Source organism: Triturus cristatus, chromosome 8, assembly GCF_964204655.1.
Source record: "Triturus cristatus chromosome 8, aTriCri1.1, whole genome shotgun sequence".
Lineage (NCBI taxonomy): Eukaryota > Metazoa > Chordata > Amphibia > Caudata > Salamandridae > Triturus > Triturus cristatus.
The window spans coordinates 1,271,840,797-1,271,912,885 of record NC_140591.1 but is presented as its reverse complement, the minus strand read 5'-3'; positions in this window follow the sequence as shown (position 1 = coordinate 1,271,912,885).

The following is a 72,089-nucleotide window of genomic DNA, read 5'->3' as shown; positions in this document are numbered from 1 at the left end:
AATTAATGTGTGTACTGTAAGCAAAGATCTTGCAGCGCACCTCTTAAATTAACTGTAGCTGGTGGCCCTATGAAGGAAGACTGGTACCTCATTGTCAAAAAGGATATAGGCAAAAATACCTAACTAAAAATCAGGGTTGTATGACACAACCACGCAAGCCTGAACCACACATGCCTTAACCAGGCGGTCTTAACAACGACCACGCCGTTACCACGCGTTCCTTTACAACGCATTTCGTTCTCTCTTAAGAGAGCTATGGGAGGACATCCTGGCACAGTTACCAGAACCATGGCTATGGTTTGTGTGACGATTAGGTATGAGAAAGTGGGTCATTGATGGGAAGAAAGTACTTCCGGTTAAATGCTTTAAATATTTGACATTAATTACCAAAGCACGTAGAAGGTTAAAAAGGCACCTTTGGTATGCAGCAGTGTAGTTTTAAATGGAACCGGAGAACAACTGTGCTGTTTATGAAGATGCTGCCACATGTGTTTCATATATTTCATGTTTCATTATAAGTATTTACATTTTTATTTAAAAAGAACAATACACACAACTCTCCACAGAGAGATGAGTCACAATTACTTTACATGCTTATTTCTCTAAAACTCATAACAATAAACTTATTGCCGTAAAAATGGAAAAAGACAGAAACAAGCACTAACCAATTTTGGCTTATATAAAAATAAGAGGGGTCTCTCACAGGTTGAATGAAACCTTTTAAAAGCAGGGAGGGGTTTAATCAAATGACGACAACGTTTATTTAAAGTGAGTCAAACAAAAAATGAACCAGTATTTGAACTTTGTAAATGTCAGACGTATTGTAATCTTTCCCCTGAGGCACCTAATGCCACGCCCGCAGTCCCCTTATATTTCTAAGCCGTCTGATTTAAAAATTGATATACGAATGTCTCTCACACTCCACTCTGCAGACAGTGCTATTGGGTGGATGTGGGCCACATTTTCACAATACCTAACGTCTGCCCTAATTGACTGTCTTTAAACAATAGTATCAATTGTGCTTTTATTATCCTTTTAATTGGGACTTTGACAAAATCCTCTTTTCTCCAATCTATAAAACTGAATGGGTCCTTAACAGAGATCTAAAGTGAAAAGGGGAACCCCTCACAAGTATTCGTTTCTCCTAAGTTTTCTTAACTTATTGAGAGCAGTTTAGCTTGGAGCAACCACAACAGTAATTTAACACTTGCAGAAATCCTTCTACAGTTATACCAGCATTTTTAATCGTCAGTCTAGCAGCCTCTATCGAGGGAGACTGATGGACCTCAAAAACACTACCAAATCCTCACTTCCATTTTAATTGCCTGAGGTAAATAACTTTGCGATGACCATACTAGTCCTTATAAAAAGATAGAAGGGATTTTACGTTTGATGTGCTGTTCTTAGGGGTGTAATCTCCCGTTCTCCAGTTTCCTTATGAAAGACATCCAGGTGTCTGCTGACCAGAAATGCTGTAGACCTTTTCTATTTTGTAGAAGAAGATGACATGACCCATTGAACTGGAATTTAAGGCCTTGATTCTTCTATTTTTTTTACCACTTCCAGTGGTTTCTGGAAAAAGTTTCTAAGATGACTGCACGTTCCCTCGAAACAGGGCCGTCTTTAGCGCTGGTGGTGCCCGGTGCGACAATCACTTTTGGCACCCCCACGTCCATGACCGCCTCCTCGGATTCTCTCACTACAACCTGCAAACCGTTTCATATGATGGTTGATTAATATAATACTCCGCGATTGGCAAAAAAAGAGATGTTGGCGGGTTAGATTATTGCCTTTGGATGCCATTAATAAATTGACCCCATTTAATATTCTCAGGATTCTTTCCAATTATGACTAATGCTCGAATATTAAGATAATCTTACTTTGATGGATTGCTTTGGTTGCAAGTTAGTCTTAGAGTGGACAATGATAGCCGCTGAATGTTTATACGTGGTAAATATCGAGATATCATAAATGAATATTAGAGGACCTTGGTAAAGCTTGATCAATGTTTTTTGTCGATTCGATAAACTTTATTCGCCAGATTTAAAAACAGCCATAAAAGTAAATACAATAGACAACATAAAAACATAGATGCTCAAAACAAATGTTAAAAGGCAGCCCTACTTACTCCTATTGTCACATATAACATACATACTTTTCTTGAGGTGTATTGACCCCCTTCTGAAAAGAGCAACGTTGAAACATACAAAGGGATCTCCTAGTGCAAAAAAATAGCTCAGTGCATTTTTATAATTTCTAATATTCTCTGCAAGAAAAATTGATTTACGGTAATAACGCCTACGTTTCTTGTAGAAGTCACAGAACAACATAAAGTGCTGAGTGCCTTGCTTAGACAAACCGTCACAAGGACGGCCCACCATGTCCGGTGGGCGAATCTTCATATTATGAAAGGCATCTAAATGATGAACTGTGCCCACTCGTAATCTGGTCAGAACATGACGATGCTGAATAATATTTACACAAGACATGTAATATTAACAACCCTCCGGGGGGTTGAACAGCATATAAAAGGCAACAGTGGGTTTCTTCAACTCTTCACACATTCTGCGGTCAATTCTATGTTTAAGGAAGGTTACCTTAATAAAACTCTTGTGGAGAGATAACATTTTTGGGCCATCAGGGATCCAAATAGGGTAGACATAACAAACAGTTTAGGAAAATATTTTCCTCTACCTGAAGTGGTTTCTAGGGGTATAACCCCACAATCCCTCCCGAAAAGTAACAGTGGAGACTCCTCTAGCCTTGCCTTTGTCTACCATCTCCCCAACAGGTCGGCTATCCAATTAATGGGAAAAACTAAAATTCCAAAAGCAATGTCTTCTCATCTTCAGTTTGCCATTTAGCACCTGCTGGGACCAGGCACCGTTTCTCAAGAATAAAATCCAGTCGTTGCAGAAGTAATTTACTCTGGTTATCACGGAATCCCCAATGAAGAAGGGTATGCATTTTTTTTTGTATAGGTTTTAGTTTTGTTAATCGCCATTTTCTTGGATTCCATTAAGACCTGAAATGCATTCATTAGCTTCTGCAAGCCAACGGGTGTCCGAGATAATAAAACATATTGTCAGTGTATAACAATAAAGGAATGGGGTGTCCGGCGATGCTGGACTCATCGGCCTGCAGACCCTTCGGAGCACCATAAACTTCATTAATAAAAAGCAAAAACAAGAGGGGAGCCTATACACAGCCCTCTCAAATCCCTCTCCTAACCCTGAAGGGAGTGGAGCATTCACGGGGGGGGGGCATATCGAACCTTAGATGACAAATTCCCATACAGATGTGTGAGAAATCAAATCGTTCCCCACGGGACACCACGGGAAATCAGGGTTGGCCAGAGAATGGAATAGTCAAACGCACTGCTTAAATCAGTGAAGCATAGGTAAAGGGATCCTGGCTTAGCTCTAGTATACCTTCCGATCAGCAACTCCAGGTTTACACATTGCTTGACCATCCCCAGGCCCTTCCTGAATCCAAACTGTGCTTCTGATAAAATAAAGTCATTCTGTACCCATTCCTCTAATGTCATTAATAATATCTTACTGAGCAATTTTACTGATGAATCTAGTGGGGAAATGGGGGGACAACATTTGGGGTCTGATTTATCACCCTTCTTAAAAATGGGCACGATTATTGAGACAACACAGGAGGGAGGAATCATACACTCCGCAGCTGCGTTAAATACCAGAGTCAGGATGGGGCTCCATAGATCCCTGGCTGCTTTAAAAGCATCAACTGGTACCCTATCTGGGCCTTATGCCTTCCCGGCAGCGCTTTGATTTAGGTTAAGGAGGACCTCCTCAAGAGTAATATTCAAAGGCAGGGAATTCTTGCTTAAAGCCCCCTCACACACAGTTGGGCGAATACCATCCTGATTATAATTGAAAATGGCCAAGAAATGTGCTACCCATGATTCACAAGAGACAAAGGAATTAATCTCTGGAATTTGATCACTTTTTGAAAAAGGCACACTGACCTTATCCAGAATAGCTTAGTATTCTTCGTATTGGCAGCTTGACCAGGCCTCTTCCTGTAGCATCGATTTCCTGGATGCTAATACCTGGTTTTATTTTTTTGTAAAGGAGTTCTATAACCTTATGACCCCTTGGGACACAGTGTAGGGCCAATTTCAAGCCCTGGGAAGCCTGGGTACATGAGTGTTCAAACCACCCGCAGTTTCTGGTTTTAGTGGGTCTCAGGGGTCATGTAAGAAGGTAGTTTGTTGTACAAATAATCTGCTAAAAGTTAGACAACAACTTTTTGTGGTCAAACACTGCCTCCAGACAAACTCGGTTGAATTCCTACTTACTACTTGATGTAGCACTCTCCTGGGGGCCTGTTCCTGCCCAGCCCTGTCTGGGGCAATATTAAAATATATGCAGATTCTACGGTATTGTTAGCCCAAAAGAAACAGATTGTACTACTGGATTATGGTCACTCTTTGCAGACAGGATAATACTAGTGGTATAGACCAGGTCAAAAGAGAGATGGAAATCAGGACATGGTCAATAATAGTGTGGACGTTACTACCAATAAAGGTATGAATCTGTAACCCATTGGCTCTACGTTTACAATCTAGTAAAAGAAGGTCATATTTAAAGATTAGGGAGTTCAACGCATGCTCATATTCATGATGAGGAAATTGTGAACTGCCAACCCTGTCAAGGCTAGAAAGTCCACATATCTCTTTCGTTGGGAGGGGGCATGTCTGAACATTAAAATCACCTGCCCATATCAAAACAAAGTTGAAATGAATAGGTCTCAGTAAGACTTCCAATCCCACATCAAGGACATGAACCACCATACTAGAGGTGGTATCAAATACATTAATGTAGAAATTGACTACCACTAAATCGGAGCCACCCTTAGTTGATAACCACAGAAACTGGGAATGGGGCGCAGCAGATGAAAGCCTTTTAACAGTAATGGGTAACTTATTAGCTATTGAAATCTGTAGCCCCACTTTGGTACGCCGTGCTAAGGATGGTACAGGACCCAGGAAATGGTAAGAGAAACCCTCAACGTGGATTGGGCCCACACACCAGGTTTCCTGAATGCAGATAATATCAGAAACAGAAGTAAACATAGCCGATCTGGGGAACCCAACTTATTCTGCAGCTCACACACATTCCTTTTAACAAATTTATATAAACCTTCTTGACCCTGTCGGATGATACTCAGAGAAGGCTTTAAAGGGAGAAGCACAGCGGGGAGATAGGTACTTGCATTAACATTTACAATTGGCCGGTAAGTAGTATCTGTGGTGGAGTCCTCATATTAAGGTGTACATGATAAATTAGAAATTAATGATTCTGCTACTAAATTCAGCAATTTGGTCCCAAGTCTGTCCCCCCAGGAGGGGAGGGAACAGACCCCCCTGGGAGAGAGTCATTCATTATCTTGCAACAAACTCAATACCTGAAACCTGTTGGACTAGTCCATAGGGGGGGATATGTGGGAAATTGCACCCAGTCAACAGTTGATTGTTTGATTTACCACTAGACAATGGAACTGAGCCTCATAAGTGACGATAAAAGCAGCCCAGTGGATGTAAAGCAATATTTCTATCAAATGGAGCAATTGGCATCAACCTTGATAAGGACTCCCCTGTAAATCTGGGTTGTTCAAAATGAATGATACTACAATCCCCCTTGAAGACTTTCCTTAGCAGGCCAATCCATCCCACTCGTCTAGTCATCAAAAATTGATCTGCCCTGCTAAGTGGGAATATATATCTTAAGTTGAGCCATTGGATAATTTTGTTCTTTAACAGCTCCGGGGCTTCATTTATGCCAGGAGTCAAAGGGGAGACATTGACCAAAACTGCCGCATAAGGGCAACAAGCTGGTGGTAAATCAGGAGGAAGATGGCTGAGGCTGACGAATACTAGCCATAGACAATGCCTTAGCTTGCAGCAGTATATTATCCGTAGGGTTGTGGTTGAAGGCATGATGGCTATGGCGAGAATGGGGTAGCATGAGGGCACCACTATGAGTATTGCTGCTGGTAACATAACTTGTGGGAAGGCTTTAGCCAGTGGCGTAACAGTAGCCCCAGCAGCCCCCACAGTGCGGGTCGCCTCTGAGATCCAGAGGGCCCCCTCCAGCACTGTGCACAGGTGGCAGGCCCCTGGCCTAAGAGCTCCTGACTGGGTCCAGAGCATGGGTGGGCCCTTCCATATACTTTGCAGGGGGCCCCTTCAAGTTTAGTTACGCCACAGGCTTTAGCCGTTATCATGGGCAGGAGCAACCAGCTGGGCATGTCCTGGTGCAGGCAGAGGCTGGTATAGGTGACCATATGGATCATGAGTGCGCAAGTCCCTTAAGCTGAGCAAAAGTTCTTCAATTGTTCCCAAACGCTTGGTGATAGGCAGAAACTAGCTTTGCCTCAAGCCTTTACAGAGTCTTCTGGAAGGTAGCCAATGCCTCCGAAGGGAGCGTATTAGTAACTACAGGGCAAGTAGCAACATCAGTAGCAGGATGAGAAAGAAGTAGAGGGAGCCCTTTTTTTGGCCCCTAAAATTGTTTCTTCTTAGATGGGGTGGGGGGGCATTATCAGCAGCTTTGTCGTGGGGAGAAGCTGCAAGTTGACCACAAACCTGCCCAAGTTCATGGTCAACAGACCTATGAGGAACATCTAGTGGAACTTGTGGCGGGTCAAAAATTGAGGTTGTGGCTTCATTTGGAAACTGCACGATTGTTTCGGGAGGCAATAAGGTACCCAGGCCAAGGAGACAGTGACAGATAGCCATCATTCTACGCTCTCAATTTCTTTGTTGAAGGCTCCCACTGCTTTTCTAATGTAACCATGCAGAGTAGTATCGGCAGTCTCAGCTGGGGGTGAACTTTTGTTTAACCATACTGCAGCAGGATAGGGGACAGACACCCACTCACAGACAAATGACAGTAATATCACAGTAACATCACCGTACAATAAAACCAAGAAGGGGGGTGGGGGCAGCCTCGTTCAGACGCGGACGGGCGCAGACGGGTCTGCTCTTGGCCCAGTATTCGCCCAGATGCACGACCGGGCACGTCCCGCACTACAGGATTCATAGACCGCTTTTGAGCGCGATCCTGTTTGAAGCCACGCCTTGCCTCAAAGACGGCTGGGGAACATAGTCGTACCCCAACCACCCTGGGAAAGTTCACTGTGGGCAAATGCGGGCCGAGAAACCATTGGTCAAAACACTTCAGTGTTGTGGGATTCACAGGGCTTTTTTGAGCGTGATCCTGTCTGGGGCCCCGCCTTGCCTCAAAGATGGCTAGGAGAACGTGTGGGCAAATGCAGGCCAGGAAACGGCTGTTGCAAACACTTCTTTGTTTTTATCTGCACTGATTGGCTACTTTATGGTGATGAAATAAGGCCACCTATTAAGGCAATGACAAAAACCAACTGCGTTGCCTACTACATAAATTTGTACAACATATATATTATAAAAAATAAAGCTGAAAGTTATGCTACGGGCACTCGAAGTTTAACTCGCTTTCTTAATCCTGAAAAGAACCAAATTATCACCTGTGGCAAGAAGTTAGGAAAGCACTTATCGAGGTCAGACACTAATGTGTAAAAATAAAATTCGGACATTGTAGGAACCTCTCACTAAATAAAAGCCAGCATTTTGGTATATACAAATACACTCCTTTGTGCTCCTAAAATGGAGGACGTTCTGAAAAATATTAACAGAGTGAAAGAGGCTATTCAGACGCAAGATGCAGTTATAAGATTTGTTTGACAATATTTCCAGATTTTGATACTGGAACCACTGACAAAAGCATTCAACACAATAGAACAAAATGAGGAATTCTTACAAGCAGCAAATCAATATGAAATGTATAGAATGTATTACACACAAAACGAAATCAGAGCTATAAAATGATCTATGCCAAATGTATCAAAGAGAAGAAGGAACCTGAAGACATAAACTTGTTGACTGCACTAAACTGAACAACTGTTGGCATACGAGCAGTGGTGTAAAAAGTATGCCATAGACGCTACTGCAAGCAAGGAACATGGCACCTCTCAGTCAAATGTCACAAAAACCGCGGTTCAGTGGGTGACTCAAGACTCTGGGCCGGGTGTCACTGCATCTGCTGGCCCATTGATTGCTACATCCCTGCTTAGCATTAATACAAACAAGCATTGGCATAGCCAATAGGTCTCGCCTTTGGGGCCTTATAAGTGTTTAGCCATGCAACAGTTGCATAACTAAATACTTATAAGGTCCCAAAGGCGAGATTTATTGTCTATGCCAATGCTTGTTTGTATTAATGCTAAGCAGGGAAAGTGATTGCGATCAAACATCAAAGCGGCCGTGCGGCCGTGAAAGTAATCGCGGCACACGCGCCCGTGCACATGCACTGTAGCTCTAGGCTGGCCTGGTAGCACTTTTTGGAGCCCTCTCAATAAGTCTCGCCAGACCAGCGCATGCGCTGGGTCAGGCGAGACCTAAAAAGGGCTCCTAAATTTCTCTGAAAGAGAGGAACTGCCCTACTGCCTGCAAAATGTTGCGAGATTGCAAAGAAAATAGCAAATGAAATTACATTGAAGGGAAGTTATTGGCTTTTTTAATAAAAAAATAATAATGGCTTGTCAAATTTTAATGCGAAATTGGATTGCTCGAGGGAATGGTGGAGCTTGGTAGTGCAAAATATGTATTATAAATTGGTTCCAGCGACAGAGCAATAAATTAACATAAAGCTTTATGGACAAACTCTAAAGAGAAAAAAAGAAGAAATGACAGCTCCTGTAAGAACTCTGAAAGAACTAATCTTAAATCATAACATCGAGACAGAAACACTTTAGAGTCAAAACAATTGCGTTTCTGAATAAAACTAACAGCATTGTAAAGGTGTACAAAACTCTGGCACAAAATACAACTTACAAATAGGAACTCATAGTTCTCCACGAGTGGCATAGTTTCTACAAAACCAGGTAGTGATATACTTTTCTTTCCCCATGTGGTATTAGGATGAACATGAGACTATCACGTAACCATCGCAGAATACCAGTAATCTATACAATTTAGAAGTAGATGTATACATTTTTCTCTAAATGCAAGTCAATGGACTCATGAATTTATGATGGAATGTGCATTCATGTACACTGAGGTGTTCATAAAAAGAACCGATAATAAAGCACATAGTATATGACATCGAGCAGAAAAGGATGTTGGTACCTTAGCCAAATTAGTGCTTCTGTTTCAGTCCTAGCCATGTGGTTATGCAGCAATCTTTGCCAAATGCTCTGTACGTCTTTTAGTAAGTCTGTCAAGAAAGATGAAAGAAATGTCTTTAAAAACCTTGCCTATCTTTTAAAAATGTTGCAGAAGCCGAGGTGTCATGGATTTGTTCATCTTTACCACTCAGTACCTATTCGTTTTTCACAACATTGGAAACAGTTCTCTGATTACCCACTAAAGATTCCAAATTATTTGCCAAGTCTCTCTATGTATACAAAGGAGCATAGTGTAAAACGGGATTGCCCTGCCTTTGTTCACAAGGATAGGATATATGTCTGATTTTCAGGATAACCACATACATTTACATACAATTAATCTAAAGGTGAATCTCTGGTATAGTTAGTGGTTTTCCTGAACATCTGGAATGGCTCGGACTCTGCTGGACCTCTGATAGGCACCTCTTCATACAGCAGCTTTATCTACAGTCAGTGATTAATGAAAAGGCAAGACTAGGACATTTACTCCAAAAGGTGATAGACTTGTTGTCAGAGCCCAATTAAGATGGTCAAGGGGCACGTTGGGATTACTTGGCCCAACCGTTGTGGTTGTGGCCTTTTACTCCTGATGTCCCAGAGCCTGACCTCCTATAGATCCTGCTTAACTGGGCCAAGGACCTACCCCTTCTGCACTTGACTCTCAGTGGTAGTTGTAGTCGAGCAGTCAAGGCTCCCTTGGGGGGCATGTAGATACAGGTCAGTGACCATGGCTCATAACTGAAAGTGAAAACAGTACACACAATAAATCAGTGTCTAGCCAAATACTTGTTTTTATAAGAAAAAGTAGTATTTTATTTCTAACTCTACACAGGCAAAGTAATAAAAATTTACAAACAATATCACAATCTCCTTGAGGCCGGGGCACTAATAGTTGTTGGGGAAATTCCTGTTCCACCCCTCTTCGTGTAATGTGTGCAAGGTGAGTCCCCATTCACTGATGGCCAGGTCCAGGAAATGCTCACTATCGCCAGTATTTTAGTCAAAAGTGTCTATGGTGCCACATCACCGTTACCAGCAAGTCCCCCGGGGCCCAACTGACCCAATTCCCATCTTACCCTCTCTCTCAGCACAGGAAAGTTCAGTGGTGCAGCAGATGCCTTCAACCAGCAAGTCCTGTTCAGTTCTGAGAAGTCGGGCTGCTCACGGCCGAAGCGGCAGCACCCGGTGGCACAAGATCTCTCACCTGAGCGGCACTCTCAATTGTTGGAGCAGCTCACAAAGGTGCAGTAAGTTGGCTTTTACCCTACAGAAGGGGAATCCTTTCTTCAGCTCCAGACTGGAGCCAGCGAGGGTGAAATGTTGACCATAGAGTCTCTGACAGCTCTCAGTGGTGAGTCAGGGGTAGTTCCCTCGCAGTACGGGTCCAATCCGCTGATCGCAGCCTTAGTCTATCTTTCAGGTGGCAGCCCAAATCCTGGTGAAATGTTTGTACTGGTAGCCCCTCCTGGCATATGGGGGTGCCACTGTATCAGGTAATATGGGTGCAAGTTCTTCCATCAAAAGAGCCCCGTCCCAGTCACCAGTTTTGGCACTCCTCGAAGTAGTAACTTTACCGGTGGGCCCCTATGGCATGTGGGGTCACCACAATGTGGCAGTACGGGTTCAGCAAGGCCGGTACAACTCTTTATGCTCGGCTCAGTCTACAGTGGCCCTCTCCCTGTATACAGGGTGCCAAAAACAATCCTGTACACAAGCTACACTCCGATCAGTGCTAAACCGAACCTGAACACCTTGCACAGGCATTCCTCACAGTAGGGTTTGTCACTGGACCTTGCTTCCTCCAATCCTCACCTCTTCCTCACAGGGCACACTGGTCTTAGCAAGCAGAAAGACACTGGTGCTACAGGTTCCAGGACATGTGATCTTTAAACATTAAGCAGCACACATAAAAGTTACAAAACATCTTTTAAAGATTGTTTATGTGCAGGATAAACAATCTTTCCTCAACGCAGACACCCTTTCACGATGGTGCAAGGGTGCCTGCATTGGCGCTAGGCTGCTAAGTTTAGCGCCAGCGCAGGGGGAAACGCAGGGCTGCCCACTATTTTTGTAAATATGGTGCAGCCCTGCGTTTCTGAAGTGGCGGAGTGCGGCGTTAAGCCAGGAAGACTAACGCCGCACTCCGTCACTTCAATGTAAATATGCCCTTTCATGTGAGTGACCATAGTTCACATTAGGATTTCCGTCACAGTGATGTGCATCAAAAGAATAGTTCTAGAACCCCAGTCCTCCACTTTATAATTCCCATATCAGCCCCATCTCCTTATTTGAGATGTGTCCAGGCCCCTTCCTTCTTATCTATCACAGAATCAAAGAGCAGCCTTTTTGAAGTGTGAAGGGGGTCTTTTCCTATTCCCTCCAGTGTGTCCCCACCCAGCCCACAGGAATGCAGGAATACACAAATTTGTCTGGGGGATTAGTCTCCTCCTCATGTCTTCACCAAGCAGGCCTGGACTTCCCAAAATGGAACAGGAGGTCCTCCATGTAATGTACCACTGCAGGCATATTTTTGATCCAGCACTGTTACCTCTTTGCATTATACACTAACATGAACACAGGCATTCAGTACACACACTCAGTCTGTGCACACTGTTTGTCACTGAAGCTTTTATATATTTAACCAGGGTGTGTTATTTACAAACACACACACTGTCAGCACACACACTCATATGCGCGTTGCACAACAGTTCCCCCGTCATGTATTGTACTTCACACAAGTGCACAAACACCCAGCAAATGCTTCCATTGAACATGCACTTCATAGTACAACATCATTCATGTCATGTATTACTCACAGGCATACATCTGGCAGCACATGCTTTAACCACAAATGCACTTTACAGTACTGTTCTATCCCTGTACTGTACCCTTCCTAGACACACATACAACCAGCACAGTCACTTCTCTCATGCTGGGCAGCACTCCACATATAAATGATGCAGGCCAAGGGTGGGTTAAGCACACAGCAGTGGAAGTTTTAAAAGGTGTAGGCCTCACTCTGGTGACACAAGGTAAAAAGGTCCTTGTGACTATTACTGTGTAGTGACACAGAATGCTGCCGCCACAGCGCTTGTTCTATTTAGTTGCCTTCCACCACTATGAGAGCAGCACTTTGGGCGCCTTTCTAAGTCCAATCCGTGAGGCTGGCCTATGTCATGGCATACATGCATGTTCCGTTTGTCTATGAAAAACAAATGAGCATTAGGGATCCATCTTAGTGATCTTAGTGATCCTGGTGAGCTGAAGAAAATGAGGAGGCAATGACATCAGATCGGCTGCCCTAGATAGGGTGGGCGATCTGACATTACTCTTGCTTCGATGGTGCAAGAGGTGTCTACTGCTGAGAAAGCTGACATTTGCCCAACTCCTAAGGTGGTGGTGAAACCATAAAATGAATGGTCAGGAAACCAGTTTTTATGGTGAACCTTCAGCAACTGCTCCAGTGGCGGCTCCTCCGATATGGCGGAGAAGTATCGCCTCACTGCTTTTGAGTAGTGCAAATAAGGGAAACATAACTTTGAGTTATTATCATTTTATGTTTCTGTGCTTCTTTGTGAAGGGCGGGGCTGCTTTGCTCTTGGAGCAGGGCAGGGGCGGAGTGGTTTGCCCACTCCTAAGTGCACATGACTGTTAGGCCGGCCGTTTGGGACCAGCCAAACAGTCATGCATACTTTCCCTGTTCTCTATGCAGGCTGCATTACAGCCTGCATGAAGAACATGCCCAGTCCCTCATTCCCTGGCTGAGCATCGAACCACGACGCTCAGATCAATCACAACACTGCATTGCAGCATTGTGATTGGTCAGGGGAGCCTGGGTGCATACCAATCACAACTCTGCATTGCAGTGTTGTGATTGGTCAGGTGAGCTTGGCTGTGCTTCCTGTTCCTGGAGTCCAACGGAGGAGAAAAGGGGCAGGGATGCGGGACCCGGGGGCAGGGTAAGTGTTTATTTTTTTTAAAAAAATTTACATCGTGCCCTTCTCCCCTACCACGAGCTGTGCCAGCCACCACTGAACTGCTCCCTTCTAAATGAAGCCTGTGGTGGGAATTTAAGTTTTGGTTTGCTGCCTTCAAAAACAATTTGAACCTTTCGATTCTCTAGCATTGCTTGGATATTGAATATTGCTTCTTTTTAAATAGACTTTGACGTAGACTTATCAAGGATTGCGCAGCTGATCACGTGGTGCAGAGCAATCTTGCACTGTGTTCTCTGGCTTTTATAATGGTAAGTAAATCAGTTCAATGTTTTGCTTGCTCTGTGCCATGAGACTATGCATGCAACCCCTTAGTAAACACCCTCTGAGGTTATTTTCGCTTTATAGTAAAAAATTTGTTCCATACAATAATTATAAGTAATGGGACATAAATAATTCTTCTATACTTTCTGGTGCTGCTGAGCATGTATTCTGAAAATCCAAACAAGATTCTAATCCCTCAAAATATTTCTTTTCATGGCATTTCTGTCTAACAGCTCCACCAGTGACAAAATCAGATGCTATTTTATCTTGGTGAGAAAGTTTCACTTCATTCCTTAAGAATTCCTCCAGCTTTTAATTTGTGTAGGTGGCTGAAGATGGGGGGCACTGGCACTCAATTATAGGGAACAAGACTTTGAGCCAGAGCAAGAGAGAGAGAGATTAGAAAGCACGAAGAAGAGACAAATAGAAAAATAGTGACAAAGAAAGAAATCAGGGATTAAAGGGAACCTACAAAAGTGGGATAGAGACAAGAAGATGAGGGTGGTGGAAGAAAGAGGCATGAGGTGGACTAAAGCTAGAAGCCTTGATATTTGACAACCCCGGAATTGGTAACACCGTCAGAAGGCTCCTAAGAAAAAACACAATCCCCTTACAAATGGAGCACTGTATACCTCTCTGCCTCAGCCAGTCACACAGCTGACAGATCCAACTATCACACCCTGATCCATTGTTTTTCATTAGAACTCCATAGGAAACTAATGCCACAAATGTATGCGTTAAACCGCAATTATTAAGCCAAAGGTACCTTTTTTTCACAAATTCCATTATACCTGACAATTACTTGATGTTATAATGTCTTGCCACATTTAATAAAACCATACTTTTTACAACATTTATGCAACAGCTTTAATACTGGATCTCATGAATAAACCTTTGAGTTACAGCCAAGTTCCTCTATCATATTCATATTGATGTTTACATATTTGTCAGATAAATACATTTTTATTATATGGTTGTGATAGTAAGGATGCAATCCTGTCTTTGAAAGTTGAATGCAATTCTAGTAGTCTGTCAGCTCTGAAATGATCTGCCAGCAAGAGTTTTCTGTGGGCAAAAATTCCCCTTTCAGAAGAAATAAAATACAGGGACTCCCCTAATGACCTGGGTGACCTGGTCGGTGTCGCTTAGAGGTTTTGTTGTTTTACATTGTATTCAGCATTTGTATTCTGAGTGGCAACAATTATGGGATCTTTGAAGCATGTGCAGTCCTGACCCCTTGTGCTGCAAACCGGTGCTTGGGTACAGATAGGGTAGAGTGAATGGTTGGAATGTGATCAGTGTGGTAAGCATTGTTTATTGTGCTTGGGTACCACAGAGGTACTCTAGTTTTGTCACCACAGACTTGGCACGCCTAATAACCCTGTCTGTTTCATAGAAAAGTGTTGGGTTGATAGGGTTGCACTTCATTAAAGTATAAGTCCAGGTGGTTGGCCTTTACGGGAAGAGCTTTAGGCTCATGTCAATCTTGTGGTTTTTCTTGGATCTTTCTCTCATATGGCGGTGCTATTCAATTGCTCTGAGGTTTAAGTCATACAGAAAGAGGGAACAGCATGACGGCTGTTCTCTGAAAATTCTTTGGCCATGGGTCAAAAATTTATCAGGCTGGAGTAACCTAATCCTGTTTTTTCATGAATAGTTTGATGTAGGCACTTGTGAAATCTCTCAGCAAGGAGCCAGAATGAAGCAAAACGTCGAACATGTTCCTGGTTGGGGTACCTGCGGATACAGAAAGGAGGATGTCCTAAAACATACTTGGTAGGCAGAGTTTTTTGTCCCTACTGGACCAGACGGAGGATAGCAGTTCTAGGAGGTGACACGTGTATGGCTGCGTAAGGAATGGTGATGTCCAAAGCGACCAGGGAGGACACCTCCATTCAATCACTCACCCTGTGAACATGCCCACCGTGCAACAACAAAAAACATTTTTTGATGCACAAATAATCAATTGGGCACACCGGGACAAAAAAAAATATTAGAGGTCACCGCTGAACATTCAGATTTATTTATTTTGGGTTTGCTTTGTCTAGCAAACTTAGATTGTCATAATTTGCGTGAGAACCTCTTTGGAATATCACAGAGGCGCGTTTTTAAATCCTTACAGAATGTAAAAGGAAAATGTCAGCACTGCATAATTGGATATATTTCTTCCGCGATGCATATTTGAATTCTAATGGTATCGCTGTTTTGATCTTTGCATGTGACTCATGGTATTAACAATATTTCTCATTGCAATGTTGTTATGGCATTCAGGTCTACTTCCATTTTTTGTTACAGCATGCATAAATTATTCATGAATGCATTTACATGTAATTTTGGTAGTACTGCATTGTCCTTTGCACTATAAATAATTTAAAACGCAGATTGAGTTTTTTTGTCTTGTTCAAAAGGCGGACGCCATACCAAACCTGAACTGCTCTGCTGCCCACTGTATTATTTTGATAAACCTGTTGCTCTTCACTGATTTGGCTTATTCTGTATGATTTCACACCTTTCATGTATGAAAAACACCTTGTATGAGTTGGCCCTGAACGTAGTAGCCTGACTTTTTATAAAATTCAAAACTTTGTCCATGTGATAGACAGGAGCAGTCATTTCTTCACTCTTTCTGTCACAGAAGGTTTACTTTATCAGTTGGGAGACCCAAAACAGTGAATTAAATGGATACAGGTTTACTTTTGTAGGATGCGTCTGGGTGATCTGAGCCCCCGGCAGTTCATGCCTACATTTCACTATTACTAATCTGTGCCTTTTAATACACAATATGAAATATACTCAACCACTGGATTCTATTTCATTTCATAAAGGTAGCACGGTTGTCTACTGAAGGTACTTAATAAAAAGGGGACATTATCATCCTAAAAATAATGATTATTTTGCCCCACCTCCGCTTTCAAGGACCGCTAAGACACCCAAACCATTTATAAATTCTTTATATTTTGGTCAGTAGCAGTTCCCCCACTCTTTAATTTTGGGTCCATAAAACAGGGCAAACCCTTGCACGGCAATGCAGTGTCCACACAATATGAAAGGGAAAAGGCATTATATCCACGTCCCTCCCTCACCTTCCTTCAGAACAAATGAGGCTTCCTTGCCTACAATTAGACACCAATGCACTTGCTCCACAAAGATTAAAAACCCTCCCTCCAGCACCTCCTCCTGCTATGTGCGGGGGCCCTCGTCAAGAGGCCACTGCAGCTTGCCTTACTCAATGCCCCTATACGTGCCATCAGTGACGGAATCAAAACAACTGCTAATCCTACACACCCTACAAGTATGACATTTGTGGCTTTTTCAGGCCCTAAAGCTACAATAATTGCTTGGTCAGAAGCTAGTAGTAATTTTTAATGTTCATTGAAATAATAAACAACTGTTGTGTTAATCTCTAATTTAGATAAACAGTGCAGACTGTAATAAGTGCAGGTGTTAACAATTAAGTTCCAGTGTCAAACACCGGAATTCACCGGCTCAAATTAGGCACTGCTCCTGTTCTTTTTTAAAGGAAGTCCTTTCAAAGCTTCACAACCTTTGATCACAACTGCTAGAACCTCGATCAGTTGCGGTCAAAGGCTGTGACCCCAAAACAGTTGTGGTCATAGGCTGTTCCCCAAAAAGATTGTTCCATACAGGAAGCTTTGGAAGGAATTACATACAAACATTGCACATCTATCGTAAAGGTGCACTTTTTACGATTTGTACATACTAAGGACTTTTCCTTTTGGACATTTGGCAGCACATTGTTTCTCGAGGACCGTTTAAATTGCATCCACTTGACTATGGTTACTGGTAACATAGTTGTGTCTTGATTGGTGGCATTCCTGAAGAAGGCGTTTCACATCCGAAACACGCATCCACAAGCCACAATAGAGTGTGAAAAATGAACTTAGGTCATCATATTGTGACCTACATAAAAGGTACAGAAAAAAATATGTACAAATAAAAATTCAAGAATGTTCAAATATGAAACAATATGATGAACGCACTCAAAACCAATTTTGATATAGATTTGTTTTAGTTGTGTATAGATGTATGTAAAGTTTTTGGATGCATGAGTTATGAAGTATTAATGTTTATAGAGTGTAGTGTTTTTCAGATTTAATATGTGTTTCAGTAGACCTGCTTTGAGAAAATCCAGGACAGACACCCGGGAGATATGAAATTAATGTGAATATTTTGATAAAGAATTGATGAAATTGTGTATCTGATATGAAAATAAGAATACAATTATCTCAAAAGAACATAACCTTCAGAACCGCACAATGTCATGCATATGGGAGATTGGTCAGCCCATTTGAAACAAAATGTTGCCGGGGAATTTGTCTCAATTGAGACTCACAACAACCAGCACCACCAATTCACCAACACCCCAAACTAATTTCTGGAGTTATGACCACTTCAAAACAAAACATCACCTAGCTCTATGAAACCCCATTTCTATCTATGCATTTCCTTTACGGCAAATGTTTCTCAGGAGGCAAATTGCAGTTAGTGTGCTCCCCTGCCCTTTGACCTCTGGGCCTAAACCAGCTTATAGACTCTCACACCACCTCAAAGCATATTACCTTTAGAAAAGCACTAAAAACACGTCTTTAACTCCTGAACATTGACACCTGTGACAGCCACAGCACCATTAGACTATACCAATGGCATACACTGAGTTTTTCAAATAATAAATAACAAAACAACTGAAAAATAACAGCAGTAGACATTGGAAACATTGGTATGGGAGTAAAAACGGAGAAAGAGAAAAAGAAAGAATAGGATAGTTTGACTATAATTTAAGGAGCTTGCAAAATCGCTAAAGAAATATTAAAACGGGAAGGCAGAATCAAGCACTCCCATTGAGTAATGTGGGACAAGCATCAGTTCACTGGAAGAAGTCAGATGGGAGATAAAGGCAAACAAAGGACAAACACAGAAATAAATAAATTGATTCAAATCACAGGAAAAGAAAACAAGAAGTCCACTAACTACATAAAACCTTCAACAAGGCTCCTATGGCATTAGGAAAAATCATTTCGCTTCTTAGAAAACAAATTCCCTCTCTAACACGAACGGCACCTCCATTGATTCTCAAAATAGGTACTTAACTTCAGACATGCAAATATAGATTTACAGACACAATCCAACATGTATACATAAGCATGAACCATTAAGTATAATGGGGTTGCTCTGTGCGCCTCAGAAGCTGGGTGTATATTTATGAACAGTGGGCCCGATGCACAGAACTAACTTAAGACAAAATCCTAAACTTACTACAAGTTACTCATTTTGGTATTCACAGAAGGCACTTACTCATTTTGGTATTCACAGAAGGCACTTACTCATTGATGAGTAAGTGCCTTCTGTGAATACCAAAATGAGTAAGTGCACTTACTCATTTTGGTATTCACAGAAGGCACTTAATCATCAATGAGTAAGCGCCTTCTGTGAATACCAAAATGAGTAAGTGCCTTCTGTGAATACCAAAATGGTAGTAAGTTTAGGATTTTGTGTTAATTTAGTTCTGTGAATCGGGCCCTATAAGTGGTTCTATCGGGTTTCACAATTCTGACACGAATTGTGAAAAAATGCTGATTTCCGAGCATGAATTTAATGATATTCCTTAAAATGCAAATTTGGTGGTCCTAGCTTCTCCCACTGGAGGTGAGTGACCATTTAGGGGTCTTCCCCTCTCCCAACTCTTCGTAGCACTACACATAGAGGGCACACCACTAACAATAGGTATATATGTTTTCCTTAGGCTCTCTCTTTGGCTCTGTAGTCCCGAGGAAGAATCGCTGAGATGTAACACGCTATCGGAGGGTCAACACGTCGATGTAACTATTCTATGTCCTGTGTCAGCTATCCTACAAGTATAGAAAAGAAACAATATAAGGATACCTTGAACTTCATAAGTGTGGACATTTGACTACATGTGTTTTCTATGTCCTCATGTATGTATATGTGAACACTGTGGATTTTAGATTTTTCATGTGATATAGGTCACTTTAATTCACTGTATTGAATGTATTCTGTGTGTTGTGGATAGCCTAACATTACATGTCATTGATGAAATGCTCTCTTTGTGTCGTGTTTTATAGACAATTGGAATTACACAGGGCAGAGGCTTATAAGACTTTATATAAACTCTCATAATCTGCCTGTTGGGGATCAGTCGTTGACCCTTAACTTTCATGCTCAGTAAATAGCATTTTTTCATAATTCTTGTCAGAATTGTGATTGCGACAGAACACCTTGTAGTTCATACATGAGCATGAAGGTATTTTCTGATGTAGGAAGGACATTTGGACCGCAATAAATGCTCACCTATTATTAAAGAGGTTAAAGGCTAACTTTCAGTTTACTGTGCAATGGGCCTGTGTCAGTAGGTCTTTTCTAGATAGAGCATTGTTCTCAATGCACTTTACAGGTATTCCCACGCTCCACTCAGTGTATTCACCCCATATTTACCCCCTCATAGCTGACAGCCTGCTGTCACATGCTTTTCTGAAGGCTCAAGGAAAATGCGCACTTGTCAAAAGCTCAGTCAGTCAAATTGTGTGGAACATATGCAGAATTGGAGAGAGAGAACTGTGATTAACAGAAACGTTTCTCACCAAGGGGTTCTGAGTGACAAGAAGAAGACAACAAGAGCAAAGGTCAAATGGCCTATTATGTCACTAAGTACATGATGTAAAAGCATCCCGCTTCTGCACAGTTACCCCTCTTCAATTTTAATGTATTGGGTTCCAAATCTACCAGCTGAACAGTGCATTTTTTGTAGAATTGTGGTACTTTGAACATATAAATAAACATTGACTGAAGGAGACAGGCTCCAGGATATAACACTGTGGAATCACTGCAGCTAAAAGAAACTTAGCTTGTGGTTGCTGTGACATAATTGCGGTGACTAACAGCAAACTGAAAAGTCTATTAATGATAGGAGATGGGTGTAGGTCCCATATATTCATTATACAATTTTAGATACTTACCGTGGAATAACGGAGATGTTTTTCTTGTCAAGTAGGAAGCAATAGCAAAGCTCAAGTTGTCTTTTGTTGTTATACCGAGATCAGAAACATTCACTTTATTCAACTTTCACCCATCTATGACGTGATATGTTGCCCTTGATAGTATCTGCCCCTGCTTTGCCATACAGGGCCAGATGTGTAATGGGGGAGCTATACATAACATGGCCTATCATCCCAGCCTCAAATATACAAATAATATCTAGTCTCCTGCCACCCACACACCAACTTCTGGGCCTTCCCTCCCTTTCCCCACCCTAAGCAGTGCTCTCTGCTCTCCATCACACAGAGAGGTGGTGCCGCAGCTACGGGCTCTCTGAGAGCTCTTCCAGGGTTGCCTGAAATCCTGTTTTAATGTAACTTTGGTTTCCTTCTGTTGCTACATCGTAGCAGTCAACAATGAGATTAAGAATCTGGTATTCATGATAGCGGCTCTCAATGATAGCAATACATTACAGTCTCTTGGGGCCTTATTATGAGTTTAGCAGTGCAGGAGCCAGGCAGTCCCGCTCCCACACCGCCAAACCCATGTAGGAACCGCCCGCCAGATCAGGAATTGTCTCCTGGTCTGGTGGGCAGTTCTTTGGCTTCCCCAGGGTGTTGGCTATGAAATAGGCACCGCAATGGGAATGTGACAGGCAGTACCTGCACGGCATGGACTGCTGCAGTCCATGCTTTGCAGGTACTGGTGTACATGCACACATGGAGGCACATGTTGTGCCCCCCTATATGCATTCACATGGCCCCCTTTGTTTCCTCACTGCCACACTTTTCATGGCGGTCGCACTGCCATGAAAAGAGTGGCATGAGGAAACTTGTAATTTGCTTGGCAGGAACGCAGAGGTCCCGTTAAGCATTTTGTAGCCTCAGGACCACCGTGCAACCACCAGGGAACAGCGGTTCCATAACTGTTGCGATGGTTGCGGTGGTCCCAGGGTGGCCCGACCACCCTAGTTGTAATAGAGTGGTCAAGAGACCATCACAGTGAGTACCACCATAATAAGGGCTGTCGCCTTTGTCAGAATCCTATTTGACCCCGTGGCTTCTCCATTTAAGAAAAAGGGGATTTAGCAGGAGAACACACAGGAAGGGCTGTACCATAGAAAGAACACTTCCATCTGCACAAAAGTTCCAGGGGTTCTTTATGAGATGATCTTCTCTTGGCTGACCAGTCATCTACCATGTGCTTTAACATACTATGATTTCTAACTTCGTGCCAGCCAGATGCTTCTCACACAATGGCCGTCACACGCACAGGTGAGGTATTGTGACAGTGTAACATGAAGCAAGCATATTAAATAGGGTTTAAATCCTTCAGAGCAATTATAAGTTCATCTTCATTCAAAATCAGATCAGACAAGCAATTCCCTAACATTACAAGACTAAACGTTATACTAGTAGTTCCATAAAAAGCAGCCTGTGTCACGTGTTCTATGTATGTAAGTATGTACGTGATCTAAATAGTGCAAACCCATCTAGAGAGCAACAAATGCTGCATAGGTAAGAACTATAGAATATGGGAAGGAGAGGGTTCACTGGAAGGGCTAGAGGAGAGTTGAGTCACAATGGTTAGAGGAGTTGGTAGGGACAAGGCACTATAGGAGAAGAGGTGTTCCTCACTGAGGGGCTTAATTACTAACCATTGAGCCATCGACGCGTAACTTTTATTCATGCACCGGCAGCGCAATGGGCTTCCCCATATTTACAAGGCCATGTAAAGTCATGGCCTTGTAAATGTGTTTCCCTTTCATACATAACTCTGCGTGAAAGCGGCATTCCATGGGTGTTGCTGTGGGTGTTCCCACACAACATGGGAAACAGCATTTACAACGCTGTTCTAACCCCGCAGGTAGGTAACAACGTGGTCGTTACAACAATCGCGTTGTTACCATGCGTGCCTTTACAACGCAAGTAGTTTCTACAACTTGGGCTAGGTGACGTGCAACAACAGGGAATGTGTTGGATTTTGAATCCAACACATTTCCTGCTGTTGCGCTAACTGGAGTAGGAATAGTAATTTATACTATTCCTAAGTCCAGTGCGCCATCTAGTGCAAGTCGTAGAAATGACTTGCGTTGTAAAGGCACATGTGGCAACAACGCGGTTGTTGTAACGACTGCGTTGTTACCTACCGCGATGTAATATGTGGCGTTGTAACATCACATATTCACACAACATCCATGGAACATGACACATTCCCAGATTTACAACATTTTGTAAACCTAGGAGTATGTCAGAATCTTACACCTATCCGGGGTGGGGGCTTAAGGTGGTGTGTGCTGTATTCTGCCTTTAATGATTGCTTTTGTGCAGGAATCATTCCCTCAGCGCAGACACCCTTGCAGGGGAGAAATCAGAAGCAGGAATGCACCGTATCTTGTAGATACGGCGCATTCCTGCCCTTTTATATTTTGATGCATGGCAGCGCATCAGGAAGGCTTGCTGCGCTACCGTGCGTCAAAATCTTGTAAATGAGGACCTGATTTGGGAGACAGGAGTAGGAAGGATAGTAGTGGTAGCAGAATTGAATGGAGAAGGGCGTTAGGACGAGGGAGTCCATGCGGCAACGGGAGGTGAGTGGGAGGATGGGAACACTAGTGCCAATTACAGAAAGGGGAAATAATTGTACCCCTTGTAGTGTTCTGGCAGTGTTTGAGTGTTGCTTGAAGAGACGTATCTCCATTTCTTTCCATCATTGGAGAAAGGATGGTGCCAGCAAGGTCAGATCTGGGATGCTCCACTCAGTCTCTCTGTTCCCTTGCCATCTAACAATACAGGTCCCTAGCCATAACATTTTTCTGGGAGAACACTCTGACAGTTGCAATACAGCAGAACGAGAGGTGTCGAGCTTGAAAGGTATACAGACAGAAAAATCACACATAGAGCCCCCATTCTGGCACTCCTTTACTCTCGTCCCCACTACTAACCAAATAAAAACATGCATTGGCAATGCCAATAGGCCTGGCTTATAACTGAAAGTAACTCTTCAGTCAGTGGTGAGTTCTGGGCACTCAATATTTTATCATAAATGCACTTTGACACTAATGCCTGCATTCGTGCATTCATTTATCCACCCAGTGACTAATTCTTACATTCATCCATGTGCCTATTAACAATAAAACACAACAATGCTAAACAAGCATATGCAAGATAAATTATATGAATAAAAGTAGAACAAAAGAAAACAGACTGCCATCTAAGTGGCATGCTTGAAATAAAAAAATGAATTAAACATAGAAGTAAGCAACCGTCTTCCAATAATATAGACATAGTGTAGCTTTGTGTTAAAGTTTCAACATTGTTACCACATTTAGAAGCATCATATTGGACCAAGAAAAAGTGTTACTCTATGAACAGTATGATTTCAAGACGGATGAGAATGTTAAATCAAAGCTAATGTAATTGAAACTGCGGAATATGCAACAGACGGTGAAGGGAACAGGAAGGGGAGCCCCTCAAAGAGGGAAGTGAAGGGGAAAGGGGAAAGGAGGACAGGGCAGTGGGACAGCAGGGCAATGGGACAGCAGGACAGTAAAACAGAAGGGGCAGAAGGAATGTTGTGTTGGTTATTGTTAGGCAGGATTTTGTAAGGGGTTATCTGCACTTGGTGTCAAATGTGGCAGATCTTGCTAACCAACCTGAGTTTCATCAGGAGTCTTATCCTGAAATTTAGGACAGCATGAGTAGTTCTGACTGCGTCATGAATGCTCGAATACCAGTAGATTAGAAAGGCTCCTATGTAGATTGCCTTATTAATAGTAAATGCACCATTTCCCTCATTGACACTGGTGCAGATGAGTTCCCTGCATCCGGAATTTTCAACATATACCATTGCCACACCTTTTGGCTCTTTTCAATATCTTCGATGAGAGAGGTGAAATTGTAGGTTCCACTACTGGAGCACATATAGTCCTAAACCCAAAGGAAGGTAAGGACCCATTGGAAATGAAGAACTTCTGTCCTATCTTCTTACTTAACACTGATTATAAAGTACTCTAAGCTTTTGACCTTAAGGCTGAAAAAGGTTCTTCCATCTCTCAGCCATTCCTCACAAACAGGTTTTGTCAACGGTCGGTTGGCGGCTCATAATATTAAAACCTTCTGTCATGTTATTGCGAAGGCTAAACATAACCCTTTTCCCCCTATGGCGATGGCCTTAGATGTGGAGAAGGCTTTTGATAAAGTTTCTTGGACTTTTTAAAGATTAACACTTGAAAAATGTCATCTAGGCCACCGTTTCATATGTATGGCTATGGCAGTCTATCAAAAGCTTTCAGCACAGATTAAACTTCATATCCAAATCTTGGATGGGTTTGGTTTATTTCAAGGTACTCAACAGGGTTGTCCATATTCCCCTCTCCTTTTATTACTTTCAATTGAACTTTTCTTGCATTCGATTAGAATTAATGACACTATCCAAGGTATTCCTTTCAGCAGTGGTACACTAAAACTGGTGCCGTATGCTGACGATGTGTTGATCTTCTCCAAAGACGCGGATCAAGCAATTCTGGAAAAACTTAGGGTTATATCATCATTTGCAAATGTGTCAGGTTATAGTCTGAATAAGGAAAATATGGAAATTTTCCCTTTAAATGTATTCTGTCTACCCTACATAGTGGCTACTTTTAATTTAAATGGCAACCAAAGAGACTAAAACATTTGGGCACTGAATTTGCAGGCTCAGTCGCCTACACCAGGGCTCATATTGAAAACACTTTACCGGCCAAGATTAGGAAATTAACGGAAGCATAGACTACAAAATTCATTACATATGGGGAAGGGTGGAGACTGTTAAGATGATGATTGCACAACAAATCAACGTTTTCCTAAGCGTGTTTCCAGCTAGTCTCTCCATTTCTTTTCATAATTCAATTAATACCATCCTATTATCCTTTATATGGAAAGGTAAAAGAGCTATAATTTCATTATTTAAGCTTCAGACTGGTAAAACTCTAGCTGGTTCAAACTTTCCAAACTTTAAGAACTTTGAAATAGCATTTTTGACTAGGCAAATCATCTGGTGGTTTCACTCAACAACTGCCTTTCGTCCGGCTGGGGTTGATGTTGAATCAGAGCTTGTTCACCTGCTTTCACTTATTAGCACTTTAGCAATTAGGTAACTTAAAGTGCCGTATTCCTATCACATTATCAATGACGCCATTTTAGCTATTAAACATTTAGATAGATGTTTTAAACATAAAGTAAAGGGATCAGAGTTTGAATCTCTTAGGTTTAATAACAATATTAGAGTAGATCCTCCCCTTTCTTTCTGGAAACAATGGGCAGCTGCAGGAATTCTTTATGTTAAAGGCATTATTCAACCCAACAACCCTGTTTTCTTGCCAGGTTATCTGAAAGATTCCATCTTCAGCCTCCGGATTTCTCCATTTTCTAAAATGGAAAGTAGCATTAGGGATTTTAAAAAAACACATACAGCTGAATGTTTATCTTTTCTTCTGAATCTTGTCTCTAAATCCCATAATGCATCACTAATATATAAGACTCTTCAAAAGATATCTAAGAAAGACACTGATAAGATACAACAAACATGGAACAAATTATGCTCCAATTATAGTCTCTTCTCTTTTCTTCCCTTCTCTTCTCCACTCTTCTCTTCTTTTCCCTTCCTCCCTCCCTTCCATTTCCTTCCCTTCCCTTCCCTTCTCTTCTCTTCCCTTCCCTTCCCCTTCCTTCTCTTCTCTTCTCTTCTCTTCTCTTCTCTTCTCTTCTCTTCTCTTCTCTTCTCTTCTCTTCTCTTCTCTTCTCTTCTCTTCTCTTCTCTTCTCTTCTCTTCTCTTCTCTTCCCTCCCTTCCCTTCCCTTTTCTTTTCTTTTTCTTTTCTTTTTCTTTTCTTCTTTTCTCTATCTTTGCTCTTCCCTGCAATGAATGAAGTTACAGGTAATCAATACAACATTTTATCTCAATGCTTCTACCTACTAAATATTTTATTGTACTCTCACCCAAATGGATATTGCATGGTATTTATTAATGCATTGTACTGTAGTATTATGAATTCCTTTACTTATTTATAAAATAAAAATCATTTGAAACAAAAAAAAGTGTGCTGCTTGCCAATATCTTCATGAAGAGGTGTCTTATGGAAATTCCCTCCCTGAATCGCTCACTACAAAAGCTGTTTTGTCTGAAAATACTGACGTTGCTATTTATATTGTAAGAACTGATTTATTTCATTTGCTATCTCTGAAAGATCTGTCTATGTTGCAGGAACAGGCCTCTCAAGCCAAGAAACAATACTGGATCAAGCAGACTGTGAAGGGAAACCTGAAGGGGTGTGGAGAGACAGCATAGACAGCATAGGACATGTGGTTGCATGGCTGTATCATAGTGCAGCCCATGTCGGTAGAGATGCATGTTATGTCCCGCAGCAACCCACTGGCGTGCATCATTATTTTCTTCTATGGCCCAAATCATTGTCACCCCTATGTCACCTGTGAGTCCCATAATGCTGGGAAAGGGATTAAGCCCATCCCGATGCTCACCCTCCTCATTGGGGCCACCTTCATGCATCCCCATTGGATTTTATCCACATGCTGCAATGCGCATCCTACTCTTATGTCTTTGTGGTTTTCTGCATGTTCTCAGAATGGTGAAAACTTACCGCTGTGTAAGAGTAGATACCATCACAGTAGCAAATCCCTTAATTAGGGAACCAGCTTCCAAGTGACTGAGGAACACACTTCATCTTGACGGCAGAGCAGGACATCTTCAAACACCGAGGGATAGCTCAGCACTTCCACTGGGTAGGGCACCCAGAGGCAGACAGTAAGATAGAAAGGAACAATGTCACTCTCAAGAATATGTTCAAACGCACAAATGAAGTGGTGCGATGAGCTGCTCTTAGCACTGTGGTCCATTAGAGCCATACTCCAAAAACTAAGTTTGGGCCCTATAAGATCCTAATGATATGTTATGTGTATTGTAAAGTGTATTATCACCCGCAAGGGTATCTTGGCGCTGAGTAGGTGTGTGTGTGTGCCTACCTCTGCTTAGGGCAGGGTGGTCAATTGAATAGCTAGGTATTTAGCTTCTTGCAGAAGTCAAGAAAAGAGGCTTTCATGTGGAGTGGAAGGTCGTTCCAAGCTTTAGGAGTGATGTAAGATAACAACCATCCTCCTGATCTGGTTTTGTGAATGTGTGCAAGTAGGAGTCCTGCACAGTGGACGTGTGGGGGTGCTTGGTGGAAGGAGATGCAACTGTTCAGGTAGGTGGGACCTGAGTTGTGTAGTGCCTTAAATGTCTGTGCGAGGAATTTGAAATGAGCACCTTTGTGTATCGCGATCCAATGTTGTTCCCTGAGGTGTGGTATGATATGTGTTCTGCATGAGGGCTGGAAGATGAGACTGGCTGCTGATTTCTGGATGATTTGTAGTCTTCTGGTGAGGTGCTTGGTGATGCTGGCGTAAAGGGTGTTCTCCTAGTCTAACTTGCTGGTGACTAAGGCGTGAGTGTCAGGTTTTCTGGTGGAGAACTATGATGTTGCCCTCACATCCTCCAATCTCTGCTCTTAAGTCTGATTTACAGCTGAATGTTGATGTAGTTTTACAGTATTATAGAAAGTTTATATGCTGTCTTAAAAGTTTCTGTTCTCAGGCCAAGCTCCTTTACCGAGTGCTTGACTGAGGCCTTCCACTTCTTCCATCCTAGAGATTGTATTTATTTCCAGGTACACCAAATGAAGACAGCTCTGCAACCCCACTGGCATAGTCCCTACCAGGTCATGATCACCCCAAAACCACTGTCAAATGTTGTGGCCTAGCAATGAGGATCCACCCTTCTCTGTCCGAACTGCTGCACCGCCAAGAGACAACTGATCACACTCATCTACTTGCAGACTTACAAAAGGCCCTGGCTGGGGCCCTTGGCCTGAAGTCCTCTGCTGCTTCCTGCTTCCTGCCAGTAGGCCAATTCACCAATGCCTACCTTCTTCGTCTGCCCTTTCAGCCATGAAGTGATGTTTCCATCACAATTCATTGTTACCACCACCGTCTGTGAAAAACCACAATACTTGCCTTGATTTGTAGTACCATAGACACAGACTGCCAGAACGTGCTAATTCCTTCCCCTAATCTTTCAATAATGTGAAAAGTACAACAGCCCCCTTAGCAGTTACCAAACTGATGTTTCTCATCATGCTATGTCAGAGCAGGGGATGGGTTGTGAGCACCGCTAATCAACTAACCAAAGTGTCTTCGTGGGCCGAAGCGAGTGGGAAACTGTTGTAGAGACGATCTGCTATGAGTTTCCCCTATATGAATACGGATTTCCCATTGGTTTGACATTTCACAAAGGTTTGGCATCAAGAAGGTTATGCTCATTTCATCTGTGGTACTACACTTTGTGTGCCCCAGACCATTTCTTAGTTGTTTTGGGCAGGTTATCTTTCCTAACTCAAGCTGCATTCTTCTGGTCGCAAGGTGCTGTTTGATGTAGTACCCTTTTACTTTTCCTCACTTACTTTAAATTTGCTCTGCGAACTATCGCCTGTATATTTCGTTGTAGGGATGTGTGGTTAAATTGTTGCCACTGAAGACTCTGGGTCTGTTTTCAATCTCCATAACAAACGTGACAGATATCTCGTCCGCCGCATTACAAGTTCCATCGGATATAATGGAAATTAAAATACGGTGGATGGGATATCCACCACATTTGTGATGGAGTATCCCATCCGCCAAGATCATAATCAGGCCCTAAGTCTAGATGGGTTAATAATACAATGCTTTAATCCAGTTTAGACCATGTGACGTGGTTGATGTGGATAGAAGTAAGCCAAAATTATGATATGGGAGTTTTGTTAGATTTTCTATAATTGAAGCAACAAGCTGTGCACCCTTTCAAAGAAGGACAAAGCCTTTACCCTTAATCACAGGTAATCAAATATATTTGAGCAAGGCATGAGAGTAAATGGAACAGTTCAATTAAAATAATACTGACTGCATTTTGTTCTTAGTACAGTATATGCCGTGCTAACAGTCCTAAAATTACAAGGATGAACAGTATTACTGTTGGCAAAACAAAATGCAGCCCCTTTTAAAAGGGCCAAACAAGGATTATCACATTGCACATTTTCAAGGGGTGACAAACACCACTACCCTTGTTTGTGCAATAATGTAGCAGATTCCATGCAGCAAAATGTCTGTCTATAGCCTTTAAAACATTGTGGTAACAATCCACCATCAAAAGCATATTTTTAACAAATGTTTTCGGAATAAATAAGCCAGGCCTATTGTCTTTGTCACAACTTTTCATAATAAACAAATCATACCTATGCCATTGGATATAGGTCATGAGAGATCAAGAGATTCCTCATTTCGGCCTAACAAGGCCATAAAAGCACAGATAAAAAACATATAAAATACAATGCAGACAATACAAATTATCCGGCAATGAAGGGCATACACATTAAAATATTAATCAAGAATTCATGGGAGTTATATAGTATAATAAATATTTAAAAAATACACGTCAGAAGATCATAAAATGTAGTAAAATCAGATTTAAAAGACAACGATTCACAATGGGGGAGCAGGATGAGCTGATTGGGCTAGCCCTATCTTTAGAATTGCTTGGCGTGCACACCACATTGGAAACAGATAGCGTGAAACTGAATACGCAATGGGCATACTAGTATCATATTTTAAAATCCTGAAAGTCTGGGAGCAGTGGGATGTTCCGAGGTTTCTGCACAACTGCTGTAACCAACGGTGTCTCGCTTTCTTATATGCTGGGTAATAAAATAATACGTGTAGGTCTGTCTCCGGTATGTTGTTAAATGTCGGACAGCCCTTAGTAGAACTGCCCCCGCACTTATATGTAAAAGCGCGTAGGGGAAGTGTACCATACATAAACTGCAAATAAAGCTTTTTAGCAAGGGATGGCTGTATATCGTTGATGACAGGTTCTAACCTGTATTTCAGTTTTACTTCTAAGTAATATGTTGTCAGTGTGCCAGTCCCAGAACTCCCCTGCAACAAGGTAAGATTGTATTCCTTGTAGATCTTTGACAGAGCCTTCCTAGGAGTTGACGGACAACTGTATTGTATTGTATATTGCTTTTGTATAGCGCAACTGTCACCCAACGGGTGTCCTGGCGCTTGGAGACACGATGATAAAGACACATTAAACGTTCAGTCAGCTAAACAGGAAAATTGCTATCTGTTCTTGGCGAAGAGCCAGGTCTTAAGGCCTCTTCTGAATCCCAGCAAGGATCCTGCCAATCTCAATTCTTGGGGGATCTTATTCCAAAGGCATGCAGCTGCCGTGCTAAAAGCCCTGCCGCCCATCCTTGCTAGTTTGATTTTAGCAACGGAAACTAGTCCTTGATTGGATGAACGAAGAAGTCTTTTAGGTTCATACCACGAGAAGCGCTCTCGCAAGGGTATCGGCCCTGTATTGTGTAAGGCTTTATAGACCAGGACCAGGGATTTAAAACTGATTCTGTCTTTTACGGGCAGCCAGTGTAAATCCTTCAGTGCCTGCTGCACCGAGGAGTCACGTTGTCGATTCAGTGCCAATTTGGCTGCCGAAGACTGGATTCGTTGCAGCCCCTGCACGATGTATTGGGGAGCACCCAGATACAAGGAGTTACAATAATCCAGTCTACTCAGTATTACACTCTGGACCACCAAAGGCCTTGCCTCACTGGGTAGGAGTGGAAGAATTTGACGGAGGGCTCTCAGCAGGGAAAAACAGGTGCTAATTGTTTTGTTGGCCTGAGTTTGCATCTGGAGGTTCTCATCCACCATAACCCCCAGATTGCGAACTGTTTTAGCGGCTTCTATGGGGGCGTCCCCTGGTCGGAGCCTGAACTCACCCGGAAAAAGGTTGGGTATTCTAGCAGCATGACAGAACAGCAACTCAGTTTTCTCAGCATTCAGCTGCAGGGAGTTAGTTTTCAACCAATCTGTGACCTGCCCCATACATTCTTGAAAAGAACTCATGGGGACCGCATCATCACCTTCAAAGGAGAACAGCAGTTGGATATCGTCCGCATAGTTGACCACTTCGATCCCAAAAGATTTAATGAGGGGGATCAGTGGGCCCAGATATTCATTAAAAAGGATCGGACTAACCGCCGAGCCCTGAGGTACACCGAAACGAACCGGGGACCAAGGGGAAATGAAGGGTGTCATCATAACTGCCTGTTGCCGGCCCGCTAAATAGGAACGTATCCATTCCAGGGCACATCCCTGAACCCCTAAGCTTTCCAGTCTTGACAACAGTATAGTGTGACTAACCGTGTCGAACGCGGCCGACTGTCTTCGGCACTAGCCCATAAGTCACCCATTCCCATGGAAATTAGAGAGTACTTAATGTGGGCCAGCCATGGGATTTTGCTTGCTCCCCTGAGGTTTGCCACTTCCCTCAGTTCCTCTCTATACACAGATAGTTTAGGGGTGCTCCATAGACGACGCCAATATAACAAGGGTCTAAGGGCGACCTCTACTGCAATCAGGCCGACTCCAAGATCCATTTGAAGCTGTGTAAGCGGTGTACTTTTGGGAAGTCCCAGAAGTTGTCTAGCAAATGAATTCTCAATCTTGGAAAGTTGGTCAGATGGCTGATGGCCCCAAATTTCCGACCCATCCAACGCAGCTCCTCTGGCTTGTGCCTTGTATATTTCCAATACTGGCCCCATCGTTTTATGTGTGCACTGCCTCTGCAACTTCGCTAGCCCCCCCCCGTTGTCTGGGCCAATTTTAAACATGCCTTCTTGAGTTGTACACCCCATTTCATTTTCTCGTTAAGGGACAATCCCAGGTATTCACAGACAGAGACTTTCTCTAAAAATTTAACATCTAATTGGGGATTAGGCCATGTTGAGTGCCCTGCGTTGAAAGCCATATATTTGGTTTTCTTGGTGTTGATCTCCAGGCCCCGACTCTTGCAGAATGAGTGGAAGATGTCCAAAGCCCTCTGAATTCCCATAGGGAACTTTGACAGCAGGAGGGTATCGTCGGCGAACATCAACGCTGGTACCTTGCGGTTCGCCAACTTTGGAGCATCTATGTCCCTCCCTGCTGTCAAGGCCTCCACTAAGCCATTAATAAATAAACAAAAGAGGGTCGGGGCCAATACACACCCTTAACGTACACCTCTCTCTATAGGTATACGATCAGTGAGCGCTCCATTTTCCAATATCTAATCTGAGCAAAATTATATTCATGTAGACTTTTCAGATTGTGGCATAGATATGGAGGGCCCCCAGATCAGAATGAATAGCCCATAATTTCTCCCTAGGTACTAAATCGAATGCTGATTTTAAGTCCACAAAGATCATGTAAAGGCTGCAACCCTCCAAGATCACTGTTTTCCAGTGCAGTAATTTCAACCTGAAGATTTTGTCAATTGTGGACATTTGTGCTCTAAAGCCAGCCTGATAGGGGCTGAGAATAGAGTGTTCTTCCATCCAACCCTGTAATCGGTCCAGCAGCACTCGAGTGTATATTATCTGAGTGACATCAATGAGACTGATGGGCCGACAATTCACAGGATGGAGGGGGTGAACCTTTTTTGTAGATCGGAATGATTTCCGCCCCCAACCATGTCGAGGGAATCTCCATTCCCTGGAGAATAGCATTGACTAGGGTCCATAAGTACGGGGCCCAGATACTTGGTTCTGTGCAAAACAGATCACCGGGGTTCTTGTCTAGGCCTGGGGCCTTTGCAGGAATAATCCGGCTTATGGCATCCGTTATCTCTTTTAGGGAAAATTCTGGGGTATCTAAGCAAGAAAGCTGTTGGTGGGGACATTCAATTGTGGCTTGTGCTACTCCTCCTCTACCCTAGAATATAAGGACTGAAAATGGGCCTTCCAGACTTCTGCCCCTAGGTTTGGTTCAGTTGCTGGTTTATCCTCTTTGGAGTCTGTATTAATTAGATTCCAAAACGTCCTCATGTCCCTATTGCTTAGCGCAATTTTCAGGCTCTCCAATTTTTCTTCTTCCCAGTTTCTTTTAGCTAGTTTGAAGGTATTTTGGTAAACTAACCGCTTTTCCCTTATTTCCAACTTATCGTTAGATTTAATGGCTAGGACAAGAATTTGCTTAGCTTTGCGGCATTTAACAAAAGGGGTTGCCCTAGTGCCCTGCTTTCCTTGGGACGTGATTTATGGAAGAAGATATCGGCCAAGGCAGCCACTAAACGTTGATGGTTTTCTGCAATTTCTGTAAATGGACTATAAAAACCAACAGACTCACTCAATTGTTTTGCAACCTCCAAAAAAGGAATGATGGTTCGATAAAGGGAGGCTAGCTTTTCTCAGCTAGTTAGGGTGAGCCCAGGGGCAGTCGGAAATTGGCCCTTTGAAGCGTTCCCTGTTTGAGGTGAGACCATTTCAAGGATCAGGTTATTATGAATGCTATCGTATCTGGGCACATTCTTAAAATCAATTACCCGGTGCCATGGTTTAGTATTCACCAGAATATAATCTAGAATAGAGGGACAACCCGGTCTATTATAAGTAAAATTTGCTTGGGAATCAGATTTAAAACGCCCATTGCATGCCCTAAGCGAATGATTCAATGAAATGGTGTTGATTTGTATTACCAGTGGTGTCCAAGCCCGGGTTGTCGGAGCATTGGGCTCCGGAATGACCCAGTGCAAGTCCTCTTCATTGGGGTCGCCTGCATCTAAATCTTTCAAAGGTTCATACTGACAATTTAGATCGGCAGACCAGATCACCAAAATTATTGTAAAGGATGGTAGGCAAAAAAGATGATAAAAGATCAAGGGTAACAGACTCTTGGCCGTACCCTACTGGCCGTGAGTAAACATTAATCAATGCTATCTTGATCCTGGTTGAAAAACTCAGGATAACGCAAAGAATGTCACTAGAGAATGTCTCTACCTGTTTTGCTGAACATCCTAGATGTGTGGCAATCAAGATGCTAAGGCCCCCCGCTAGTCTTCCCCTTCTCCCGCATGTGGCTCCTATACTAAAAGTTGCGTAGCCAAGTCCGTGAGTATCCATCCTGGCCCAAGTTTCCTGAAACATGCAGATGTCGTTGTCGTGGATAAATGCCCCCCACTCCGGGTTATCTAGTTTGGAAGGGAGGCCTGCAATGTTCCTAGATAATATATGGAGCTTGGGTGGGTCATTCAATAGCTGACTAGGGCCTCCAGATATAGCTTTGCCCAGTGAACCAATTAGGCCTATAACCTTTATCATTGGCATGTCAACATAACTAACTCAAACTTACTATGTTGAGCAGAAGCTTTCCAACAATGTGACCATCAGTCATACCATTATAAGATGACTATAAAAACAAAATTGGAGTTGGCAAAACAAAATCCAAACCCATGGGGGCCTAACTAGGATCATCACAGGAGACGAGTTGTACTCGAATGATTTGTCACGAGAGGTAACAAACAACAAAACACTTCACTTCTACAGTAATCATTCAGATTCTTTAAAAATAATACCACTTTATAGGATTTACCACAGTGCAACAACAATCTACCATTAGTAGCCTATTGGCTTTAAACTGTGTTTTTCACAATAAATAAGGTAGGCCTACTGCATTTATCACATCCTTTCATAATAAACAGATCAGACCTGCGGTGCCGGACATAACTTTTCCCATCAAACCAGTTAGTCCTAGAGCCTTTATCTTTTACTTTGTCCACATAACCAACTCAAGCCTACTGTACTGAGGATAAGCTTTCCCTCAAATCAACCATCAGTCGGACAGGCATAAATTATAAATCTATACAAACTTAGGGCCATATTATCAAGGAACGGCTATAACATTATCGCCGCTTTGGTGGCAGGAAACTGCCGCTAAAGCGGCGATAATGAGCTTGATAATATGCCCTTGTGAATTCCCATAGAAGCCCAGGTTCTGGTGTGAACCTGGGCTTCTATGGGAATTCACAAGGGCATATTATCAAGCCCATTCTCACCGCTTTAGCGGCAGTTTCCTGCCGCCAAAGCGGCGATAATGTTATAGCCGTTCCTTGATAATATGGCTCTTAGAGTTGGCAGAAATAAAGTCTTCCTAAGAAAGCCTAATAAAAATTATCGCAGTGGAAGACTTCTACCCCCAGGGTTTGTCAGAGGAGGAAAACAAAACCCAAACCCTTGACTACTCTGGTAGTTTGTGAGGTTTAATGTGACAATCTCTATAGGATTTAACACAGTGTAACAACAATCCACTATTTAATGCTTCTATGCCTTTAACATACGTTTTCACAATAAATTCACAATAAATATGGCAGGTCTACTGCCTTTGTTCTAACTTTAAATAATTAAAGATCCAGGCTTCTAGCCATGATCATTGAATTTGTACTATAACCAAATTAGCCCTGCTGTATTGAGCATAAGCTTTTCCACAAGACAAAAGTGTACTACAAGCAGTCTTTTTCAGCGGAAGCACACACCGTCTGACCAATCAAATGCTGTACTCAAGGTTATCAACATGTGGTCAGAGCCAAAGTCCCTCACTCTGTAGTGCCGCTGACTGTATTTTCCTTCTGTTCAACTGCTGCACAGACAAGCAAAATCTAATGATGGGTTTCTCATGGTGGTGTATCTCTTCCCCTCCCTACTCTGATCAAGCCTTTTAGAAATAAGCACATATAGGAAAGATCTAATTAATATAGAATCAGTTAGTTACCCGGACTAAATACATGCAGAATAAATATATCTCTTTTTCAATGTATGCAAAACAACAGATGCAGACAGGAGGAATAATGAGCTCCTGCATTTTTCATTTTTCTTTGATCTCATGTGTCATAACAGCCTGCATTCTGCAATTTATTTTAAAGAGAACATTAAATCCTGTTAAGAATGTTAATGGATCCTCTCTCAGTGGCAGTGAGAGGCTTTCTCCTGAATTTGTAATGCAGAACTGCGGTACATAATCCTCCTGATCCTGCCTTTCTCCCTATAAGTGGACGGCATATCTCTGTCATCGGGTGGACAGCAATTAAGGACTATAAGGAGGCTTTCCAGTCACTTTCCATTTTTTCCCTTTTTTTTTTGAGTATGTTTATGTCAGGATCTACATTGAATAACTTGAAAAGGGTAAGTTTTGCTATATTAATACCTTGTCTTAAAATATTCTTAAAATAAACAAATTATAATTGTTTTACCGTCCCTTTCCTCCTATTTTCAAGGCCTCTTTCTCCACGTGATCTCACTGTTGTGTTGGTTTCTGTTAAAAATTCAGCTTAAGAGTTCAACAAAACAGGTTTTGTAAGCCTGTATTTTATGGCTGTTTTACCTCTGCAAATCTTTGAAATTGAAATAATTAGGTCTTGGCTCTAGACGGCGCACATGCTCTGTCTCGAACCAAGACATACTTGGGCAGATTTACAAGACCCTTGCGCCACTTTTGCGTCACTTTTAACAGGGGAAAAGTGACTCAAAATTGGCGCAAGGGGCTTGTAAATTTGCCCCACTGTGTCTACCTCGTAGACTTACAGTACCCCGCCATAGTCTTTCCATTTGCTGGCACCATCATCGCTCCATGTTATTTCCTCCCTATTTGTCAAGGGCATACATACGTCATACCTCTTCCTGTGTTTAGCCCTCCTCGAACTACTTTTCAACCTATACGGCAGCCATTTTATCCATTGTTATTTTTTTTTAATGGGTGACTTGTCCCGCCACACATTAAGAGCCCTGTTGTTTTAATTAGCAAGGAGAGCTGATTTTTTTTTTTTTTTTAATCCTGTACCGCAGCCTGGCTCCTGCTTGCCCCATGCCATTGCTTCCTCCTCCTGTGCCAGGGGCGTCTGTGATAGGTGACAACTTGATAAGTTTCATATAGACGCTGAGTCAGTCCAGTTGGCATTCAAACCTGCATGTAGCACGTAGACAATAACAGCGTGTGCCTAACCTGCTGAGCTATCTTACAGGATTGCAGAGTTACCCTTTAAGGCGTTAATTACTGGGACTGCTTTCACTCATTTCATCTTTACAACTTTGCATGGAATATCGAGCAAGCTTGCATAACCTGTTTAGGATGATCGCAGTTCTCAGGGCTACATTTTGTCTGCAGCCCCGTTTCAGCTGTGAAAAACACCACAAAAAACAGACCCTACTCCCTCCTGGTCCTCACAGGTTTTTCATTTTGTTCTTAAACAGGTACTTCAATAGTGAGCACTGTACTTGTTTCAAAGGCCGCAGAGTTTTCAAACGACCTTTTTAATTGTGTATAATTACACAACAGACTGCCACCAAGCAGTGCTTTATTTGAGCCGGTGGTTAGGACAGCTGCCACATGGTGATGCTGTTTGTATAATTTAGAGATGAGTTAAACAGCAATTGTTTATTAATTCAGTAAGCATTAAAAACAACTAATACCTGCCGCCCAAACAATTTTTTATAGCTTTGGGGGCCTGGAATAGTCTGAATTGTCACACTTGAAACAGTGTGCTGGTTAGTAGTCGTGTAGGTACTGTCATTGGCAGCGCTGGCAGTGGCAATGTGTGGTGCAAGCTGTAGAGGCCTCCTGGCTAGAGCCCTGGCACCAGTGGCATAGCTGGGCCTTCTGCCGCCCGTCGCTGAATGTAAGAGAGGGTGGTGCTGGTGATTCCAGCGTTTGCCTCTCTGCAACTGCCGCCACCCCCAAATCTCGTGCTGCCTGGGGCAGACCGCACCCCACCCTTGCTGCGCCACTGCCTGCCACTTATTCTTTTACAAATTAAACACTGCCTTTGGGTCAGTTTCATTAACATCGCCTCCTTGTTATCCGGTCTGCTCCTTTGGGCCCACTTCCAGTTGTTTCCTGCACTGATTTCTCCCCCCTCCTCTTCCATCTAACCTTCTCTCACTTCAGCACTTACAGGAGTAAGTGTGCGACAAGTTTATGTGCGGTGTGAACTACACATTTATTGGACACCACTCAATACAAGCGTTGATGGAGCCATTACGTCTGACCTTTAAAAAATATATAGATGAAGGTCTTGGTTGATTGAGGAGTTTATGGATGTGTGAATGCGAGATGGGAAGTCAGTGGGCGGAGTTGGACGGATAGCTGGGCGAGTGAATCCATAGATGAATGACGCACTGAAACAGACTGGTCTGTCTGCCAGCGGTGGTCCAGAGGTGTTTCTGTTCACAATGGTTGCGCTTGGGTCTGCCAGGTTGATTTTGCCTGCCTGGAATTTAGTAGCATTCATTACAGTTGCGCTATGGCTCCCATCACTCACTAATTTTCAGTATGTGCTTAAAGTGCCCCATCAGTAACTTAGACCGTGTTCACATTTGCACTAGCAACAGCTCTGTATTCCTTTGTGCATGTTGACATTTGCACTGTCGCTCATCCTAAATGCATGTTGACATTTGCTCTACCCTGAATTCTCCTTAGTGGGTGGACAAATTTGCCCCATCACGCTGTCATGTTTGATGCATGCTTGGTATGCACCTTCCCTTACCAATACTTCAAAAACCCTGGGGCTAATTTACAAAGGCAATCTGAGACAAAAGTCTAACTTTACAACTTTTGGTAATCACAGAGGTCATTTACGAGTCGTATCTTTACGTCCGCAGTTGGGTTGGAATCTCCGCACCTGGACCGTACTCTCCGCACCCAGGCCGTACTCTCCTCCTCCAGCCGTACTCTCCGGCTCGGGCCGGATGAAGTGTAATCATTGGGCGGACTACCATTTTTTACAAAAAGGAACGTTAGGAGCGTGTGATAAATGGTAGAGGAGGTCATGAAAATCAGTTTGGGCAGGTAAAAGGATGTGGCCGGACACTACATCATATCATCATATCCCAGAAATGTTTGCTCCTTTGCATCATGGTACATGCAGTCAATGATTTGCGCTCCCCTCAGTGTTGAGCAGTCCATAATTTGCGCTCCCCTCAGTGTTGACTGTGGTATGACAGTACAGTCAACACAGAGGGATGCGCAAATCATGTACAGCATGTACCATGATGCAAAGGAGCAAACCTTTCTGGGATATGATGTAGGTTACGGCCACACCCTTTTCCCTGGCCAAACTGATTTTCATGACCTCCTCTACCATTTATCACACATTCCTAATGTTCCCTTTTGTTAAAAATTGTATTCCGGCCCATTGATTGCACTTCATCTGACCCGAGCCGGAGAGTACGGCCTGGGTGCGGAGAGTACGGTCTGTGTGTGGAGATTCCTGCCCGACTGCAGACATAAAGATACAACTCATAAATGACCTTTGTGAATACCAAAAGTCGTAAAGTTAGATTTTTGTCTCAGATTGCCTTTGAGAATCGGTCCCTATATTTGCACCATCATGAAGAAATCTTGAGTGCATGACCTGATTTGCTCCGTCAATCAGAAATCTTGAATACCCGCTCAGATTGCATAACTCTGTGCTCCTCAGTATTCGCTCAGATTTGGTCCATCACTCACCATTAATGAGCAGAAGAACAGGAAGTGCAGAACGTGCTCTATTGCCTTCTCACACTTTTTCTGCACATTATGTTGGAATGCTAAAAATGATCGTGATTCTTTATTAGGTGAAATACAGCTGGACGCTGTTGGTATGGAAAGGTGGTTTGTGATTTTACTTTGCATGCATTTCCTGGAAAAGGATACTCTTGGCTTTAGTACAACTTGCATCTGTTCAACACAGGTAAAAAAAAAAAAACCTTTAGCAAAGTGCATCTTCTATCCAAAGACCAGCAAACAGCTATGTCTGGAATCAGAGTAATGTTTCACCATGGCAGAGAGAAAAGGGGCATCCTGGAACACATGGCTCATCAAGGAATGCCAGCCCTGGGTGCATGGGATCTCTCCTCCTTTCCACACTAGCTGTAGAAGCTCCTTTAAATAAAAATACATTGTATTGATCATGGAACTTTAGCTGCAATCCAGCAGGCAAAGGTGTGCTGTGTCAGCGTAAAATGTCACACCGGGTTTACTATTCCAAGCTATGACCTAACAAACCTCAAATGCTGCGATGAACTACGTCTTTCTGAAACGATTCCCTGCTGCAGCTCGCAGACTAAAAAAGCTCCTACCTCGTTGCTCTTCCTGCTCCTCCATCCCCCTGCCTCACACTCCTCCCTCCCTCCTTTTTAGGTCTCGCCTGGCGTAGGGCTGCGCAGACATGCGCAGTCTCGCTGGCGAGATTTAACGTTTTGTTTTGATTTCTCTAGTGGGCTTTAAGCCCCGCCCCTCCTTTCCATTGGCTGGCGTCACCGTTTATGCTAAACAGTGGCCAGCCATTGGAAAGGAGCGTCTCGTGACATACACTTTTCGCTTTTAGAGCCGTCCCAGTTGGACTGGCTGCCCCGACTTACTGCTGGCGTAAAAGGTTTTCTGATCTTTATGGGGCCAAACACATGGCCCCATAAAGATAATAAACCAGTCATGCGAGTCAGTCCAACTGGGACGGCTCTAAAAGAGGAAAGAGAAAAACAACGTAATTGCGAGCGCTTGTTCGCTTGTTTGTTGTTGTTTTTTAGGTTAACGTAGCGGGCCTGCCAGTCACTGTGCGGTTCGGAAAGGCTGAAGTGACGCGTTGCAGGCTGGGGGACGGAAGAGGGTATTGCTGATTAATTTGGTTTTCAGGTAGGCGCGATATGTGAGAATCCACTAGCTACAACCGCTTCCTAAAACCAAGGCTAGCTTCTTCCACCATCAGGCTCGTTGTAAACCACCTTACTTCATGCGAAACCGAAGAGGTAAAACTCTACAACTCGTGCCCTAGCGTGTCGTGCTGCTACGGAAGCCGAAATGGCAGCCGCCTTCCTTCTTTCGCACCAACTGTGTCACCGCACTCAAAATAATTAAACGAGAATAAAAAAAAAGCAGCGTTAAATATTTCAAGTTGCAAATCTCTTTATTAGCCTTGTGTGTTTTACGCGCCGTCCCAGGAGAGCGCGCGAGCCCATACCACGCAAAGTGTACAAGCTTTAAATAACTTACAAAGTGCCCGTAATGAAGAGAAGTTTTATCTGAAATCCATTACTCAGCAGCCGCCTAGCCTCGAGCAATCACCAAACAGCGCTCATAAAATTATATTAAAACTCTGCTCAATAGCAATTATTTACCAACAATGATCTATTGATTGCGTTTGTTGTTCGGAGACCGAAGAGGAGGGGGGGGGGAGAGGGGCATTCTGGGACAGTGGATACTGCAGGTCAGCGACAGTGGACAGTACACGGAGCAAGAGGTGACAAAAGCACTGTGCAAGGCTGGATGGAGGGGGACGTGGACAAAAACAAGCACTAGTAGGCGGGGTAGGTTCGGATGAAGAGCATGGCCAGTGCGCAGGGGCTGAAATGGTAAGGGGGAACTACTGAAAGATGGCAAAGTAAAATATATGTATGGGGGACTACTGCAAGGTGGCGTTGGAAAGTATATGTTCATTTTTGGTACAGTACACAATGCCAGCCTGCGACAGCCTCAAAGCAGCCAGGAGAGATAAAACAGATGAGAAAGAGCAGTCGGGACCGAGAGGAAAGTAGCCACTACAGGCAAAAGGTGGGGGACATTAAAGTAGGAGCAGACAATGCCCGCAGAGCGAGGGAAGTAGTAGGGAACAAGCATTGAAAATGCAACAGGTCTTGCCTTTTATTAAGTTAAAGCCATTTGCTTTGCTAATGGTATTATATAGCAAAGCAAATGGCTTTAACTTAATAAAAGGCGAGGCCTATTGCATTTTTTAAGCTTGTTATCTCCTCCCCTCTCCTCCACTCCTCACCTCTCTTCCACTGCCCTCCCCAGCCATCAAGTACCTGGAATTATCATCGTCGTCACTACAGCCTCCTGTATGCGAGGCTGAGTTTAGTTTACATCAGCCAGACAGCCAGGAAGAGCCCAGCTGAAATGAAAGTTAATGGGGATTTTTATAACATCCTGCTTGTCATAGTTACCCCGCTGATGCCAAAAAATGCCTCTGTGCGCACTTCTACGTAGATTAAGTCACATGAACAATGCTAAAAGATCTGCTATTGCCGAGACCTATTGGCTTTGCCAATGCGTAGTCAAGTGCCACATGTATGTTTAGTATGGATAGTACCTTCTTCTTTTCCCAGAGTAATTGATGTGACTGACAGCTGAGGTCATGGTGCTGATCCTCGGATACCATATAAAGGTGCCTGATGTAGGAGATGTAATGGAAGGACCCCTCCACAGGCTGAAAAGGGGGCGTGGCAAGCAACTGCCGCTGTCAACAGCCATCCTCCATGTGTGCTAATTGCACACTATTTGAATTCATTGCAATGCACACCTTTCACTCAAAAGCTTTGAACAGTTAGTGCTACGCGCCAATTCTGAACTGATTCGATTTTTGAGATTAACAAACGACTGAGAAGGGAAATGCAATTTTTTTTTAGGGGAATACTGTGTTCACCCCATCAGATGTTAGTCTTGAACCTGAGACCCAACAGCTCTAGATTCAACTTCAGTGCTTAGTCTGAAAACAATAAGGCGAATGGGCCCTAAGATTTCCATAAGAGCCTATCTCGTGGTGCAGTGGATTGCTGAGGTTCTCAAATACCAAGGGTGTGTAGTCTTCATTCCATCTCATACCTTTAACTTCCATCACCCTACACTCCCTGACTGTCTCTCTCTCCGTCACACTCACCTTCCATCCACCTCTCTCTCTTTTTCCATTCCACACTGTAAATGTTATAACTGTAGGTGTACATCAACTACTCATCTAAATAGGCTTGTGTTTTGGATTCAAATGTCATATATAAGTTTGGAACGATACTGGTGAGCAGTCACTGTGGCTTACTGGTTATGTTCTTCAACTCTTACTTTGAAGGTTGGGTGTGAGATCCCAGGTGCTTCAATATTTCTGTCTGCCCACTTTAAGGTATATGCAAGAGGAATTCATTTGATAAAGATTGGAAAATATTTTTTCTTTACACCTTGTTTGAATAAATCTCTTTTTTAGTAAGTCTTAGCCCAGAGAAGAAAAATATTCTCTCTCTCTCTCTCTCTCTCCCTCTCCATCTCCCTCTCTCCCTTTCCCTCTGTCCCTCTCCCTCACTGAACTACATAGGGTTGGGTTTTCAAATCAAATTTCATATGTAAGTTTTTAATAAGACCAGTAGTGATTAACTGTTCCCTAGTGGTTACGTTTTTAATCTCTTATTCGGAAGGTTAAGTGTTTAATTACCGGTGTCTTAATGGTTCTGTGCTCTCAGTTAAAAATGTATGCAATGGTAATTTCTTTGATAGAGGGTGGATTTATGTTTTGTTTTCACCTTGTTTGAATATATTTCTTTTTAAAAACGTCTTACCCCAGAAAATATCATTCTTCTCTCTCTCTCACCTACTGCACTACATGGATGTTGGCTTTCGATTCGAATGTCATAAATAAGTTTGGAAGTTACTCATTACAGGGTCACTATGGACTAGTGGCTAAGGATTTAGACTCTTTCTCCAAGGGTTAAGTGTTCAATTCCTGGTGGTTCAATCGTTCAGTGTGCTCATTTAGCAATATGTGTAATGATAATTTCTTTGATAAAAGTTGGAAAGTATATTTTTTGTTTTTACCTTGTTACTATATATCTCTTTTTAAGTACGTCTTCCCTCAGAAAATGAAAATCTTCTCTCTCTCTCTCCTACTGCACTACATAGGCTTGAGGTTTCAATTGGAATGATAAATCTATAATTTTTTAATCACACCAGGGAAGAGTCACTGTGGTCTCATGGTTAAGGTCTTAGACTTGCACTTTGAAGGTTAGGGTTAAGGCTTGAAACAGACCAGTAAAGATCCACTGCGACCTAGTGGCTAAGATTTTAGATGCTTCTGCTGAAGATTAAGTGGCTGATTCCAGGTATATCAACACTTTTGTGTGCTCAGTTAAAAGTATATGCCCTTCTAGTTTATTTGATCAATGTTGGAAAATACCTTCTTTTTCACCTCGTTTGAATACATCTCTTTTTCAGTTCGGATTACCCCAGAGTATAAAAATATTCTCTCTCTCTTTCCTTCTGCACTACATAGGCTTGAGTTTTCTATGCGGATGTCAGGTTTGAGCTCCTCCCAGACACATATAAAGCCTTCCACGATGCAGGACCAGCATATCTGAACCAACGCCTCTCATTCCACGTACCCTCCAGATACCTCCCCTCCACCCAACTGGCCCTGTCCTCTGTCCCATGGATCCACAAGACCAGGCCTGGAGGAAGATCCTTCTCCTACCTCGCCACCAACCTGTAACACCCTGCCTCTCCACCTCAGGCAAGCCCTGTTGCTGACCCAATTCAGGAAGGATATCAAGACCTGGTTCTTCGACTGAATCCCTGCACCCAGATGGCTCAACAGCCCCCTTCAGCGCCTTGAGACGCTCACAAATGAGTAGTTGCGCTATATAAACCATGATTGATTGAGTGATATATTAATTTTGAATCAGACAGGTAATGAGTCACTGTGGCCTAATGGTTAATGTCTTAGACGCCTATTCTGAAAGTTAAGTGTTCCTTTCTTGGTGTTTAAATGGTTCTCTGTGTTCATTTAAAAGTATACGTGAAGGTAATTTCTTTGCTACATATTGAAATATATTTTCTTTTCACCTTTTTTTGAATGCATCTCTTATTAAGTACGTCTTACTCCAGAGAAATATAATGCTTTCTCTCTCTCTCGACTTCTATACCACACTTTAAACGATGTTACTGAAGGTGTACCCTGACCTACTGCACTAAATAGGCTTGTGTTTTGGAATCGAATGTCATATACAAGTTTGGATTCAGACCAGCAAAGTGTCACTGTGGCCCAGTGGTTAAGGTCTTAGATTCTTATTCTGAAAGTTAGGTGTTTAATTTCTTGTACTTCAGAGGTTCTGTCTGTTCAGTGAAGATTATATGTGCTGACACTTTCTTGATAAATGTTTTTTTCATTTCACCTTATTTGAATATATCTCTTTATTTGAATATATCTCTTTTTAAGTACTTCTTACCCCACAGAATAAAATATTTTCTCTCTCTCGCTTAGATTATCATATATATGTGTTGGCCACATCATAAAGAGTTAATGGAGCCTAGTAGTTAAAGTCTTAGCCTCTTGTTTTAAGGTTAAGTGTTCAATTCCTGATATTTTAATGGCTCTGTGTGCTCAGTTAAGAACATATGCAATAGTAGTTTCTTTGATAAAGGTTGGAAAATATTTTTTTATTTTCACCTTGTTTGAATATATCCCTTTCCAGTATGTCTTACCTCAGAGAATACAAATCTTTTCTCTCTCTCTCTCTCTCACCTCTTGCACTACATAGGGTTGGGTTTTTGATTTCAATGTCATATATACGTTTTGCAGCAGACTGGTATAGGGGCACTGTGGCCTAGTGGTTAAGGCGTTAGACTGCTGCTCTCATGGTTGAGTGTTCTGTTCTTGGAGTTTCAATTGTTTGGTCTTCTGAAATTCACTGCTCTTCAGTATTGTTTCTGCAAACTTTATGCCCACCTCTACCCTCCTCTTGGTCAGTGTCCTGCACACCCGACCTCTCCTCTCAGGGAGTGCAGAACATCTATGTAGAGGGAGTAGAGGCTAATAGCTTCTTCCTTTGGCATCACCCTCGCAAGGCCTGTTAGGGCCAGATAGGGCCTTGGCCCAGAACCTCTGATTTTGATCATCTCAATCCCACCCTCCTTACACCCACCTGCCTCGCAACGCATTTCCTGAGAGCTAACCTCCATTCCACAGATCTCTTGCATTTACTTACCATCATCAGTTTCTCAGTAGCACCCACTCTGATGAGTTGCACCTCCACCGCTACTAGGTGTTCTTCACAGACCCACTGCCACAGTACCTATTTTCCAACCTCTCAATGTACATATATCAATTGTAAAGATAGCATCAGCATCATTTAACCAAATTGATCTATGTGAGCTCTAAGTAATGCCCATATAGTGTATGTCTTTTGTGAAGGTATAAAGTGTGTGGGCAACCTCATGAAACACACTCACACATAAATAGTTGTATGTGATTCTGGAGAAACACTAGCTTTCATAGTTGTTGACTCCAAACTGGTTAACTACTTTCATGTGAGAATAATTCTCTACAGTCCTTTTTACTTTATCTTCTTCTCTAGCTACCCTGTCTTTATTTTACATCGGGAGATACCCCTTTGGCCTCCTTTTCGTTTCTTCTCTCCTCTGCTTCCCCTGTTTGCTGTGTGATCTCCTCCACCCTCACCTATGCTTGATTTTTGTTCCACTCTCATCTACCCTTAAACCTGCTCTAGAGACTCTTTCCCTTGCCCATATTTCATAAGTCCTCCAGCCCGCATTCCTCCTTACCTGTTTTTCCTGTATTGTTTTCCAGCCCACTGCCTTTTTTGCCACCTCATTCTGTTTCTATATCGGGAGATACAGAAACAGAAAACAGACTACTTCAACCTGTTCCTTTAATGATTGCTCAAGGCATTCTTTACTAAATCACTACAAGACCTAATAGATGGAAAAGCATTATAATTGTTAACTATTTAGGAATAGGAATAGTTTGTATATTTATTTTTACTCTTGAACTGGGGATTTAGTACCAGGCTCGTTTTTTTTTTTAATGAAATCAATCAGAATTTATTTTTCCTATGTTAGAAATTCAACAAAATGGAGTGTCAGCAGCTATGAGTCATCAAGCGGTACTCTTTAGTTGAGCTGTAGATAATGAGAAGTGTTTTTTTAGCCACGGTGTAAAGAATTTCGGTGCTCCAGACAAAGCAGCATTTTGCATGCTGGAGTTCTTTCCAGACACAGAAAACAATTTTTTGCCACGTTTTTGATTTATTTGGTTTTGCCTATTGGTGCTGCAATAAGGCTGCTGCCCTACCTTGTCTTGCGAATGTGCACGTTTTGGTCAGGTGGTTGGGCGCTTATTTTGACACTCTATCAAATGTGCAATGCCATGTTATGAGTCTAGAATCTCTCATTTACAACGTTGCAAAAAAATATATATACATACTTATTGCATAAAAATAAACAAAAGAGACAGCCTGCGTGGTGGCTTTGCAAAAACAAAATGAACCTCAAGAGTAATTATGGTTTCATCTGTTTCTGCTAAAAAAAAACACTGCACTGAAAAATGTTTCCCACGAGTATCTTTATAATATTTTAAAATTATTTAAGATTATAGCCTTGCTGATTCGTTCGGTGTTTTTATAAACAGCTGTAAACTGCAGGCACGTAGAACTCTACAGAGGACACGTTAATTTAGATTGCTGCATATTTAAAAATAAGCATTTCTTTAACCACATAGGCAGCACGTGACATTGTTATTCTCTGTAGGACAAGTGTGTTGGGTCCACTGTTGCCTTCAGCTTTTTATTTGAAAGTGAAATCATTGAATCATTGTTTTGTTTCTGCAGATTCATTCAAGCCTTGCAGATGAGCCAGCAGGCCCTGCACCTTCACAATTAGAAATTGAGCCAATCATACGCAGGTCACTAACATTTGCACTCTAGAATCAAGAGACACATGTCCAAATGGGCACATTGTAGTTGTTTTTGGGCAGGTTGCATGTGTCATGGGATCCAGCTGTACTACATCACAGTTGAGAAGGGGTGGAGTGACGTCACTCTATTCCCAATCACTTGTGGTTGCTGGGAGGAGGCACATGATGAGAATGTTTACGGCACACGGAAGTCAGTTATGACTGACATGTGCTTCTCTGCTAGATACAGATACCGTCTTCATGGCCACAATGGACAAACGTGACATATTTTATTTTCTTGTTTGCTGCAATATTTGCCTAATTGGCATGGATGGCCCATTAAAGCTAACCCTTGCTTATTGTAGCCATCCTGACCCTGGAACTAAGGCTTATTGGCTCTGAGAGGCCAGTTTCTCTACCTCACATGGTCTCTCAAATGACAGATGAATTTGGAGGGGCGAGGGAAGAGTACCCATGTTTCATCACAAAAGGCAACATATAATGCCTGATTACTTATGCTTCATTCATGAAACAGGGAGCCTCAAAACCTAGCCACCATGTGCATGACAAAGGTGTTTGCACATTTCATTGCCAAGTTAAATAAACCTAGACCAGACCATTTGCCATCATTTCTCCCTGACCCTCACTTACAGTGGTTTTCTTCTGAAAAAGGATTATTAAATGGGTGCAAATTCCGCCTAACATAGGAATTGCTGAACCTTGTATTATTCTCTGGTTTGCAAATTGCAGACCTGCTTATTATAACACTCCCTTAGAGCAGCAATTAGCAGATGCGCAGTTTGTTGATTCATGTAATCAGGACCTTCCTGTTTTGCAAACATATCCCCTCATTATGAACCTGGTGTTAATGGGGCAGAGTAGAACCAAATGACCATAAAGCAGGTTACAGGAGATATTTCCCACTCTGTAATACTAAGAACACAGTCTCTGGTATTACCAGGGCCACAAGAATTATGCGATTGTGCGGCCGTGACAATTTTTGCATGATTATAGATGTGCTGCATTTGCCACACAATCCATCATCTGCTGCATAATCGGCAGATTTTAACAAGAAAAAAATAGTTTCTAGTTTAAATGGTTCAATCGTTACTAACAATGCAACAGCATGTGTTGCCGCACAGAGGAAGGCCTTTTGCAGAGGTTGACTGGTCACCTTTCTGTTTCTTATTGCTATATTTGGATATTAAACTGGTGCTAACAAGGGGTACTCAATGCACACAGTGTTCACAATTGCAAAAAGTACAACATAATGAAGTAATACTGTTAAAAAGTGTGCCGCTTGAGGTCGCATACTTTGCCTTTTCTTGCCGCATAAATTACTCAACACTGCTGCATAATTTGGACCTCTCCTGCCGCATAATTCCAGTGGCTCTGGGTATTACTAAGAGTTGCAGTGGAATACCAATTACCATGCATTTCCAAGAAGTTTCTGGCCACTTTCTCCCTCCCATAGCAAGGTTTTGTAATCACTAATGGAAACAGTGTTTGATACAATTCTTCAACACGTCACAGGATCAAGGAGTGACACAGTAGAAGGACTGTCGATAACAACATTACTAGCGCACCCATTGTCACTGTATGCACTGGCCAAGGCTGTAATCGAGGCTACAAATGGGGAATAATTTGAAGACATTTATTTCTGTACATTTTCCACCTTTATTTGTGCAAAGGTATCACCAGCTTTTATTTGTGCTAAAAGCCAACATCATTCCTATGCTGTGATATATTATTGATGCATTTATAAAAGGATAATAGCATCTCAAGTATAATAGTAGTATCTCACTGTAAATTGGTCGAATGCAGTGATATAACTGCTGTAAATTGATCACCCATGCATCTTCTGAGCATGGAGCCCTAATAAAGCCAGGATGACCAATAATGTGCGGCCATGTTGGATGGTAGGGTTTGGCACTGGAAGATCAAGTTTTGGAGATGGTGCTACACAAATATAGTAGAAAAAATACAAAACACATTGGGTAGGACGGTAAGACATCCCCACTTATGGGGACACTTCTGGTTGTACTAGGTACCCACCAGTATTACATAAACATCATTTGACCACATCAAGAATGTGACATTCATTCGGTGCTTCTATAAGATATTATACCCTATCATGGACGTTTCCGAGTAACTCTATTGGGGTGAAACTCCTGTTTGTGCTTCTTGAAAGCATACATATATTCAGTTACAGAGCAACTATGACTGAGCAGCTAATAGGGTCAAGAACTGGGAATTGCAAGGCACCTTGAGTTGACTAAAATGAGAAGTTTTATCACAAGGTATCATATGTGTGGGAAATAATGAGCTGAGCCTTGAAAAATCAGAGCTAAATTCTGTAAAACTTGTAAGTTATAACCATATTATGTTTTGAAAAAGGATGGAATAACAAAAAACGATGACCGAAGATTGTTTTGATGTTCATATGTGGCTGCAACTCCGTACAATGCACAAGTGGAAGCCACATAATGGGCCTGATTACGATGGCCGAGGGACCGCCACCAACAGGCTGTCGGTGGCTGTCCCTTGGCCATTGTAACAGAGATCTCCGTCTGCCATATTAAAATGGCTTTTGGATGGGTGGAGGTCAGAAAAACCGTCCGCCACTGTCCCGACAGGCGGTTTTTATCCGATCGCCTGTCAGCTCTCCCTGTAGTCCTAGATCAGTGGCGGTCAAACTGCAGCAAAACAGCAGGTCAGAAACAGCTTTAGGGCCCGTAGCGGGTCCCCCTAACCCACTGGGCCAGTGACACAGGCCCTGTGGGGCACCTATGGTGCCCCCTACATATCCCTACATCATGTGGTAGGCACGTCATGTTGCCTGCCATGTAGTGCAGGGATATGTGACGGAGGGCCGTTTTGTTTTGGTGCAATAAAAACATGGGCAATGCGACCGCCATGGTGGCGGTCACATCCTAATTTGCCCAAATTGTATTGAATGGCCATCCTAATAACCCCGAATGTTTTGAAAAATCTGGAGTTTTCCATTTTCTCTCATAAGCTGTTGATATATAATAATATATCTAGGGGATGTATGAAGAATTCTTATATACAATTGTTATTGAGCGCTCTTGTGTTAAGGTTGAAATTTTAAATACCATAGCAAAAGTATCTACAACCAGAATATCGACTAGAATGTATATACATGCAACCCTTTGAAAGCACGTTGCAAACAAGTAGAATGAAATGTAATCATTCATGATTGAATAGGATATTTATGAGTCTTAATATGTTCCAAATGCAAGTAAGGGTGGTACAATGGCAACCAAAGTACAGCAGGTTACTTCTGTTTATTTGCCTACTGATTGCTCTTTTAACATCAATTTACAGGTATGTTAGAAACTGGGTTACTGGTTCACTGGGGTGTGAGCTCTGGTTAAGCAGTGATTACAATCCTTGTCAGTGTAAGGCCCAAGCAAACCCTAAATTGACCTGTGCTCAACCTACTGGTACCTTGACACATAGCAGTCATGCTTAGCTTAGAGACAATGTGTGAAGTATTTGTGCAACACTTCAAACAGTAATACAGTGAAAACATCACAAAAAAGTCCCATAAAATGTTAGGGAAAATGGAGAAAAATATATTAAATAAAACAAGACCAAAGCAACAGAAATCTAATCTTTGAACAAGAGAAATACATTTTTAAAGAATAAAGTGTAAAAGAGAGCCTAAAAGCACAAAGCGCCAACTGTGACTATCTGGTTGTGCTGGACTGGGTCAAAGTCAAATATTCAACCACGATGGAGTGCAGATCGGATACAGTCCCTGGTTATTTTAGCGCCTGGATACTCTCATGGGTGATTAGATGTGCTCTACAAATCCGGGTTGAATGATTGATTGATTGATTAAGCCCTAATGAAGGTTTACCTTCTCAAATTAATGCAAAGTGTCCTGTTCACTTTGCAGAAGGCTGCGGGGAGCAAGGAGAGCATCACGGAATGCTGTTGGCAAAGTGTAAGGAGCCAGCCAGTATCACAGGCGGGCATTGCTTGAGCTTTGCGGTGGCGGTTTCCATGAGTGGTTAATGCTGCAGTGCAACGAGTCAGGCTGATGGAGCTTCACACTGATTTGTGGTGTGAGCCACAACGTCTTGGTGCGATTGGGCCCGTTCGCAGTAACAAAGAGCCCAAAGGGTTGATTTCAGCACCCATGAGCCACACCCAGGATCCAATCACTAAGAAGCAACACTTGGGGTCAGGAGCTCGCTGCAGCTGGGTCCAGGGGCTGGTTCAGGATGTTGGAGAGCCTTTTATGTCCCTGAGGCTCAGATCAGGAGGCCAGTAGACTAACCCTTGGTTCAGATGAAGTTGCAGGTCCAGTTCTCCTTTCATAGGCAAAATGACTGCAGTTCCTTTAGAGCAGCAGCCTAGCTGAGTGGCAGTCCGTGTAGCAGCACAGCAGTCCTTCTTCCTGGCTGAGTGTCCACAGGTCCAGAAGTGTACTGAGGAGTTTGTGTCTGAGGTCAAGTATTTATACCCAGTTGTGCCTTTGAAGTAAGGCAGAAGCTTCAAAGGTTTCCCTTTGAAGTCCCCAGGCATGTTGCCTTCCCTGTCCTGGCTCCAGACTAACTACAGGGCTTATGCAGCCTTCTGTGTGAGGTGGGACACAGCCTATTCAAGTGTTAGTGGTCTGTGCCCAGCTCCTTCCTTCCATCCTACCAGTGATGGCCCATCCAGGCACACCTAAGCTCCCTATTGTGTGTGGCTGTCTAGGAGGAATACACAAAGCCCAACTGTCAGCTTTAGCCAGTCATGTGTACCCAGAGACAGGCTACAGGCACCAAGTGGCTAAGGTAATAAAATGGCAACTTTATAAAAGTGGGATTTTGAGAATTACAATTTAAAAACCCAACTTCACCATAAGTTAGGATTTTAAATTGTGATACCAGAGACACCATACGTGAACTGGTTATCACTTCCCATTTGGAAATGACACTTATACAATGTAATAAGTCAAGTCACATGTTATCCTATGGAAATTACACTTATACAATGTAATAAGTCAAGTTACATGTTATTCTATGGGAGAGATAGACCTTGCAGTAATGAATAACAAATTTGAGGGGTTTTCACTACCAGGGCATGTAAAACTTAAAAGCACATGTCCTGCTTTTTAAATATATTGCACCCTGCCCACTGGGCAGTCCAGAGCCTACCATAGGGGTGATGTATATGCATTACAAAGGAAGGTTTAAGCCCGACAAAAGGTTTATTTTTCTAGGCCGAAAGGCCAGTCTAAAACTGCGCACACAGGCTCAACAATGGCAGGCCTGAGGCATGTTTAAAGGGCCACTTAAGTGGGTGGCACATTCAGTGCTGCAGGCACACTAATCGGTACAAAAGGGGGTGGTGATGGACGGAGCATCAGAACCAATCAAACACTCACACCCAGTCAACAGATCTGGGTTTGATCCATCACCGTTCTTTAGCCCACTCTGCCACCCCAGTTCAGACATGGCCATATGCAAATCAGTCTGACCCTGTGCCTCATGGGAACAGTCCAGCCCGAACTGCCAAGCCATGCCTTCCCTGGACCGGAAACAAGCTTCCTAGGACCGGTTTCTGGCATTTCAGCCGTCTTCAGCCAGGCTTGCTTGAGTCCAGTGGCAAAGTGAGCAAGGGACTGTTCCCATGAGGCACAGGGTCAGACTGATTTGCATATGGCCATGTCTGAACTGGGGTGGCAGAGTGGGCTAAAGAACGGTAATGGATCAAACCCAGATCTGTTGACTGGGTGTGAGTGTTTGATTGGTTCTGATGCTCCGTCCATCACCACCCCCTTTTGTACCTCTTTGTTTGCCATAAGTTGGCAGGGTATGCTCAGACGTGAGTCCCTTGCTCACTTTGCCACTGGATTCAAGCAAGCCTGGCTGAAGACGGCTGAAATGCCAGAAACCGGTCCTAGGAAGCTTGTTTCCGGTCCAGGGAAGGCATGGCTTGGAAGTTCGGGCTGGACTGTTCCCATGAGGCACAGGGTCAGACTGATATGCATATGGCCATATCTGAACTGTGATGGCAGAGTGGGCTAAAGGACGGTAATGGATCAAACCCAGATCTGTTGACTGGGTGTGAGTGTTTGATTGGTTCTGATGCTCCGTCCATCACCACCCCCTTTTGTACCGCTTTGTTCGCCATAAGTTGGCAGGGTATGCTCAGACGTGAGGCCCTTGCTCACTTTGCCACTGGATTCAAGCAAGCCTGGCTGAAGATGGCTGAAATGCCAGAAACCGGTCCTAGGAAGCTTGTTTCCGGTCCAGGGAAGGCATGGCTTGGCAGTTCAGGCTGGACTGTTCCCATAAGGCACAGGGTCAGACTGATTTGCATATGGCCATGTCTGAACTGGGGTGGCAGAGTGGGCTAAAGAACGGTAATGGATCAAACCCAGATCTGTTGACTGGTTGTGAGTGTTTGATTGGTTCTGATGCTCCGTCCATCACCACCCCCTTTTGTACCGCAGGCACACTAATAGCCTTTAATTTACAGGCTCTGGGTGCATGTAGTACCACTTTACTAGGGACTTATAAGTAAATTAAATATGTCAATTGGGGATATACCGATTTATACCATGTTTTAAGTAGAGAGCACAAGCACTTTACCACTGGTTAGCCGTGGTAAAGTGCACAGAGTCCTAATACCAGCAAAAAGGAATGCAGCAAAAAGTGGAGGGTAAAGGCAAAAATTTGGAGGGTGACCCTGCAGGCAGGACCAGGTCCAACAAGTTTAAAACGTACAACCCTACAAGGACTGGTATTGTTGAAACCGCGGCCTCTCTGATACTTAAACAAATGGAAGTGGTATGAACAGCTTGGATGGATTAATACAGACTTAAATGATTAAAGCCAAGTGGCTCGCAATTCCAATTGAACACAAAAACATTTTGACCCACCGTTCCTTTAGTGAAGCTTAATAGTGTTCATAGAATGAGAACAGCATTAGTCCTTTCTCAGACGCAAATTAAAAAGTCCCTTTGTAAATCCTGAACTCTGTTTTCCATGGTCAAAAGTGCATCTGGCCACTGCAAATAAGCTAGAATTCCTTTCCATGGGTATGGAAGATAGTAGGTTAATGCTTACTGCCTACTCTCTGAAAATAGTGGCAACAAGCCTTGGCAATAGCAATAGTTTTGATTTATAACAGAAAGTGCCTCTTCACTTATTTGTGAGTTTAGGTACTCAAAACCTCATCACACATACACTCTGCTCTCATCCTTTCACTTGTGCATCCATTCCTACACCACTGACTCCTTCTTACATTCATCCACTCAATCATCCATAATAAGATACATACACACACACACATTTAACAAGATAAATAAAAAAAATAAAAGTAGAAAATCAGGTGGCAGGCACTTGCTGTTCAGAATAATTAAAAATGTAGACATAGCAGTGAGTAGCTAATTTGGAATGGCATTGTATTTAGTGATGAATGGCTGTACTAATCCAAGATTGTTGACATGTTTTTTCAAAATGTGATAGTCATCTTGGAATACTAAAACAATGATACCATGGACAATACCCTTCAAGAGCCATCAATTTAGAAACAAATGTCATGCAGTATGCGGTGCACTGCAGGTGAAATGAACAGTTGACAAAACAATATACATTCCTTCTTAAGTGGACTGCAATTTTCACAGTGCAATCCAAGGGTTTGTTGAGCAGAATAACCAACACAAAAATCCTTGCCCAATTCTGTATTCCGTGAGATTCCAATTAATTAAATACTAGTATACAGGTTTTACCACAGTTTAATATGGGCCTATTGAATTTCACATATGCCTATCACAATAGCCCACTGGCTTTGTTGTAATGTTTTATAATAACAGATTATGCCCATGGCATCTGACAAATTGCATCATTGGCTTGTCACCATAACCATGTCCCAACTACTATGCTGAACATAAGATTTCCAAGAATGTATAAGGTGTATTACTGGCTCCGTTTTTTCAGCCTAAGCACACAATAGCTGCCCAATTAAATACTGTAGTAATAGGAATCAACATGTAGGGGGAACCAAAACCCCTCTCAAGTAATGCTTCTTAAAGCTCTTTTTCTATTGATCACATAAGGCCAGGTTAAAACTGAGCTGCTAAGCCAGACCTAAAAAGCTTCTGGTATGAATTTAAAATTATATCTCCAGGCAAACATGCCAGAATGGTAAAGGACATGAAATATACATGATACACCACTTACACCATGCCAGCTGCTGCAATCAAAGCAAGCTTCTCTAATCACATTTGGTAAAAGTTTATAAATAATATTTCCTTGCTTCAAGAAAGTTTGAGGGGCTACCAAATGATAAATGTGGTAATTCCCTTAACTAGAAAACAACCCTTAATCCTGCTTCTCCCATTAGCATTTAGAATCATAGACTGGCAGCTGTCAATAATAGGATTCGTTTGCACAAAGGGAATTAAAGTGACATCAGATAGACAGCTATCAATAATGTCATTTGGTTTCCTGAGGAGGAAAACTCAATCTTGCATTGTAAATTGTTTTACTGTGTCTTGAGGGAGGCATGCATAACACTACATCACCTGCTGGCTGTTCCAAAAAGAACATAGATCATGTATTCCACCATCCTTTGGCCGTCATTGCTCTCTCCTAACCAAATATAAGACTGACATCGGCCTCTGCGGTCTGCAGCGGGTGGAGTCATCGGGTGGAGGGACCATCCGTGGCTCTTCTGACGTGCTCAAGGAGTCCGCCAGTGCGTCGAAAATACAGCATAATCCCTTAATGACGACGGCTCCGCCATTGGGATTATGATGTTAGTTTCCGACAGCCATTCCATGTCGGCCTTTCTAACATGAAAAGGCTGTCGGAAAGCGACATTGGGCCCCCTTCTCCCCTGGCCCTCCGCAATGGGGCTAGGATAGTTGCCCTCCTTAACATCCCTGCACCCTGTGGTAAAACAACCATTCTACAATGGACACTTGTGCTGCGGGCCTATTCTGCCAGCCGCACAAGCTTTCATTGTAGAATGGATGTTTCCGACTGCCCATACACCAAATCAGGTGATCGGAACCGCAGACCTATGGTCGAGCGGTTCCAGACCGATATGGTCCACCTGACATCGTAATCAGGGCCTTAGATGGGAATTTCTTTAAGTATATTTTTTATTGATTGGCGTTTTTTCTATGTTTTCATTTTTTTATTTAATTGTCAGTTATGTAAAGTTTTAAAATTATTTAATAGGTCATTTTAGAAATATTGGCTGTTTGTTAATTAGATAAATGATGTTAATTCTTTAGTTCTTTTTTAAATTTGAATATTATCAATATTATATTTTAATATTTTAGATTTTTTTGACAATTGTATATTTCATCATTTTCAGGATTTTCAAGAATAACTTGTTATTGGACTCGTGCACTGAACTCTCTAGTAAGTTTCAGAGTCATATGTTAAAACCACTACAAAGGGGTTCCATAGGATAATGATCAATGTTGTTTTTATATTCATTTTTAAGTTAGTGAACTGCATTTGAGATTAGAGAAGGGAGGGCTGGGTTAGGGAATTTGTTACTTATGTTAATACAGTACAAGATTTGGATATTTATATAACGGTACAAGGTTTTCTACTAATATGGTGTTGTTCATGAAGACTTCCATCTCAGGAGGAAGTGTGATAAGCATAATGTCAGTGTTTTCTCTCTCTACCTTTTCTCCTTTTTCCCTATTTATGGGCTGCTGCCATTTCTGTTACAATTTGAAGCCATGGTTTCTTGGTGGAGGTGAATGGGACAAGCGTTGTAGCACTCCTGCAAAATGTTAAACAGAAATTCTTGAACTACGACAAGCTCCAAGTGGACCACCACTTTCTCTGGAGGTGGAAATGATATGCTCCCCACCACCTACTAAGTCTCTTTGTCCACTTTGGGGTAGCTGCAAGTAGCAGGCAGAGGCGGGGGGAGGAGCAGAGCAGATGGATAAAATTAAAACCAGCAGGTGCTTGCTCTACTTTCCCTGCCCCATAATCTTGTGGACAAAAAGATGCCACGCTCAGTTTATGAGGACGGGTATACTTTTCTATTTTCTACACTCATATGTGTCTTTGCACCACATTTTAGTAAATGAAATGAAAAGGAAGTGAGGAAATGTGGCATTATCTAATAACCAAATTCATTAATGTGATAAGCAAGGGTTTAACTTGTTTCTTATCTTGCTGGTTTTATTTTCTTTTGGATTTTTTAACATTAGTTCCTAGTTCATAATAATGTTTAGAGTGTAGGTCTGAGAATGTTTTTATTTTGTTTTTTCTTATTCTAATTGCAGATAAGGAGCTAGGACTGCTATATCAAGGTCCATCAGGAAGGTAGCAATCTTTCAGGCTAGTCTTGTTGAAGCAGTGTCTGTTACCCTTAAAATAAGAAGCAGGTAAGTGCTTATTCCTACTTCCAACGGTAGAGGAAGGTTAAGCATAATAGATTTTATATTTATCTCCTCCAAAGCTGGATCTCGAGTCTTGAATTTTAAGACCCATGACATCACTATTAGTGATCATTACCCAAACAGTGTTACCCTAAATCTTCTGCAGAAGCAAGAAAGGCACAATATAATGAGGACCCTTGGGCAAAACACCTTGATTTTAGATAGGCTTAATGGGTACTCACTTAAGTGGGAAAAAGTGGACCCATTGGACAGCACCACGAGTATGGTTAAAAATTCACGAAGAGCGATCGAAAACTGTCTTGATTTGGCCTCCACTAATGAGGATGTTATGACTAATTTCGCGATCGTAACAAAATCAATAAAAGAAGCTCATCACGTTAAATTGAAAAATAGTAAGCCCAAAACCAAAGGATGGTTTGATAGTAGTTGTACTAATGCATATAGTAAATTAAAAGCAGCATTACATAAAACAAAAAGGGACACCCAGGAAATTGTCACTCTTTGAAGGGAATATAACCGGGTTATAAAACTTAGGAAAATAGAACTGAAAAAAGAACTATGGGCTCAACTCCATAAATCTTGCACTTTAAGAGATAGTGTCGCTTTCTGGGCGGTCATAAAGTCACCTTTTTTGTCAGATTCTAGAGACAAGCCCAAAATTGATGTCGCAATAGATGAACAACTATGGGTTGAGCATTTTGTGCGGATTTTTGGCACCCCCCGGAATGGGCATGAAACACATAATGCACAGGTCCCAACCATTACTGAGTCCAAAATAACTCCATTCCCGATTGCTCTAGATATAACGCTCGAAGAAGTGGAGCTCGCAGTGATGGCTAGCAAAAATGGAAAGGCTCCAGGCCCCGACGGGGTCCCAATAGATCTGTTTAAATTCAACATGGACTTGTGGATCCCAATTCTGACCAGAGTCCTACGAGCATCCTGTGCTGTAGGGCTTGTGGACTCGTGGTCAAAATCCATTCTTGTTCCCATTTTTAAAAAAGGGGACCGCCAATCCCCTTCCTGTTACCGTCTCATCTCTTTGCTGGACTCTCTGGGGAAAGTGGCGGGGCGAGTTATCCTAGAGCGACTCCAGCAGTGGGCAGACGATCACAAGATCATATCAGATATTCAATTTGGGTTTCGAGAAGGACTTGGTACTACTGAACAAGCCCTCAATTTGTCTCTTCTGATGGGCAAGTACGTAAATGCTAAGGGGGGGGCTTTATATATGGCGTACGTTGATCTGTCGGCAGCTTTCGACTGTGTTAGTCATACTAAGCTATGGTCCACTTTACTGGATATGGGGGTAGACCAGCCTCTTGTAAATTTTTTGCATGAACTATACTCTGATGCCACAGCCAGAGTTAGGTATGGTGTTGGAGGGGAACTAACGCCATCATTTAGGGTAGAGAAAGGGGTTAGGCAGGGCTGTGTCCTGGCCCCCTTTCTCTTTACCCTCTATACAAATGGCCTGGAACAGGATATGGTAAAAGGGTGCCAAGATCTGCCTATTATTAACAATCGCCCAATACCGGCTTTACTCTACGCCGATGACGCCGTGATTGTAGCTCGCACCCCCTTAGAATTACAACGTGCTCTCGTGAGATACAGCACTTTTATGACCAACCTGGACTTAAAAATGACCATTAAAAAATCTTTTGTTATGTCCTCAGGTTCCCGAATTAAGAAAATTAAGGCTATCTTTATTGATAATGTAAAACTTGAGAGCACGAACACATACCCGCATCTGGGGATTCTAATAGATCATAAAGGTTCCTGGAGTCAGGCTATTGAGTTGAAGAAATTGCTTTTTATGAGGGCAACAATCGCGTTAGTTAATTTTTCGAGGAGATTGGGAACGAGGCCTCCCATTGAACTCATCAAGATATATAAAGCTAAATGTGTAGCCATCGCAACATATGGGGCCGGCGTGTGGGGGTATGGGAAGGTTGAAGCCCTACAAAAGGTTGAAAACTGTTTTTTAAGGTTTCTTCTCGCTGTCTCTCAGGGCACTGCGATTTATTCGTGCCATTTGGAACTGGGTCTGTCTTATTTGACAGACTTAGTTAATATTCAACCTCTCCTCTTATGGCACCGCATTTGGATATCAGATAAAACTATCTTCTGCCAAGGGTTTATTCAGGACTGTATTTCTCTAGAGAATGCTCATAAGATATCTTACATTAAAAACTTTTTGTATGACTTGGATATGGCGCAACGTTGGGAACAGTGAGCCTCTTTGCCTTTGTGTCATTCTACGAATAAAAGTATTTTGAAAGCAAAATTACCAGAGTCAGTGCGCCTCTTTTTAAGGTAAAGGAGGATTGTTGGTATGTTATCTGGAAGCCTCGCACCACCGACCGTCCTGCCAAGGTTCAGGCTCCCTGCGTGGCAATGGAGTTGGTGATTGATGGTTGAAGCCTGACCTGCTTGCCCCTTGAGATAAGATTCTCGGAGTGTGGAAAGTAAGGGAGCAGAAGGAAGAATTTCCAAGACTGCAGGTTTTTGCTGCTTTTAAAGAAAACGTGGAAATGTCAAAAACGAACTGTGCTGAGAGGAACACTTTATTTTAGTCAGTGCAAAGGAAAAGACGAACATAAGAAAAGCATGCAGGTTATTTAATAAAGGACTTTGTATAAGAAGTACCTTGCATGCACGTAAAGTCGTGAAAGTTTTCCTCTGCGCATTCTGCAACAGAATACGGCCTGCGTGTTTAAAAGGAGAACCACGTGGGCAATTCAAATGTCAGAGAGACTGCCTCCCGTGATCAAGGCTCTGGTGAGCAGAAACGTTGGGAACAGTGAGACTCTTTGCCTTCGTGTCATTCTACGAATAAAAGGATTTTGAAAGCAACATTACCAGAGTCAGTGCGCCTCCTTTTAAGGTAAAGGAGGATTGTTGGTATATATATATATATGCCAACAATTTTCTCCCAAAATGAAGAAAAATAGGGTCGCACTCCAGCAAAGTTAGTGATCATCAACAGATTTATTATCAATCCATATAATCCACAAGTTTAGAGACGCTAAAAAAAAAAAAAACAACGCGTTTCGTCAACGTCCGTTGACTTGGTCACGGCAATTTCCAAGATAAAAAAACCAATACATTTTAAATCAAATCAAGATAGGAAGTTGTCATACCTTCCTTTCCTGTCAGTCACGGGGTTTGTAAAAGCCCAGAATTCTGGGAGCTGTAGTCCCCGGTTAATTTAACCATACTGAGTTTGCAATTAGGCTAAAGTTGAACCATACAAAACATTAATATTAAATTACAGTGACCCATGCAAACATGTTTGCAACGTGTTCAGTTTAGTTCCATTAAATCATATGATTCTAGTTAGAATATTGCTTTCTATTTGAGCAATTTTGTTGTTGTCCATTTCATGCATGCCTTCTAGTGGGCAGACATTTCTATGTGCCCTCTGGTGGGCAGTCCCCCTTCAAAATTAAATCCATTTCATGGGTCCCTATTGGCCCGTGCTCAATGATTATCTCAGTTTTGTTCATATGATTTTTGCTTATAACCCATGTGTGCAATTGTTACATTTGTTATGCCACGTAATATTTATTTTTGTTCAAATTAAAGATGTATGTACAGTTCTTCCGACTGATTCAGACCAAACGGTGTCATACTTCTGAAGTTTATAATATGACGCGATTCTTTTTGTCGCAGTAGTTTCTCCTGATTTCCTCCACGTATGTTAACCGGTACAGTTTCTATTCCAAAAAACTTTAGAGACTTCCAATTGCTGTTGTGGTGTGTTTCCATATGCTTGGCTACCGCGTTGTTTTTATCCTTGTTTTTTGTAGCCCTTGTATGTTCCAAAATCCTTTTCTTAAGGTCACAGATGGTGCTTCCCACGTATTTCAATTGACATGGGCATTCAATGACGTAAATGGTATATTGACTTTTGCATGATATCAATTGTTTGATTTTCCAGATTTTATTGTTGGCCATTGTGATCTGACTTATTGGTTTCGCGATTTGACACACCTTACAATTTTGACATTTAATGAAACCAGTTTTCTTTAACCACGTCTCTTGTGTTTTGCTGGATTTAAAATGACTGTGCACCAACCGATCTTTCAAGTTTTGTGCTCTCCTGTACGTTATTGTTGGTTGAGAGCCCATTATTTTTCCCATGGTCCCATCCAATTGTAGTATTTTCCAATTCTTTTTGAATATTTCTTGGAAAATCCGAAGAAACCTAAGATCAGTCGCATTGCGGAAACTCCCACATTAACTTTATTGGCAAAGGAAGCCGATGACTATCTAACACTACTTAACTTAAATGCAGAGGAAGGGAAGGAGATACCCCTGGAAATAGCAATCCCACAACTGGGGGCTAGTCTCAGTAAAAAACTACCTAAATCCAAGTTTTACCCCAATTACCACCGGGAAACAAAATTGACGTTTTTCAAGAGGCTGTCATTCATGACCTGTACAAAATCCACAAACCAAAATATAAACAAAATCTGACAAATTTGGAAAGAGCCGCCTTGGAAATATTATCTAATGACAAGGAAATAGAAATCAAAATGGCGGACAAAGGGGGCAACGTTGTGATATGGGATCGATCTTTATACATTTCTGAGGCACTTCACCAACTGCAAAACGAGATGTATTATGAAAAATTGCACACAAACCCCACAATGGCTTACAAATTGGACATTGAGAACAAATTGAATCTTTGGATATCAAAACACCTGGTAGATGAAGAAGAGCGGAAGTATCTATCAGTTGACTTTCCCAAACTCGGTACCATGTATTTTCTCCCGAAGATACACAAAGATCGAAAGGCACCACCAGGAAGACCGATCTTATCAGCGAAAGGGTCATTATTTGAACCAATGGCCAACTACATTGATTATTTTCTTATTCCACATGTAGTGGAACTGAAGTCTTATATCAGAGACACTACTGACCTCCTTAAATGTGTACAGGATGTGACCTGGCAAAGCAATTTCCTTTTAGTAACAATGGATGTAATCGCATTGTATACTAACATTGACAATGAATTGGGATTGAAAGCAATTCGATTTTTCCTGCAAGAAAGAAACATCCATTTTAAAGAACACAATGCCATGTTATTTGACATGATTCTTTCCTGCCTCACGTGTAACATTTTTTTATTTGGAGATGAGCTCTACCGACAAAAGAACGGGGCAGCAATGGGTTTTTCATTTAGCCCAAGCTATGCTTGCCTAGTAATGGGCTGGTGGGAGCGAGAGGTGGCCTGGAACAAAAAATATGAACAACATACAAGCAAAATAATTAAATGGACACGTTTCATTGATGATTTATTAATAATCTGGAACGGAAACGAGGAGGAATTCAGGGAATATTTTGAGATCCTCAACAACAGTGTTACTAATTTAAAATTCACATATGAAACAAATAAGGAAAAAATCAACTTTTTGGATGCTGAAATATATGTGAAAAATGGTTGCCTGGAGTCGACCTTATATCGGAAAAGCACAGCAGCAAACGCCATCCTTGAAGCTACTAGCTTCCATCAACCCTCATTGGTGTCAAGCATACCCTATGGGGAATTTCTCCGTCTTCGAAGAATATGCAGTGAGGAGGAGGAGTGGAAAAAACAGAGTGCAGGAACAATAAAAAGGTTCATAAGGAGAAAGTACAACAAATCTATGGTAAAACAATGCTGGAACAGAGCCAACCAGAAACCTCGTGAGGAATGCTTGTCACAAACAAAAGAAACAGAACCAACAGATGAACCAATAAGACTCATTTTGGACTACACCTTGGAATCAAAGGAAATTGTGAAGATCATCAAAAAGAAATGGAAAATACTACAATTGGATGGGACCATGGGAAAAATAATGGGCTCTCAACCAACAATAACGTACAGGAGAGCACAAAACTTAAAAGATTGGTTGGTGCACAGTCATTTTAAATCCAGCAAAACACAAGAGACGTGGTTAAAGAAAACTGGTTTCATTAAATGTCAAAACTGTAAGGTGTGTCAAATCGCGAAACTAATAAGTCAGATCACAATGGCCAACAATAAAATCTGGAAAATCAAACAATTGATATCATGCAAAAGTCAATATACCATTTACGTCATTGAATGCCCATGTCAATTGAAATACGTGGGAAGCACCATCTGTGACCTTAAGAAAAGGATTTTGGAACATACAAGGGCTACAAAAAACAAGGATAAAAACAACGCGGTAGCCAAGCATATAGAAACACACCACAACAGCAATTGGAAGTCTCTAAAGTTTTTGGGAATAGAAACTGTACCGGTTAACATACGTGGAGGAAATCGGGAGAAACTACTGCGACAAAAAAGAATCGCGTCATATTATAAACTTCAGAAGTATGACACCGTTTGGTCTGAACCAGTCGGGAAGAACTGTACATACATCTTTAATTTGAACAAAAATAAATATGACGTGCCATAACAAATGTAACAATTGCACACATGGGTTATAAGCAAGAATCATATGAACAAAACTGAGATAATCATTGAGCACGGGCCAATAGGGACCCTTGAAATGGATTTAATTTTGAAGGGGGACTGCCCACCAGAGGGCACATAGAAATGTCTGCCCACTATAAGGCATGCATGAAATGGACAACAACAAAATTGCTCAAATAGAAAGCAATATTCTAACTAGAATCATATGATTTAATGGAACTAAACTGAACACGTTGCAAACATGTTTGCATTGGTCACTGTAATTTAATATTAATGTTTTGTATGGTTCAACTTTAGCCTAATTGCAAACTCAGTATGGTTAAATTAACCGGGGACTACAGCTCCCAGAATTCTGGGCTTTTACAAACCCCGTGACTGACAGGAAAGGAAGGTATGACAACTTCCTATCTTGATTTGATTTAAAATGTATAGGTTTTTTTATCTTGGAAATAACCGTGACCAAGTCAACGGACGTTGACGAAACGCGTTGTTTTTTGGGTTTTTTTGCGTCTCTAAACTTGTGGATTATATGGATTGATAATAAATCTGTTGATGATCACTAACTTTGCTGGAGTGCGACCCTATTTTTCTTCATTTTGGGAGAAAATTGTTGGCATATTAGCGGCGGTCCAAACCGCAAGGGTGCCGCACCTTCAAACAGAGCGCCAGAACTCCGGGACCTTTGGACAGTTTTGGATGTGATATATATATATATATATATATATATTCACTGAAAAAACCATAGGTTTCAGGGGTGTTATAGTTAGCTAGACTTTTCACTTGTACAAAACCATTGAAATTCCCCCGTTATAGTTAGTTCAGCTAACTATAACTCGCGCGCCCGCAATGCACTGCTGATGACATCACATATTACATCACTCATGACATGGTCAGTGACATCACTCATGACATCACTGATGACATCTCAAATGACATCACTGATGACATCACTGATGACATCATCCAGTGAATGTGTGTTTTTCTGAAAATTAAATATGTTTTATATATGTATATCTCAAGGTCGATGGAAGAATAAATTGGTATATAAGTGTCTAAATGGATGATTGGTTTTTGAAAAATTGATTGTGTAACTGACTGATTAAGTGTATCATAGTGAATACATGGCTTAGTGAGTAATGTTTAAATATGTAAATATCTGTATCAGTCTCTCACTTTGTGTATAAGTGGCTGCATGGGTTGGTGAGTAGCTACATGGGTGTCTATATAGGTTATTAGTTGGTTTTTGTGAGTATCAGTCTGAGTGTCTGCATGGTTCGGTGGGGGTATTACATAGTGCATAGGTGCATGAATGAGTGACTCACTGTTTGTATGTGTTGAAGACAGCATGTGTGCAGGACTGTATGGGTGGATGAGTGTGTGTATGGGTGTGTTAATGAGTGAATGACTGTCTCAATAGTGTCTTTATGAGTAACTACATATGTTTTAAACTAGTATATGTGACTATTGGTGTATATAAGTGAGTATATGTGAGAGTGAGAGATTGAAAGAGTTCCTGTGTGAATAAGTATGTGTTTCTATAAGTGATTGTTTAAAAGACTAAGTATGTGTAAGTTTCCGTAGAAGTAAGTGTGGTGGTGTGTGTATAACTGTATATGCAAGTAAATGTATGTTTGATTCTTTATTAGCATGAGTGACTATGTGTGTGAGTAACTCTATGGATGAGTGGCATTGTGTAACAGGATGTATAGGTGTATGAGTACATATGATGAGTGGGTACATGTATGAGTGACTGTATAGGACTGTTGGTGAATGAGTGGATGTGTATGTGGATCTTAGAATTACTGAAGAGGTTGTTGTGACTGGTATTGGTATGTCCATTGTTTTGAAAATTGTAGTCTCTATTTTTGAATGTGTATATCAAAGGTTATATTAGGGTGAGAGGAGGTCTGCCACTCTATCACAAGGATGATGTCATCAGTGATGTCATCAGTGATGTCATTTGAGATGTCATCAGTGATGTCATGAGTGATGTCACTGACCATGTCATGAGTGATGTAATATGTGACGTCATCAGCAGTGCATTGCGGGCGCGCGACTTATAGTTAGCTGAACTAACTATAACGGGGGAATTTCAATGGTTTTGTACAAGTGAAAAGTCCAGCTAACTATAACACCCCTGAAACCTATGTTTTTTTCAGTGAATTGCTGAGGTTTTTTAAATGCTAATTCCTAACTATAACGTGCCTGAAACCTATGGTTTTTTCTGTGAATTTCAAAGGTTTTTTAAATGCTAATTTCTAACTATGCCTACAGAGATAGGACATGTGAAGAAAGAAGAAAAAATGCACAGAAAGAAAAAAAAGAAGTGCAGAAAGAAGCAACAGAAGTCCTCAAAGACGAAGAAAAGTGCAGGAAGAAGGATAACGTGCAGAAAGAACAAAAAGAAGAGCAGAAAGAAGCCTTGTTGCAAAATAATCCTGTACCCTCAACTTTTTCAGACGGATACTGGTGGTAACTGAGTCTGACTAACCAGTCCTAGAGCCAGTGCTATGTTAAAAGACACTTAGAATACAGTGAAAACACCTACATACACTAGGGAACATTATGCGTTGGGGTCCCCCTGTGATTAGCATGACCTCCTCTGTAAGCCCCTAGTATATAATAGGGCAGGGGGATTAAAACTATCTCTTAAAACAGGCCACAGGGCGTTTTTGCACACGTTAACTCAGGCCCCGTCCCCTCCCTTCACCACTGTGTAAACACGCCCTGTGTCCGTTTTTAGTTGGGAGATTAAGTTCATTTGAATCCTGAGGGTCCCTAGGGTCCAACTAGCCCACTAGGTACCTCCAGAAAGTGCCACAGAGCTGCGTTGCAGAGAGGTGTAAAAAGTGGCACGGCCTGGACCACCTCTCTGCAATGCAGCTCAGTGGCGCTTACTGGAAGCACTTGGTGGGCTAGTTAGCCCCCAGGGGCCCTCAGTATTGAAGAGAAATTATATCCCCAATTTAAAACATGCCATAGTGCGTGATTGCACACGTCACCTCAGGGCCCGTCCCCTCCCTTCACCACTGTGTAAACGCGCCCTGTGGCTGTTCTAAGTTGAGAGATTAAGTCCCCTTGAATCCTAAGGGTCCCTAGGGTCAAACTAGACCACTAGGTACCTCCAGTAAGCGCCACAGAGCTGCATTGCAGAGAGGTGTAAAAAGGAGCTTGGCCTCAGAACACCTGTCTGCAGCGCAGCTCCCTGGCACATACTGGAGATGCCTGTTGGGCTAGTTGGCCCTCAGGGACCCTCAGTATTGAAGAGGAATTAATTCCCCAACTTACAATTCGCCAGGGGGCGCGTTTGCAGAGTGCTGGAAGGAGGGCGCATGGCCTCCGGCACGATGCCAGTCTTTTATTTATTTTAATTTTTTAAGAAGGGGGGCTGTGTGGTTCCCCTTCTTATTCTAATTTATTGGCCCTGATGACCCTATCCCCCAGGGCCTGTCTCCTAATTATATTTTTTTGACCCCAATCCCCAGGGCCGGCCACTGTTTTTTATTATTTTTAAAAAATATATATTTATAGACACACCTAGGACATGCTGGACAAACCGTACGTACCTATCACCATGACGATTTGCGTGATATTCATTAAAAGGCGACTATGCATACAATGAATCCACGTGGAATGTATGTACACCACTAGTGAAGCTCTGACATGTCTGATGCCCTACCGTGCCTAATCCCGGTAGACACCCTTGTCGTTTATTTATACAAACATGGGTAGCTATTGACGGGCACATTTAATACACATGCACACCAAGCCATTCAAAGGGGATTCGACAAAAATTCGACCAAAACTATGCAAGAAACCCCCTCACAGTTAATAAAACACACATCCACTGCCGGATGTGTAATACTTTTTATTTTACTCTCTGGAAAGGGGACCAACATCACTTGAGAGTCACAGCACGCTCCTGGCAGAGCCCAATGCTGTGTTACACCCACCATTGCCTGCTGAGTGCCACACACCTCTGTGTTGTATTCCACTAGCTAGTGCATATGCTATGACACTCTCTAGCCCATGTGCACTGTAACACCACCCCGTGAATATGTCATGCCACACTTGTCTTCGCACGGGTTATATTGCCCCATCTAACGTGCCTTCCTCGATGCCTATGTTATAACGCACAGTGCTATGCCATACATATTACAATCTGGGATCCATATCTTTGTCACAGTGCATATGCAACGTTACACTCCCCAGCACATATTTTATATTACAACTTTAGAGACTAGTTAGGTTACACAACACTGCCCTGTGCATATTACACTCCAAGGCGCATATCGCATAGCACGCGCTAGTGCCTGTGCTATCTCGCGCTCTCCAATGAATCTGTAATTGCGCACAATGTATTGCATATTATATTTCACGCCCGGTTCATCTTATATCACACTTTTTGGAGCATAGTTTATACCATACACTATATCTAGTTTTCATTTTCAATCGTGCTCTCAGGACTATGTTCTATATAACACTGTGTTCACCTACCCTTTTCACGGGCATTACATTTTGCGATAGGGGGTGGAGGGTCAGGGGGTGTTTCTGCCAAGTGAGCCCGGAGTCACAGTCACAAACGTCCTCTTCTTCCTGAATAAAAGTGAGATTATGCTGCATACTTGTTCATATTTTAAGTAGTTCGCACAGACACATGTTTTAAAAACAATAAAGTTCCTAATACCCGCCTTCTCAGAACAGTTTGCTTGCTGCCCCATCCCCCTCCTCCCTATCCTCTGTTGTGTGAATCCATGGACTAGCCTCTTCCCTCCTGCCATGCATGGTCTGATGTGCTGCCACTGCCCTCAATTTTGTATGATGTACCAGTCCACTCCTCCTGCCCTCCATTGCCCAATTCTATGCCCCATCATTGACCTCCTGCTTAAACTCTGTGCTTAGCTTGCTGCCCCTATTCTCCTTCCCTCTGCCCTCCAATGTCTTTGTGCATGCCCTTGCTCCATCCTTTTTGCCCACCATGTTCCATGGACCTGCCACTCCTATCTACTCTGAGTGTTCTGTTGAGCTGCCACTCCCCTCCCACCTGCCTAGCATTGTCAGATGACTGTAACCTGTCCCTGCCACCTCCACCCTGCCTGTCCACATGCCATGCCCCTATCCTCTTCCTCCTGTCCTACATGGTCCATTGTACTGCCATACCCTTCTGCCCTCCCTGGTCTGTTGTGCTGCAACTGCTCCTCCTGCCTGCCCCGTGCGGTCTGTTGTGAGGCCCCTTCCCCTGAACTTTCTTGTCTGTGCACAGGTCCTGACCCTCCCTTCTATCCTCCATCGTCCTTTGTGCATGCCCCTGCACCCTCCTTCTTGCCCATCATAGCCATTGTGCTGCCACTAACCCTCCCACTTGCCATGCATGGTCTTCTGTGCTGCCATGGCCCCTCCCACCTTCCCTGTGTGGTCAGTTAGTTGCCCCTGACCCCCTCCCACCTTCCCTGCATGGTCTGTGTGTATGCCATCACAGTCTCAGTGTTGCTCTTCATGGTGTGTCTTGCTTCTAGTGCCCATCCTGCCTGACCTCCATGGCTATCTTGCTGCTCCTGCCCTGCCCCCTTGCCCCCAGCCCTCTGTTTACATGTGCAGACCCCTACTCCCTCCCTCCTGGCTTGTCTGTTCCATTGTAATGCCCCTGATCCGTCCCTCCTGCCCTTTATGGTCTGTTATGCTGCAGCTTTCTCTCCTGTCTGTCCATTATGGTCAGCTAGCTACCATTGCCTCTTGCCCCTCTGTTCTCTGTTGTCCATGTGCATGGTCCTGTCCCCTCCCTCTTGCTTTCTATGGATTGTTGTGCTGCACTCCCGTCCCGCATGCCCTGTGTGGTGTATTGTGCTGCTACAAACCCTGATGCCTGCCCTGCAGGGTCAGTTTGGTGCACCTCTCCATGTCCCTCCTGTCCTCTGTTATCCAAGTCCATGTCCCTACCCCATTTCCTTCCATGATCCAATGTACCATAATTGCGAACATTTTGAACTTGGTAAGAGGGAGATTTTGAAAAAAAACTGGGGTATTGATTTTCCCCTTTGAGTTACATTGAAAAAGAGGAGATTGTAGACAGGAAACAGATCAAATAAAGCCCATTTGAGCTTAAAAACATTGGACGTTTCCTGGCTGAATCGGGTCTGTTGGCATGTATGGTTGTACTACCATTGCCTCTTCCTTCTGCCCACAATGGTCTATTACATTGCCACAGCCTCTCTTGCAAGTCCTGTATTGTTGGCTTGTTGCCCCTGCCCCCCTTTCCACTGCCCTCCATAGTCTGTTGTGCTGCCACGGCCCTTCCTGCCTGCTCAGTGTGGTTAAATTGTTGCCTTTGCACCCTCCTACCTGCCTTCAATTTTCAGAGTCCGTGCCCCTGGCCTCTGCCTCTCAACAGTATCCTAATGAACAACTAGAAATTACATATATGAGAGGGTCTTATTGGCATCAAAATTATGGTTAGTGCTCTAAAAGACTAAAATAAGGACATATTTTCAGAGTTTTCAAATAGCGACAAAGCACTTTTAAGTTATTTGTTATCTTTATGTTTTTTTATCCAGTTGACCACTTGATTAAATGTTGCACTTAGGGGAGAGGATGTGGTGTTACTTCCAGAACTGCAGACTTTGCAACTGGGGAACCAGGTTGGAGTTTCTGCTTCAGCTCGACATTCTGTGATTCTGGTAAAATCACTTAGTCTCCCCATTTCTACAACCAAAATGAATTTGTTCTTGTGTGATGTAACCAATGCTCATGTAAAGCACTCCAATACCTGACAAGTCTGCACTATATAACACTGCAAAAACACAAAATAATAAGTGTTTTGCACACTTCTGTCATTGGGCTATATTTGGGCTACATCTGGGTGATTTTGGGCTACATTTGGGCTCTTTTGTCTCCGGTGGCCATCTTGGGAGATTTATTTGTTATAAAGTTTCCTAATTTCCTCATGTACTACAGTCTCCTCAGTAGGAAATGCTTTCAGTTTTTTACTTTGATTCCATCATGAAGGTATTCAGATATGTCACACATTTGCCATAAATTCTGAATGTTAGCACTCTAGTTGCTCATTAGATCACTGTAGTAAAACTACTGTTCACCATGGAAGTCTGCTCCTGGTATTAAAAGTGCATGTTTCAGTCTGCATGTCAGAATTATTTAATGAAATAGAAGAGGATTTGAGAAGTCACTCAAAATGTGCCCTCATTTTCTTTCTTCAGCATTAATCATAATTTCTATGGCAAAATGAACCCCCTCATTGTGTTCCTTTTTAAAACAAATGTTTTAAGTGTTACCAGTTTATTCCAATCAAGATGGCTTCAGGTGTGCCATACTTTTGTCATAATGAAGACAGTAAGCGCTCTAGTTGTTTTTAAGAACACTCT